At 43.3% G+C, this 72089-nt stretch overlaps 1 long non-coding RNA gene across 1 annotated transcript; it reads right to left on the bottom strand.

The window, feature by feature from the left end:
- Positions 1-30491: 30491 nt before the first annotated feature.
- On the bottom strand, positions 30492-46274 carry LOC144379669 (uncharacterized). Its single transcript, XR_013442998.1, has 4 exons — positions 46230-46274; positions 44104-44244; positions 43628-43860; positions 30492-30601 (listed from the first exon to the last, which is right to left on the bottom strand). It is a non-coding gene; the product is annotated as an uncharacterized LOC144379669 (long non-coding RNA).
- Between the last annotated feature and the right edge of the window lie 25815 nt (positions 46275-72089).

A 72089-nucleotide genomic window follows, 5' to 3' on the forward strand; every position in this document is an offset into this window, starting at 1 on the left:
AAAATAATGGAGCTGATACCCTTATAAACCTGAGATGAAGTTATCCAGCACAAGAATATCTCACTTTATGCAATAAAGAGAATCCCAAAAAACTTTCTGGCAATCAAAGTTCTAGAAATTAAATCCTATTTTAAATGCACTGAAGCAATTTACTAGATAAATCTGGAGGTGAATATCCTTAGGAAGTGAAGAGTTCTTTCCTGATGCAAGCACCATTCCTATTCAGCAACCTTTCTGATATATGCAAAGAGTTGTGCTTTAAGAGTCTCTTAACAGAGGACACACCTAGTTTTCTCTTTCAGACACAGGAGGGCAATGAAGGCTTCCCCCCAGGAATGGAAGACGAGAAGCTGGATTCTCTGACTCTTGCCCACTGTCTGACCCCAGAGCAGTTCCATATTAGATCACTGATTAGTTCCAGGACCAGTTTCTTTTTCTTCATGATTCATTGACTCTTAAAAGCAACTATTTCTTCACCTTGTCATTGGGACACTTAATCCAAAAATATTGAAATCAAGAGATATTTTCCTTGCTGTTCACGTTGGGAGCAGAATATGATTCCTTTGAGAACTTCAAAAGTTCATTTTTGTTTCTGCTTTCAAGTCTTCAAACAATAAAGGATTTCATTTACCTCTAGATAAAGCTTGTTTTTACCCAGTCTTGGTTTTCTTTCCTTCCCTTTAAAACCCTTCAACACATCTAAGTATACCAAATATTTATGGATGTAATTTATGAGCCTTGGCTGTTTACTCCTTGCCAAAACTAAAAAGTATGTCTGTGTGTGGCCTGAAAAATCTCAGCTATGACAAAACCAAAACAGAAATGAGCAGCTATTTCATATTTTAAAGGGCGCAAAGGGGAATCAAACTTCAAAAAAATCCAGAAGTAACTCATTCGACATATTCAGACTGCACCAAGGAAAATGAATATGCTCTCTTCTCCAAGCACCTCGCCCTATCTGTCCTGCCTCAGATGGCCATTGGTACAAGTTTATTGAGAGCATCAGGAGGGAAGATAGGCCAGGCATCTGAAGTTGGGAGGACTGTTGCTTGCTGAGCGGATAGGGCTCAAGGTCCTGCCCTCCTTGACCAGTCTCTTAAAGCCTTTTTCAGCTGCCTGCCTTGAACTTTAACTATGAGTGCATCAGGGGGTTGGGGGGACCAGCAGTTCTCTAACTAGTTCCTGACCTGCCCGCAATCCCTCCCCTTCCTTGCACACATTGCTTTGGAGAATCAAAACCCAACATCTGGAATTTGGCTTTTCACTGTCACAGGATGTCTCAAATGCTGGCTGGTGTTTCTAGAGTTATATAATTTCTCCTAAGGAGCTTTTTTCTCACTGCAAAAAAAAAAAAAAAAAAAAGAGTGAGGGAAATTGTGGAGGAAATGCTTATGATATTAAAAAGTCATAAGTACTCATCTGTGATAAGGACAAAGCAGCGGCACTGGATGTACTTAGATTCTGATAGTTAACTATGAACTCAAGGGACTGGGGCCTGGTGGAACTCACCATAAATGGGCAGAAATGAAGAGTGTAAGGAAAGGAGGTGAATGCCTCGTGATGTGGAAACATCATGGTGATGATTTAAGCATCTCAGGGAAGAATGAAAGAATCAGTGGTTTGAGGTACATCTGGTTATCTCGGCCCACCTCACCCAGATAATCTTACCAACCTTCAGTCAATGGTTGGCTTAACGTCTTCAAACCTTGCCACCGGACACCTCTTCCTGCTGCGGAAGGGTCACCCTGGAAACACACACTGGGCTGTTCAAGGAAGAATCTGAGGGAACTGTGGGGGCCTGTCTGCAGCGGCCAGACCCTAGGCTGGCCCACAGCGACTCACTGGGCAGACTCTGGCTCTTCACCCAAGATTCCGCTGGCCCTGCTGAGTGGAAATGAGCTTTGAAAACCACTGCTTGGCCTCTTAAAAGAGGCAATTGACCTCATCATTGCTTATTTTCTCAAAATGGTCCATTGAACTGGATTTCCATTCTCTCTGTTAAAGGAGAGCTGGGATAACTATAATTCAAGAATTATTATAAGCAAGAGTTTCACTATCCTCTCCAGCTAACACTTACTGAACCTCTTAAGCATCCCAGTGCAGAAGATTCCAGGAAAACCAGATCGATTCTTCAATTTCAATTGTCAAATATTTTTAATCTCAAAAGATATGTAGGTCCTTGGGCCAATGCAGGAATCTGAACTGACAACCACTCGTGTGTGTGTGTGTGTGTGTGTGTGTGGCCTTATTCTCACTAGAGTAGAGGAACACTGAGTATTTCATCCTCTTCAAGGAGACCAGTAACGGGAAGCAGATTGGGTTGGGCTTCTCTGGAATGCCAAGACCTCTCTCCATTCAAGGTGTTTAAAAATAAGAAAGGTGTCCAAAGTTGTCATAAAATTATCAAATTTAAAACTGGAAACTATGTGCCTGGTGGTTGGAATTCAAGAACTAACAGATATTGCCCTTACTTTTAAGAAGTCTATGTTCTAATGGGAAATACAGATGATGAAATTGGCAATTATAATCCAGGGCAATTAGTGTCCCAATAGGAAGTTCAAGACTCTCTCACAATATATAAGAGGGTCACCTACCTCAGTTTTGGGAGGTCAAACAAGGCATCATGGGAAAAATGACATCTAAGCTGAGATCAGAATGACAAGGTAAGAGGTAACAAGGAGAAGGGAGAGAACATCAAAAGAGAAGTAACATCATTTGCAAACCTCTAGAAATTGAAGTACATGGCTTTTGTCTGAAATATGAGTGATGAGAAAACAAAAAGAGATTTTGTAAACCAGGATCGGCGGAATTTTCTGTGAAGGACAGATGGTAAATATTTTAGGCTTTGTAGTCAATATGGTCTTGGTCAAAACTATCAACTCTGCCACTGTATCAAGCAAATACCTATCGACAATATGTGAGTGAGTGTGTCCCAATAAAACGTTATTTATAAGAACAATTGGCAGGCTGGATATCGGTCATGCCTTCCTTAGCTGGAATCTTCACTGTGCCGAGTGTGGTTCCCAACCAGTAGCCTCCGCGTCCCCCAGGAGCTTGTTAGAAATGCAGAATCCCAAGACCAGCCCATGACATACTAACCTAGAATCTGCATTTTAGGTTCAAGAACTCCCCAAGTGGTTTGTAGGCACGTAAAAATGGGAGAAGCACTTCTGTCAGCCTTAAGGCCTTTGGACTCCATCTTTGGGGCACTCATATTTGCAGGGTTGGAAGATCCCTCTCACTGTGGTATGACAAGTACCTGAGAGTGGGTATCTCCTTAAGTATTGTGCCCTAAGTGCCCAGTTTGCCTCCCTGGGGTCCCAGCCCTGATAAGGAAAATGGGCAATAGAAGGCAAGACTACAGGATGGCTTCTCTCCCCTCAGCCTGGCCAAACCTGCCTCCCACCACAACAGGCTGATCTTCAAAAGCTTTAGGGGCTTATCTTCATTAAGCCTCCTAAAGGTTAACACTTGGGGTATATTTTGAAGCCTCCACTGAAGCCATTTTTCTTGGGGCTTTTTCTCCAGACCAGCGCTGGACTTCATGTTCCTCTGCTGTCATCATTTGTTCCTGTATTGGTTCCAGAACACTTTAAGGGTCCAGTCTTCTGTCCCCGCTCCACCTCTAGAGGCATTTCTGGTCCCACCGGTTTGATGTCAGCTTCCAGACCAGCACACGGGCAGCAGCTCTGAGCGTGAGCCGAATAGGGCCCCTTAATTAGGCAAGAGAGGGACTCTGGACCAGCCGTGTGCACTCTGAGGAAAGACATCGATCAAAGAATGCAGCTCCCTCCCCTTCCTTTTATTTATGCGTTAGAAAATCCAACTAAAGCAGAGCCTGGTGCTCTCCTAATTTTTCAGCCACTTAACACATACAACAGAGTTGCTGGCCATGAATTTAAACGCTCACACATGCTCTCGTGCATGCGTACAAAATAAACACACATATCTTTTTTCTTCCTTGTCAGCTTCAAGGACTTGGGGACTTGGGGTGTGCCTGGGGCCCCTGTAGCCAAAAAGATGACGGAAAGTTGGTTAGAAAATGTCATATAGCCGACTTCGTCAATTTTGCATCTTTTTCCCCCGCCTCTGATGATCGTACGTCATTTACAGGCCTTTCTTTGCTCATTTTGCCTTGTCCTTGGGGTTGGTTCACTCAGATTATGTTGATGTGAGCAAACTCTGAATATTTTTGCCTCGCTGTTCCACTGGTTTAAGGTTAGACTGATACTTTATAGTCCAACCTTCACTTTCTTAGCAGAGCCTTGATAATGTATGGGTCCAGGAAAGACACCCATGGGAATTACTGCAACAATCCAGCTTGCACAAAAATGGATCCTGGGCATTTCTTGGTGTCAGTCTCACTGAGCTCCTCGTGTCTATAAATGTCCCTTGCTAGGCCAACTGTGCTGCCACGTGAGCGAAGGTGGTGAAACCCAGCACACACTTGTGCACCGGACACCCCAGGGGATCTCCCCACATCTAGAACCAAATAGATGCTTTATCAGTCCTACCGGCGTGCTTGATACCTGATAGAGTTCAACATTTTTTTAAAAGATTTTATTTATTGGGGCACCTGGGTGGCTCAGTTGGTTAAGCAACTGCCTTCGGCTCAGGTCATGATCCCGGAGTCCCGGGATCAAGTCCCGCATCGGGCTCCCTGCTCGGCAGAGAGTCTGCTTCTCCCTCTGACCCTCCCCCCTCTCATGTGCTTTCTCTCTCTCTCTCTCTCAAATAAATAAATAAAATCTTAAAAAAAAAAAAGATTTTATTTATTTATTTGACAGAGAGAGACACAGCGAGAGAGGTCAACATCTCTTAAATGAGAATTTTTTTAATGGGATAGATCTAAGGGCATAGTGGTTGGGAATTGGGGTTCAGAGCCAGCCGACTTCAGCATGAATGCCAGCTGTGTGACCTTGAATACATTTCCTAACCTTCTCTATGACTCAGTTTCCTCATATTTTAAAATGAGAATAACGATAATACCTGCCTCACAGGGTCATCATGTGTGAGGCTTATGCAAGATGGCACGTGAAGGCTCAGTAGATTGCCAGGTACACGGCAGCACACATAAATGTCCACTGTCATGCCTATTGCTTCCTACGAGCAAAGGCTTTGCTTGAGTTTTTGCTAATCCAGATATGTTCCTCCCTTACAGCCCAACTTAAAACTCACCTTTTCAGTTTGATAAAAATTATCATGTATTGATTGTGCTAGCATGACCAATAACCATTTGACAAATAAATTATGTAAGTGATACAATTATTTTTCCTTAAACCGTATCCTTATATGATGTCAACTCTCTGCTTCTCCTCCAGAGAATCACCACTTGCCCTCGATGTGGTCCTGGTGAAACTGCCTAGCCTAGCAACCGGCCCTGTCCCCATGCTGTGCTCTCACCCTCTCTGTGAGCACATGACCAAAGGGAGCCAACATGAGTCCTCCCTGAGAGGTGATTTGCAGATCCTGGGAAAGAAAAGTTCCTCTTCCCCTGGGATGGAGGGCTGAGAGGACAACAGAAGCTAGAGATGCTAGGTGGCTACCCTGAACACCTTTGAAAACTGGAAGAAACTACAGACTGATGCCAATGCATAGAGCCGAGAGATGGCAGGTGGAAGAGAAAAATCTAGCAGTGCTTGATGAGCCCCTGGATCGGATCGTGACATAACTAGGGACAACTCCACCTCTAGACTTCCCGCATCTGTGAGCCGGTAAAATTCCTCTTTGCTTAAGCAACTTGGTATGACCTTTTGTCTTGCAACCATAGGAGCCCTGACTGAACCACTTTTAACTATGTGAGTCATGTGTCCATTAAAGCAAGCCCAGCCAAGAGAAAGGGATTTACATTCATTTGGTTAGCATTATGTGAAACTAATAAGTTATTTTCTTTTTTACTTCTATCCTTTGGATTCTTAATTTGAATTAAGGATGTTTTACTAAAAGGAATTGTTTTATATTTTTTATTTTAGGCAGTCATAAGTGGAGGCTTAAATAGAAAGGCTAGATAGATTTTTAATAAATACAATGATAAATATGCAAAATAAAATGGAGTTGGGTTTGTTGTCCATCTATCTCTAAAAAGTAAAATATTATATTTGGAAATATATATGTTTACACACCCATATACACATATAGGCAGCATATACGTGTATATACTGAGAGACAGAGAGCACGTGAATTTATTGAGTCCCTACTATGTGCCATGGACTATTCCAGTGTGTTGTGTGTGTCATTTCATTGAGTCCTTATAACAACTTCCCTTAGAGATAAGCATTGTTATCCCTGTATCACATGTATGAAAACTGAGACACAAAGAGGTTATGTCGTTTTTCCAAGGTCACAGCTGCTAGGTGACAGAGCGTGGATTTAAACCCCAGCTCTCTAGTTCCAAACCCCATGATGTCTTTCCATTACACCTCACTGGCTACTTCGCATCGCCGCTGCTGCTTTCCCAGTGTCCAGAGTGAATTAGCGTGATTACGTAAGTGCGCTTCACAATACTGGTTTCCAACACTGCACTCTAATTCGCAAAGTAAAAACACAAAGCCACACATTAGCTAATCTCAGGACACAGCTGCAGGGGCGAGGGGGGAAGGGGGGACACGGGGGAGGGACCCCAGCTGGGAAACCATCAGGACTCACCTACGGCCACCCTTGTGCCCTTCAGAGATTTGCAGACTTGTTCTAAAATAGATGGGGATCCCTGGAAGAGAGCAACCAAGCTATTGGATTTGAAAATAACTGGCTCAAATCTAAGCACATTATTTAAAAATTGTGAGGCAAAATATCTTTTAAAAATGATAAGATCATCAAATACTTTAAATACCCGATATTCGATGATGCTAAAGAGATGATGGTATGTGTTTATGTTAAAAACAAGATTCCTTATTTGTAGAGTCATAGTAAATTAGAGATGAGGCGACTCATCTGGGAGTGGAGAGAGAGAGAAATGAAAAAAGTCTGGCCATGTGATAATAATGGTTGAAGGCAAGTGATGGAATCAGGGGTTTCTCATACTATTCTCCCAACTTCCGTGTCTGTTGGAATTCTGCCTTAATAAAAGAAGAAAAGAAATATGGACATAAGAATCTATAGCTTGTAAAAGTGAAAGAGGTTTGCCTCTGGGGAGGGGGTGGTGGGGGCAGCGGCAGGACTCTGGTGTGGAGAGAACTGAGATCAGGGACGGCTGTTCCATGAAAGCCCTGCAGTATCATTGCCTTTTCCCATCATGTAAATATATTCCTTTGAGAAAAATTAAAATTAAATTCTAAAAGAAATTCAAAAAAGAAAGAGCCCAGGGGTCAACAAGCCCCTCCCTGTGCCATGGCAGATATCACTAATGAGCTGCTACCTCATCTCCCACTAAGCCAGGAGGAGGCTCTAGAATGTTCAATGCAGCCTGCCAAAGGTGAAGCCCATCCCAGGACTAGACCTTAGATAACGTGTACCTGCCTCATGCTTTGCCTATAACTCCTCTCACAATTTAGACAGGCTCAAGCTACCCAGAATGCTTGTCCTCCATTACTCCAGCTCAACCTGGATACCCTACCAGAGACGCTAGGGCTCCCAGAACCTCCCACAGAAGCCCTCAAAGTGAGTCTTCCTTCCTGACTTGCCCTCCACCAGCCTGAGCTGACACTTTCACTTCTGCTGGAGTTCCTGCTGAGCCCAAACTACCAGCCGTCCTTCAGTCACTGGCAAGAACATTTTCCTCTGAAGTGCTTTACTACAAATCTCAGAATGCGATGAGTGCTAACAGATCCCAGTCCTGTACAAAACTAAAACAGGAGAATTATATTTGGGTCGACTTCTGATGTGTGAGGGCCTTTTCTATATTTGGACAGAAGTTGGAGTGTCAGTCAGGTCTTCCCTGGCTGGTTCACATTTCTCCCGGGGTGGGGAACTGCAGCAGCGTCAACGAAGGTAATGGGCAGGGTCTAATACTGCTGTGAACCAGTCCTCATGCCTTTTGTGAGAAAACTTGGTTGTGGTTCAATAGGCCTCAGTCCTGTGACCCCAATCCATTCTACTCCCGGCCTTATTGTAGTGCTGGTCTCCTCAGCCAATCCTATACTCTGTCTCTAACCCTAAACCCTAAAGTAGAGTCATTCTTCAGTTCTGTCACTTGAGACACTGGGTGAGGAAGAGGAAGTAGCATGTGTTAGTTTTCTCTATAGGCAGGCACACTTGCTAGAAGCTTCCTACTTACTTCATCCTAACCACATATCCTATGAATCAGGTTTTACAGAGAAAAACACGGAGGCTTGGATAGCTTGTGACAGAGTCCTTGCCACAGAGCAAGAGAGTGCAAAAAATAGGATTCAGTTCTAGGTCTTTCTGAAGTCAAAAATCTTTGCTCTTCCCTACCCCGATGCTCCAAAGAAGTCTCTGCTTACTTGTTAACCCCTCACCGGTACCAAGCCCAGAGCCACAATTTGGAGCTGGCACGTATGCCCGTCTGGAAATGTTCACCACTCAGAAATAAGTTTGGGGGAGATGTTTGAACCCATGCTTCAGTCAGTGTCAGGTCCCACTTCCCAAATCAGAAATTGCCAAGGAGGTAAATCTCCACAGGTAAAATGTAATTGCCATATACCTCCCAGCATCTGTGTTATTCCTACTGACATTCACATTCCTCAGGATCGTCACACAGACCTTGGCCAGGACCTTCGTGTGTGCTCTGCAGCCTGGGAAAAGTTGGTTTTTTTATGGCCTTACTTAAAGAAGAAATAGCAGAGCAAAGAAACAAAAAATTCCAACCAGAAGCCAATTATAGAAATGACAGAGTTTGACTTGTCATTCAAATATGGCACTAAATGTTTAACACAGGCCTCTGGCTCATCCTGACGTTGTCTAGCCTATCGAGGCCCAGGCTGATATTCATTTTCAGCATAAGTTCCAACCCACACTTCCAGGAAGTGCCATTCACATTCTGTAATGGCAGGGCCCGCCTCTGCAGCTATAGAAAGCGGCCGTGCCCACGTTCTCCAAAGCCAGACTAGCACCAGCTTTGAAACACCTCTCTCAGTAACTGATGGAACGTGCAGGTAAAAGATCAGTAAATAACACAGACAATTTGAAACATGATTAACCAACTTGACCTAATTGGTATATTTAAAACCATCTGGAGAATACACATTCTTTCTAAGTGCATATGAAACATTTACCAAAATAAACCATAAACTGGACCGAAAGAAGGCTCAACAAATTTCAAAAGATTGAAATAAAAGTATTTTCTTTGATCATAGTAGCATTGAGTGAGAAATCAATACCAGAAAGAGAAGTAGAAAATCACCATGTACTTGGAAATTAAGCAACACACTTTTAAAGAACTCATAGATCGGGGCGCCTGGGTGGCTCAGTCGTTAAGCGTCTGCCTTCGGCTCAGGTCACGATCCCAGGGTCCTGGGATTGAGCCCCGCATCGGGCTCCCTGCTTGGCAGGAAGCCTGCTTCTCCTTCTCCCACTCCCCCTGCTTGTGTTCCCTCTCTCACTGGGTCTCTCTCTGTCAAATAAATAAATAAAATCTAAAAAAAAAAAAAAAAAAAGAACTCATAGATCATCAAAGAAATCAAAATGGAAATGAAAAAATATTTTGAGTCAAGTGAAAATACAGCATATCAAAACCTTTGGAATGCAGCTAAAGCAGTACTTAAAGTCATATATAGAATTAAATGCATATATTAAAATGTAAATGAATATATTGTTTGCATATATTTTAAGAGAAGAAACTTTGAAAGTTAATAAGTTTCCATCTTAAGAAACTTGGGGGAAAACCAACAAATTAAACCCAAGAAAAATGGAAGGAAAACTATGATAAAGATAAGTGCATAAATCAATGATAAAATAAACATACAATGGAGAAAAATCAACAAACCAAAAAGCTGATAGCTTGAAAAGATTAATAAAATTCATAAATACCTAGCAAGACTGATTTTTAAAAAGAGAGAAAGCACAAGTAACCAATACCAGGGATTAAAAAGAGGATACCCCAGAAATCCTACAGATATTTAAAAGATAATAAGACAATATTATGAGAAGAACTTTAAGACAATAAATTTGAAAATATAGTGAAATAAACAAATTCCAGAAAAACATAATTTACCAAAACTGACATAAGAATAATAGAAAATCTGAATATTCTTACATCTATTAAAGAAATTAAATCTATAAAGACTTCCCACAAAACAAATCACATACTCAAATGGTTTTAATTGTGAATTCTTGCACAAAACTTTCCAAAGGAAAAAAAAAGACTTTTCCCAACTTTTTGGTGAGAACCATAACATTGATATCAGAACCTGGCATAAGAAAACTACAGATGCAAAAATCCTAAGCAAGATATTCATGAATCATATCTAACAGTAGATTAAAAAAAAATCAGATCATGACCAAATGGGATTTACTCCAGGAATGCAAAGTTTAGATTTAACTTTCTAAAATAAAGTAATTAATCACATTAACAGAATAAAGGAGAAAGAAATATGCTCATCTCAAATATAGTCATATCTCAAATATACTCACAGACACAGCATTTGATAAAATTTGATAACTGTTCATGATTTTTTAAAAACATAGCTCTCAGTAAACTAGGAACAGCAGAGAAAGTCTTTAACCTGATAAAGGATATCTGCAAAACTCTCCAACACTCTCATATTCCTTCTATTCAATATTATACTAGAGGTCCTACCCAGTACAATAGGGCAAGAAAAAGAAATAAGTGGTAAAATGATTGGAAAAGTATTCATAGAGGACATAATTAAGTATACAGAGAGAATCCAAATGAAACTACAAACTATTAAATTTATTAGATTAACTTAGAAAGGTTGTCGGATACAAAATTGTATGTTTATGTAACACTAAAATAATTAGAAGTTAAATTTTAAAAATGTCAAACACAAAGCACCAAAAATCATAAAATATCTAGGAATAAATCTAACATAAGATGTGCAAGATCTATACACCAAAAACTATAAAGCACTGATGGAAATATTGAAAGACTTAAATAGATTAAGGGATAGACCATTTTCACGGATTAGAAGACTCAATATTGTTAGAATGTTGATTCTCCCTAATTAGCTTATAAATTCAATGTGATCCCAATCAAAATCCCAGCAGGCTTTTTGTGGAAACTAACAGGCTGATTCTAAAATGTATATGAAAATTCAAAGGACTAGCCATGGAAATCTTAAAGATCAAATCTGGAAGACTTATGTAATTGGATAACAAAACTTATAAAGCTATAGCAGTAAAGATAGTAATGGAAGCACAGGCATTGAGAAATAGACCAATGGGAAAAAATAGAGAACCGCAAAATAGACCCATACATACACAGTCATCTGATCTACAATAACAGTACATTGTAATTCAGTGAGGAATATTTTTAATAAATGGTGCTAGGTCAATGGATCTGCATATAGAAAAATGAATTCTGATCCCCTACCTCACACTATATACAAAAATTAATTCAATACAGATCATAGACTTAAACATGAAAGTCAAAACAATTAAGCTTCTAAAAGAAAACATGAGAGAATATTATCACAACCTTGGGGTGGGCAAAGATTTCTTAAACAGCATAACCTTGGGGTGGGCAAAGATTTCTTAAACAGCACTTAAAAAGCATTAACTTTAAAAGTTTGAAAAACTGAACTTTCTTAATATTAAGAAATTCTGTTCATCATAACCCAACATTAAAAGACTATAGACTTGGGGGTGCCTGGGTGGCTCAGTCGGTTAAGCGTCCACCTTCGGCTCAGGTCATGATCCCAGGGTTCTGGGATAGAGCCCCACGTGGGGCTCCCTGCTCAGCAGGGAGCCTGCTTCTCCCTCTGCCTCTGCTGTTCCCCCTGCCTGTGCTCTCTGGCGCTCTCTCTCTGTCAAATAAAACCTTAAAAAAAAAGAAAAAAGAAAAAGAATTTGTATAACTTCTTCAAAAAAAAAAAAAAGACTATAGACTTGGAGAATATTATTTATAATTCACAAATCTGACAAATGACTAGTACCCAAAACATATAAAGAGCTCCTACAAATCAATAAGGAAAATAACAACCCAATGTTTTGTAAAAGTGAGCAAAAATCTTGAGCTTTATAAAAGGATAGCCAAGTGGCCAGTAAGCATACAAAAATTGCTCAACATTACTAGTCTTCAAAGAAATACAAATTAAAACTATGAGGAGATATCAGTACAAGACTGCCAACAGAACTAAAATTAAAAGGACTTATAATACTAAGTGTTGATGAAGATATGGAGCATTTTTGGCAAGTGTATATTAGTATAATCACTTTGGAAAGCTGCTTAGCAGTCTCTACCAGATCTAAACATATGCCTGTCTTATGACCCAACAATTCCACTCTTGGGTATATTAACAAAGAGAAAAGGGTACATGTGTCCACTCAAAGATATATACAAGAGGGGCACCTGGTTGGTTCAGTTGGTGAAGCATATGACTCGTGATCTTGGGGTTGTGGGTTCAAGCCCCACATTGGGTGTAGAGATTATTTAAAAATAAAATTTAAAAAAGATATGTACAAGAATATTCTTAGCACCTTAACGTGTAATAGCCCCAAACTTAAAAAACCCAAATTTTCATTGGCAACAAAAATAGTTAAATAAATCATGGTATACTCGTAAAACTTAATATTCCACAGCAAAAACAAAATAAAACAAAACAAAACACATACACGCACACACACAACACAAACCAAAAAAAACAGGGGCACCTCAGAGGCTCAGTTGTTTAAGTGACCCACTGTTGGTTTCAGCTCAGGTGATGATCTCAGGTCGTGAGATCGAATCCCACCTTCCTGCTTGAGATTCTTTCTCCCTCCCTCTCTCTCCCGCTCTGTTTCTCCCCCGGGTTCGCACACAAGCGCACTCTCTCCCTCTCTCTCCCTCTCTCTCTCTCTCTCTCTCTCTAAAATAAATAAATAAATAAATAAATAAATAAAATCTTTTTTTTTTTAAGATTCTATTTATCTATTTGACAGAGAGAGAGCAAGAGAGCACAAGCAGAGAGAGGGAGAAGCAGGCTCACCGCTGAGCAGAGAGCCTGACATGGGACTCAATCCCAGGACCCTGAGATCATGACCTGAGCCAGAGGCAGACACTTAACCAACTGATGTACCCAGGTGCCCCAAATAAATATTTTAAAAAAAACCCCAAAACAATTAAGCTTGTTGCTTCATTCAACAACATGGATGATTCTCACAGATACATTGAGTGAAAAAAGCCAAACTTCGAAGAGTATATGGCACTTGATTCCATTTATATGAAGTCTAAGAACAGGCAAAACTAATATATGGTGAAGAATGCAGAAGAGTGGTTACCTTTAGTGGGAGTATTTATGGGGCAGGGGGGGATGAAGGAACATTATAGAATGCTAGAAATATTGTAAATCTTGATTTGAGTGGTGACTCCATATCAAAATTCATTAAGTAAGCTGTACACTTAAGATTTGTGAACTTTGCTGTATGTAAGTTCTAAAAAGCCTAAAGAATGTCTTATGTCTTGACTATTGGGAATCCGAGTGATTGACATTTTGTTCCACAAATTTGTCTCTTCTGTTGGCCTGGTTGCATAGCCATTGCACAGAGTCAAGAGGATTCTTGAAAATATGCTATTTATCAAGATTGTTATGGACTGCCTCACACAAAATTAGTATATCAAATGGAATCTTTTTCCTTGAAATGTACAGTTTGTTTGTGAACACTGATTATATTCATTTCCCATTTTCCACTTTGCTTTCTGTCATGGAGCTTCTGTTTCACTTAATCAGAGAAGACCAGTTATATGGTTATCTGAATCCAAATCTCAAAGAATTCCCTTATGCAATGAAAGCATTCTTAAAACAACTGCTCACTCCCTCTATGGTGGCTTAAACCTCTGTGGAAGCTCTCTTCTTTGTTCTCTTTATTATTTGTTCTTTTTGTGAAAGGTAGCTGTGTCTCAAGATAGCAACCTTTCTTGCAGACTAAGAGAGAGGGATACATATGATTGTATGTGTGTGTCCTATGAGTGTGTGTGCATAAGTTCATACAATTATACATTTCTTCCTAAAAAGACACTGAAAGGTATCTTTTGCTTCTCTTAGGAGCATAATGAATGTCAGAGGAATATAGCGGCATCAGTTTTGCTAAAAAGAAACAGATTTTATATGAAAATATAGATTTTATATATAACTTGACATTTGAAGACAGATACTTTTACCAACGATATGGTAAAAAAAAACAAAACAGGACTGTTTGGTTTGGGGTGTCAAATATTCAACTAAAAATACATCAAGCAAAGCGAAATAAGTCAATCAGAGAAAGACAAGTATCATATGATCTCACTGATATGAGGAATTTGAGAAACAAGACAGAGGATCATAGGGGAAGGGAGGAAAAAATGAAACAAGATGAAACCAGAGAGGGAGACAAATCATAAGAGACTCTTAATCTCAGGAAACAAACTGAGGGTTGCTGGAGTGGTGGGGGTGGGAGGGATGGGTGGCTGGGTGATAGACACTGGGGAGAGTATGTGCTATGGTGAGCGCTGTGAATTGTGTAAGACTGATGAATCACAGACCTGTACCTCTGAAACACATAATACATTAAATGTTACAAAAAAGAAGAAGAAGAAGATAGTAGGAAGGGAAAAATGAAGGGGGGGGAATCAGAGGGGGGAACGAACCATGAGAGGCTATGGACTTTGAGAAACAAACTGAGGGTTCTAGAGGGGATGGGTTAGCCTGGTGATGGGTATTAAGGAGGGCACGTATTGCATGGAGCACTGGGTGTTATACGCAAACAATGAATCATGCAACACTACATCAAAAACTAATGATGTAATGTATGGTGACTAACATAACATAATAAAATAAAATTAATAAAAAAAAATAGATCAAGCAAAATAGGTGGTGGTGGTAGTCATCAGAGGTACCGCAGTGGTTCACAGAGCCAGAGAAGGGCCCCAGGGATCGGAGCTGATCTGGGCATCACCAAGGAAAGCCAGGCACCGGAACTCTCTGTTCATCCATCTCTCTGGGTCTGTAGGCTGTTGGTGCCATTCTCTCTACTGTCACGGGGCCTTCTTTGTTATAGAAAGCGTGGTCACAGACAGCTCTGGCCTGAGGAAAGACACCCTCACGGCCAGAACCATGTTCTCACACTGTGGGGAAGGCTTCTGATCCACCTGGCGGGTGACATGGGACGATCCTGCCCCAGTCACGATGGCTCATGGAGCAGGCACAGGGCAGGAAAGGAGTAAATGTCCATGACAGATGAGTTCTGAACCTCAGAAAGGCTTTGTGGCCTAATTCAGCTTTAACACCCCATTTATTCACTTCTTCAGACATCCCAGACCATGCCGTCCTCTTTGCTTTCTGTACGGTGTCAGTTTTCCATGTTTCAGTCTCTGCCTAAGACCTTTCCCACAGCCTGCCAGCACTCTGAGCCAGTCCCAGACCCTGATCTCCACCAGCACGAATGCAGGAAAGCTTGGACCACCGAAAAGATTGACAGGAGAAAAGACCATGTAAAAAACATTACCAATTTTGAAAAAATAAGTAGCTTGCACACACTTCAGATTTCTTATATCTTGATTCATTTTAACCTCCATAAATAGCCTTGGTCAGCTCTCCGTGGGCACATCCTTACACATGTACTTGCTACTCCCACGAGGCAGAGCGATCACAGGCCGTCCAGGTTTACACAATTTCAAGAATGAAGATCCACAGGGAGTAACTAAGGGAAGCTGTCCGGGTGAGGAATCTGGCATCTGGGAGCCAAAAGTGAGAGATTCTAGCCTCACATGATTGGCTGGGTGTTTCTGAGTGATTTGCTCCATCTCACTGGGTCCATTTTGCTCATCAGTTAAATGAGGAGGTGGCACTAAATCAGGGATTGGCAAAATCCAGTCCACTGCTTGATTTTATAAATAAAGTTTTATGGAATATAGCCATGTCTACTCTTTATGTATTTTCTATAGCTGTTTCAGCACTGCTATAATACTCACATGGCTGCAATGGAGTCTATGTGGTCTGCAGGGTCTAAAATAGTTACTCTCTGGCCCTTAACAGATAGTTTGCTAGATTCTGATCTAAATAAGTCCCCACAAAACGCTTTTCCCTTTGAAAGTGTTTCAAGGGCAAGTAGTTTTTTATCTGAATTTATTTATTTGAATCTGAATTTATCTGCAGATAATTGCCACACCTCTAATTTTCTTCGCCAGAATGATGGCTGCTTACTCAAGCCACGTAGACCTATGTCTGCACAGGCAGAGACTAGCAGGAAATGTACCAGCCAACTGAATTCAGTCAAAATAATTGTCCTCCTGTTCTTCCCTCGAGCAACTGCAACTGTGATATGAAATATCCAAACACTTGTCTCATGGCTCTCCACCCATTTCTCTTTGGTCAAGGAAATAGACAAGGGTTAGGAAGATAACAATGTCTATTCGGGTCAAAGTGAAGGGAAACCGTGAACATCACTGACTTCCATGCAGTTGTCAATGGCTGGTGAAACAAACAAGGACATCTATTTGGGGGTCTGAATTTGCCTGTCAAAATAACAACAGTTCCTGAAATGCCATTTTATTTTATAGTGGGTAGTACAGCAAAAAAAAAAAAAAAAAAAAGCCAAAATTGCACTAATAAAACACCACCCACATTTTTCAGTTTTCCTTTTTGTTAGTGTTTAAAAATTTGGAAAACACCAATACATTCTGTGAAGCCTGTAATATCATACTGATAGATCAGAAAAAACAGAAGAGAGTGAGCAGTGGACCCTCTACACACACACACACACACACACACTCTCACGTGCACACACACACTCTCACGTGCACACACACACACACACACATGCACACACACATACCTCTGACAAAAAAGGAATCCAAAAGCAATAACCAATTCCAAAATGCCAGGAAGCAGGGTTATAAATTTAACACAAACAGCTCCCTCTTCAAATTCCCAGTCCGTTTATCAAATTTTAAAAATGAAATGACAAGTTAAGATTATTAGTCAAAATATATAAATAAATCACCTTACATATGTTATTTCCAAGGTCTGCGAATGATTTCACAGTGGTTAGTTGTAATAAGTGAATACAGAGGCAACCTGGCTGGGCTCAGGAGCGGAAGTGGTTCAGGTGGAGCTGGAAGCCTGCCAATCCCCAGACAGCGCAATTAGCCCTGGGCTGCACACAGGGGCCTTTAAGAAGGCATTTGGTGAGATTTCTTTCACACAGCAACACTGACATCTTACCCATTGCCTGGTCTACAATCCACTACACATAATGCCATTGTTTAGAGAAAGAACTTTTTTTAGAAGTCTCTGAAAAGCAAGGATTAAGTCAACTCATCATAAATTCCTCCTGCTAGAAACCAACTCACGGAAAACTTTTTTAAAAATATAGTTTGTCAAATGCTTTGGGTTTTAACGAAATGCCAAGATGGGGGAGTCCTAAATTATCTGGTGGAACAGGAGGCCTCACAGAGAATGAGGGATGCTGGAGTTCTGTGTTCAAGACGAATTGCTGGAAAATTCTCTATCTTAAGAATGGGTTCTGTTCTTTACCTGTTTAGATTTACACAACATCTAATGTTAACAGCCCTTATGTGGCCGTCAAATGCCAAAGGTAAACAGAAAAACAAGAAAAAAATACAGTTCTTTGAGCATATTCCCCTCGTATTCCCCAGATCCAGGTCTGCCAAGCAGGCCTCCCCCTGCCCTCCTGGCATCATTCTGCCACTGCTGTTAATAGTATTATTGGTGTTGGAACAAAGCCAGCTGTCTTCCTTTTCAAACCAATTTGTCCGATAGCATGAATTACTGTGTTAGGTAATCTGTCATTTCTCAAAAAGACCGATCTTTAATGTTCCTCCTCTACATATTACTCTCTGAGTATTTGAAGGCACAGGGATACCATCCCACACCCTGCTTATTTGCCTCAGAATAAGTCACCCTTGTGTGGTACCTTCTCAGCTAAACAACAAAAGCATTTTATTTTATTTTATTTTATTTTTTTAAAGATTTTATTTATTTATTTGACAGAGAGAGACACAGCGAGAGACAGAACATAAGCAGGGGGGAGTGGGAGAGGGAGAAGCAGGCTTCCCGCTGAGCAGGGAGCCCGACGTGGGGCTCGATCCCAGGACCCTGAGATCATGACCTGAGCCGAAGGCAGACGCTTAACGACTGAGCCACCCAGGCGCCCTCAACAAAAGCATTTTAAAATACAGAGCTACACAAATCTAACTTTCTTAGATTATTTACGCAATACTTATAAACATTAAAAGCAGATCTACACCTGCCAAGGAAAAAATAATCCCATAAAATGCCTAAAAATCATCTGTGACTTGATCACATGAATAGTTCCTGTGATGAACTCGAGAAGTCAGGTTTTTCTATGCAGTGTCCCCAGTTCTCTGCTTCACTTTGTCAGTACAGACTGGGAATAATAATTTTTTTTCTTTTCTTAGGAACATTTTTCAGCATGTCCTCCGTAGAAAATACGGGTTATTTTCAAGAAGAACGTTCACTGCTTGGAAGGCTGAGTCCTGGTCAGATGTTTCTCTGAGAAAGTTTCTCTAACTCAAGAGACGCCATCAGAGGTTGTAGTAATATTTCCTATAGGCTATGCATGTCTCCGTTTGAAATTGCATTTCTATGCATGCAACAAAAACCTGACTCTACCAATTAAATCAAATGGGAATTATTTCCCAAACATAATAAGAAGTCCTGAAGTGGCTGATCTGGGCAAGCAATTCCTCAACGTGAGCCAGGTCCCCAACTCGTTCACCTCGTCCTCATGATTCTTACCATGGTCCCAAGAGGGTGGTCTCCCTCCAGTCCCCTGTTCTAGACAGAAAGAAAGGGGAAAGGAAGAAAGTGACACCAGCCTACATCAGAAAAGCAAAATCTTAATCCCCAGCAAATTTTTACTAATATCTCACTGGGGAGGAGGGACCCTTTGCAGCTGGATCCATCTCCACCCCAAATAGGATTAGGTTTCTCTCAGTGAGGCAGAAGGGAAGGTGGATGCTGGAAAGGTCTCCAGCAGAGTCTACCACAATGCATTCTTAGTTACCCATCTCTACCCAGAGGAGAGGGCCACACCCAGACTTCCCCAAGACTCTGCTAAGTACCCGAGGCATTTACTCTCTAAAAGGGACAATTTTGACCTGAATTCCTAAGGGGTTAAATCCTGAGTTATATCATGCCTTGTGCAAAGTGAGCAACAATGAGATCCCGGTGTGATCACTATTAATTCTGCAAGCAAGTAGCTTCAAGATTTTCTCATACACATGGCATAAGGTCGTCCTTAGTGAATCAAAAAGGCAAGGAAGAAGGGGAAGGAGGGAAGATAGAAGACATTCACTCCACTTACAAAACAAGATAAGGGGGTGATTATTCACTTTTACAGATGGGTTTCCCGTAGCAATTTTTAAGAGAAGATTCCCCAATATCTTTACAGTAGCTCAATTCACATGCCCCTTCAGAGGAACATATCTAATTGCAAAAATGTTACCAGACACTTGCACTTTATAAAGATGTGGCACAAGATTGGCAGAACAGTAAGACCATGAAAGCTGGACAGTGGCCGCACAGCAGCTCGGTATCACCTGCTCTCTCCTCTCGTTTTCTGGTTTAAAAATGTACATAGGGGCACCTGGGTGGCTCAGTCATTGGGCATCTGCTTTCGGCTCAGGTCATGATCCCAGGGTCCTGGGATCGAGCCCCACATCAGGCTCCCTGCTCCGCGGGAAGCCTGCTTCTCCCTCTCCCACTCCCCCTGCTCGTGTTCCCTCTCTCACTGTGTCTCTCTCTGTCAAATAAATAAATAAATAAAATCTTTTAAAAAATAAAAAAATTAAAGGGCGCCTGGGTGGCTCAGTCGTTAAGGTCTGCCTTCGGCTCAGGTCATGATCCCGGGGTCCTGGGATCGAGTCCCACATCGGGCTCCCTGCTCTGCGGGAAGCCTGCTTCTCCCTCTCCCACTCCCCCTGCTTGTGTTCCTGCTCTCGCTATGTCTCTCTCTGTCAAAAAAATGAATAAAAAAAAAATCTTAAAAAAAAAAATTAATTAATTAATTAATTAAAATGTACATAACTTTTTAAAAGGTCTGCTACTAGAAAACTAAAATAAAAGTTCTGATTTCCTTTAAAAAAAAAAGTTTATTATTCCCTCTTCTAACTTAAAAGGGGAGTGTGCTGTGTAAAGAACATACCCAGGTCAGCCGGGAAATACAGAACGGGGACTCATTAATTCATAAAACCTATTTTCAAATGCAGCAAAAATGGTTTCTGCTGTGAAAAATGAGCACTTTTTCGAGAATATTTAAAAGCTAAAGACGCGTTGCTGTGGTTAGAGATGGCATGTGATGTAGGAGAAGATTCTCTGTGGAAATTATGTCCCCAGAGAGCCTCTTTCCACCTGGCAGCGGGGCCATAGCACTTGATGTTCAAAGCACTTGACAAATGCTGTGTTCTTCTCTCTAACATCGCTCCTCGATAATAAGTGGAAGGAATTCCTCCCCTTGATTTTCTAGAGCAAACTTTTTAGAGGGAGACCATGATTTAGACACAGCTGACTTTGGCAAACAAACCATGCTTTGTATCTACTACTGTGCTCGAGAGCATTTCTCATTCTTGGTTTATTAATAAACCCAACCATTCATTAATAATTCCAGCAATTTAATACATAAAGGTTTTAAAACACTCATCAACGCCCAGATTATTTCCTTTCACCCCGCTATCCACACGACCAATTCTTTCTCAGTTATGCCTCTATCACTGTAGGAATTTGGAGATGAAATCATTTCCACACTGTTTGCCCTGAGATATCCCTTGTCTTGTAGGGGGCCTCTACTCACCTCCCTATCTTGTAGGGGGCCTCTACTCACCTCCCTATCTTCCCAAACCTTCTATCTGTTTCCTCAAGTTCAGAGGCACTTATTTTTTTTAAAGACTTTATTTATTCATTTGAGACACAGAGGTAGAGAGAGAGAGAGCATGAGCAGGGGGAGAGGCAGAGGGAGAGGGAGAAGCAGGCTCCCAGCTGTGTCAGGAGCCTGATATGGGGCTCGATCCCAGGACCCTGAGATCATGACCTGAGCCGAAGGCAGACATTTAACCATCTGAGCCACCCAGGTGCACTTATTATTTCAGAGGCACATTAAACATTTTTATATCCATTCACTTATTCATTGGCAATGCAAACCAACTCATCGCCATTTCCCAGATCACGAATGGAAAGATCTCTTTCCAAAAGATGTCATCCCCCATACACAAACCATTTCTATTTTCTATTTTCAGATAATAAATGTAGCCCCAAATGACTAAACCAAACGTCTTTGAGATGAAAAACAAGTTGGTAATATCCGTTTGATTACCATCTTCGAACTCAAGGCCCATGACAATTTTTAACAGTTGCAATTTTTTTCCTGATAGTTCTATTTGGAGCACTAGGAAAACATTTCAATTTTGTAAGTGTTATCCTAAGGCCAAATTTGCATTGACAAATGAAAATAAAGTGTTAGCTGGAAAACAGAACTTTGTACATCTAGATAGCTTGCAAAGCAAAACAGACCTGTGAGGAGCTACAACATTTGTACTGACCAAATTTGTGGTGAGAAATGTCAGATGGCTTAACGTTAACTATTCTTGTCCTGGTATGTACGAGATGTAAATAAAATACACATGGTTAGGGCCGATCCTGCCTTTGTGAAGATAAAAGCCCCAAAAAAGAAAATGTTGGCAGCTCTCTGCATACCACCAGGGCAGTTTAATTTGTACCATATTTTGCCACGTCAGCGGAAATGGGGACTCCCTGGAGCTATTTGTGACCCGTGATGAAGGCAATATTGGGAAAAGGGAAGGGAGCAAAATCTCGCAAAACTGCACACGGTTCTGGTCGCCAGGCTGACGCAGTATTGCAAATCCATAAAAACCTGTTTCGAAAACAAACTTTCACAACTATAACGCAGAATAGCTCTCCCAGCCCTGAAAGCTTCCTCCTTTACAGTCCTGCCATTTGAAATACGAATCCTCCAGGGCCCCTGGGAAGGGGCAGCCCTGTTTACAGAATGCCTCCAGTATTAACAGCCTATTTTTATGCTTTAAAAAAAAGTCATTCGATGGCCACCAAAGAGGGTTTTGAAGAAAATGCTCTTTGTTTTTAAGAACGTCGTGCTTTATAAAAAGCTTTATGGGGAAAAAAAAAAGGAGAAATCCACGACAGGGCACGTGTAATAGATATCAAATGCAGAAATGCCCAAGAGAAAGGCCCACACATTACAACATCCTTGGACGGAGGGCTTGTCTTCCAGAGATGCTAACCAGGGTGATGTTAGTGCCTCAGATTTACTGCCGTCAGGGCACTCTGGCAGGAAGAGAAGTGCCAGGACTTGCCTCATACCTTAATGAAAGCTCAGAGTTGTTCTGTTTACAAGCCAGACACATGCAGTCTGCACAGAGCTGTGCCAAATTTGTGCCAAAGTGGCATCAACGCCTATTTGAGGTGGTGTAGTCATGCTGGGCACAGCTTGGGCTCTCTGGAATGATGTGCTGAAAAACTGGCCAAACCTGTTCCAAAAAACTTCTTTAGGAAACTCTAAAGAGGATGGGTACACAAATGCAGAGGGGGAAAGATCTTATGGCAACGTTTTGGGGAGGCCACACCCCTAGCAGCACTTATAGACAGTATTGGCTGAGTCATTGATGCAACCAATGATAACCATGCCACAAAATCCGGCAGCTGTCAGAGGACAAGACCAGAAGGGGCTGGAGGAGCTCTCTTTAGCCCATGTCTGGCCTCCTCAAGCAGGGTAGCAGGAGAATTGGCACCATGTTTCCTAACATTATCTATTACTCACCTCGGGACTGTGGGTACGTTAGTTACTTTGCTTTGTTTTGTTTTTTATTACCTTCACATTTGCTTCCAGCCTCTTTGCATGAAATCAGTAAGAGATAAGACATCATAAGTATAGTTCTACAAAGCTATCCCAGGGAGGAGCCCTAATGAGATTTCAGAGCTTGGTCTGCAAATATTTCACTGGGATCCAGGGCCCCTAGCGAGGGGACCCCTGGCAGCCACTGAATTCTCTTGTCCAGAACCCACCTTACCTCTTCTTTACTATGTCACATTGGCAGATCTCTGATGGCTCTTGCAGCCCGAAGACCACGGGTACAAGGGAAGGACCTTACCTTAAATTCTCTCAGGAGGGAGAATTAGCTGTAAGTCAGTAACAGAGCATCAGTTCATCAAAAACTAATTTGCTAAAAATCAATTGCCAAAGAACCCATTTATCTGAATGCCCAATTCACTGAATTTTCCAAATTTACTAGTTTATTAAAACTAGTTTCTTTCAACTATTTGTAGAGTTTACAGATACTTGTATTGAGCAGAATGATCCTCAATAGCTATTGGAACAAGAATTCTTCAAAGTTGTAGTTAATTGCTTCATTTTCCCTTCATAACAACATGTTAAGGAATATTCCATTGGTGAAATGGAAAAAATCACCAGGCGATTTGGTCTCCTTATGAATATATTTAATATTAACAAGATATATTTCATCATTAATAACCAAATTTCACCGTTTTACAAGGTAATCTTTTGGCTTATACTGATTTCTTTATCATATTCTTTTATATAATGTTCTGTCTTGTTCCGAGTTCAAATCGAGACTCTGCCACTTGTCTCTGGGTAGCCCTGGCCAAGCTGCTTTACCTCCCTGTGCTGCATTTCCCTCAACCGGAAAATGGAGCCCCTCTCCTTCACGGGGCTGTCGGGAGGATTAATCTAGTTTATTAATAATATATATAAAGTGCTTAGAACAGCAATTGATATAGAGTAAGGCTCAAATGAATGTAAACTACTATTATAACTTTTTAAAAATATTGTATTAAAGCCTATCTTTCAACACTGAGGTCACCTCCGATGGATTCTGAAAACTCCTTACTTTGATTCCCTCTACACCTCCCAACCCCAGGAAATGTCCTTCCTTGCCTCTCTTGTACTCTGATAGCACCTTGAGCAGACCTCTAGGAAAGCATGTGTTTCTATCTACGTGCCCCCGGGCTGTGCGCCATGGCGCCACTGCGCTTGCCAGCACGACGCTCAGAGCTCGACGCTGGGTGAGCTTCCCATAGCTTTCGCCAAACGAACAGGCAAATGATACAAATGGACCCAGCGCATCTTAGGATGGGTCCCTAGTGTCGGGGCTCATGCCTTTTGTGTCGGCTCTGACTGCTTTCTGTTTCAAAGGGTGGCCTCTCTGTGAACTCTTGCCCTCATTCTAGAATACACTCTCTTGTGAACAAACAGTTCCCATCCTCACTTAACCGTGGCCCCCTTCCCTTGGAGCCAAGGAAGAGTATTACGTTACCAGGCATTCTCATTCTCAGAGGTGCCTTCCTGAGATGAGGTGTAAATTAGCACCAGTCTGACCACTCTGGGCCATTAAAGACCAGATGGTCATTTTTGCAAGAGGAGCAACTGAACCTTACTGGCCTGGCCCAAGTCCAACCGGGATAATTGCCTCCTGCCTACACAATATCCCCCCTCTCGTTGCAGACACAGAAATGATTTTCATTTCACCCTCTGAAAGCTAGCCAGGCAGGGCTGTGCTGGTTTTTCACCCCACTGCTGTGGAGTGGGCACAGGGTAGCAGAGCAGTGTTCCTCTGGGGGATCTGCAAAGTGTTCTAGGGCCAAAAGGGTGGGCAACAGAAATCTAAATGTTTTAATAATATATTTAGAAAAAAATAAGACTTAGTCATCTTAAGTGAAAACACTTCATCTCCATTGCATTTTTTTTTAAGCTACAGGAGTGAGCGGAGAAGAAAAAAGTCTAATTTGGACACGAATTATCTTTTATTGGAATTATAGAAGTATGACTCATCCCCAGTCTAGGGAGCCCCGGGAGTGGGTACACTTTTGATATGAAAGCTAGCTAGAGCAGGCATGGATGGTTTTTGCTGGAGCAAATTCCATTTCTTATTACTATTGGGGGGAAGCAGAGGGGTACGGCAAGAACCTCGGATGCTTGCTCTGCATGCAACCGCCTACATAGGAGAAGACCTGATTGGCAGGACGAATGGAACAGATCAGCCTGACCAGGAAACATCCAGGGCCAAGCACCAAGGTCAAGAGCACCCAGAGTTGACTGATTGGCACAAAGATAAACAGACCGAGCACTAGGCATAAATGAGCAAGAACTGGTTAGGAACACCATCCCCAGGTGGCCTGCAGGTCCTGACCCTTTTGCATGAGATTATCCAGAGCATGCTGGATTCACTTAAAGGGGGGAAATGTTCTTGAAGTGGTTTACAGTTATGTATTGGCTTGCCACTCTCAGAAAAACTTGAGTCTCCGAATTCTCTACGCCTCCCTTTGTGTCCTTGGCCCAAGGTATAGTTTGTATGGAATGGGCTAAAGCATATTTTCTCCACCCAGAAAAATGTCATCAGGCCTCAGAGGACCACTGCCTAGCTATTGCAGGGCTGCAGGGGAGCCCTAACTTGCCCACAAACACATCATCTCCCCCCGTGGCCTTGGCTCAAACCTGGCTTGAAGAAGCTGTGTCTTGAGTTGAGCTAATACTCAGTAATAAAGCTTCCTGGGAAAGCAAGACTGCCAAAGTTTAAGTGGTGGGTTTTTATGACCAGGATTATGGTCCATTAAGGGACGAGGATGAAAACCCAGCTCGTTTCATTTTGATCTCTTGTCTAGGCTGAACCACCATTCTATTTCCAATTAAAGTTCCACAAGAAAAATGCTGATGTTTCTCCTCCAGAAACAAGCTTTTTGGCACTTTCCCAAAAAACCCACCATGGCCTGAAGCCACAGGCTCACAGCATTGAGATTCTGCGGCTTTGTTTTCTCCAAGAGGATAAAAGGCCTATAAATGATATAAGTTTTCAACTGCAATTTGTTGCATTCAGAAAGAGAATATATGAAATATATTCTCTCTGGATGGGATATGGGAACAATAGGCCATTTGATAATAGGGAAATGAGGGTTCTTCCCATTGATGATTTTCCTGAAGGGAGACATGGACAACCAGTCATCATGGTGAAACCACAATGACCATGAAATATAATTCAGCTTCTACCTTAACTTTCCCCATGGCTCAGGGAATGGGCATGAACAACCCAGTTTCTCCATTCTCACACTAGAAAATTCCAAAAGTGATTGTCATGCATTGCAAAGAAAAGTTCCCTCCATTCTAGACATGGTGTGGTCGTTTTGGGGAGCAAGATGCACAGGCCTCTTGAGGGCATTCTGGACAAATCCTAATGGGTATGAGCATTGGCAAGGAGAAAATTAGGAATTTCTATTAAACAACTGAGGCTTGGGTCTGTCCCACCCTTCAGGGGGTGTTGCTACTCTAGATTTTTCCAGTAACGAGTAAAAAATAGTTTTGTATCATGTACTAAAATAAATTTCAATATAACCAAAGAAATTTCATATCTACATAAGAAACCTCTCAAAGACTATTTGAAATGAAGTAAATAAAAAAACCAATAAACTGTTTTTGTAAGAAATACTGAAGAACCATATCAAGAAAGAAATCTAATAAGTTGTAAAATAAAGTTATCTTCAGGTAAATATGAGAAGGCCCAACTTTTCCGAAGAAAGTTAAACAATGTTTTTCAGAGAATATTTTGTCAGGCAATAAGATTTCATGTAAATTCGAACTGAAAACGAAACAAACCAGAAGTCCCAACATCACCTAGCTTATGTATGTCCTATTATGTCAATGTATATCAGAAAACACATTCACCTGTTTCTAAACATAAGAAGAAAAGTATCTTTTATGGACAACCTATGAATAGTGTTTATCCGGAAGGAAGGAAATTGTAGGAAACTCTCACTTTATAGACAGCGTAGTTTTACCAGGTGCACATATTATTTTGTAATCAGAAAAATAAACAAATATTTCAACCTTTTTTCACATTTTGTAAATGTAAAAAATCTTACATTTTACATTTGTAAATATGCCTGCTCTTTAGTCCTTAATATTCTAAAAGAACTACAGAGTTTTGCCTGAGGTTTCCTATTCGAATTAATCTATTGCATGGACAGCGAATCTGTTCTAAACATAGGAACAACCTTTCATTCGAGGGGATCATTTATTCCTTGTTCCTAGGTTGTTGTCTTTTAACTATAAGAATGACAAATTTCTGAATGAGGGACTGAAGTGTTGAAGAAGACAATTCTAATGATATTCAAAAGAGTGGCTGTCAGGAGCTCCCCCCCTCCCTTACTCTTTAAGCATGGTTACAGTCTCTCACCCCTAAGAAATAAAATCACCTCTTCTCTCTCAATATTTGAAGAAAGGAAGCCTTCTCGTTCCTAAAGGAGATGTTATATCAACAAGGTAGACAAGGTAGACAACCGAGATCTTGCTCCATACAACACTGCGCCTCTGGATCACTGCCTATTCTATTCCTTATAACTGAAATGTTCATCTAACCTTTCTTCCTTACCTGATTCATCCTCACTAACTGAAAAGGCTTCCTCCCCTTTCCTCCTGCCACACTTCCCATGCTCCACTTTGAATGTTGCCTATACTAGCCAATAGGTTTGTGTACAAATAACTGAAAACCTATCTAATGGGAGCTTTGGACCAAAGCACAAATATGAAGTTTGGAAGTGGGTGAATTCCTTGCTTTCAGCAGCCCAGTTTTATTATTGAAAAGTCATACTTATTCCTTCCTTCAGCTCAGCCATCTTCAGCATTTTGGCATTTCTTGCTAATTACCTCATGGTTGCAAGATGGCTGCTAGAGCGCTAGCATCATGTTTTCACATAACTTATTTGTAATTAACAAAGAAGGGGATGGTCAGAAGGCTTTCTCCCAAACGTGTTTTATATTTTTTGTCTGGGAAGTAAATCTGTGCCCACAGACATCCTCCATGTCTCATTAGCCAGAATAATAGTTTATATAGTTTATAATCTATTATGGCTTATAATAGATTAAGTTACTATTGTTTAAAAAAAATAAAACCGCTCCTTAGCATATAGAGACCACTCATTTACTATCTTTGGAATTAAGACTGCCTTGTGATAGGGGCAAGGGTGCTGAAACCATCAAACTTCCTGTCATTCAAAGTTGTGCCCCTATTATTTATCCCTCAGGGATGCTGGGCCGCTCTAAACTACATGATGATAATAAAATAACTGTTTCTATTTTACATACCAATTTGTGAAGTCCTTGAATCTCAACATCTACCCTGGAGGTAAATAATACTATGGTTAATTTACAAGGTTGAACAGAGGTTCAAAGAGGGGATGTCCCTTGCCTGAGTCTACATAGCTTACGTAGTTCAAGAGGCCTACCTAATTACACCTGCTCCCATCCTGCCCTGCTCTCCTTTCCCCTGCCCTCCCTCTCTGAGCTAGAAATACCCAAAATTTGGGATAAGACTCCATGAAATCCCCTAGCCTTACCACTCTAAGAGAGGTCAATAAGCTCCCCATCTGCCAAGCAGTTACAGAATAGGGGCAGCATCTAGACTGCAAGAAGGAGCCAGGAAATAGTCTGTCCAGCCCTGCTATAAAGCTGACTGCCTGACACATTGCAAGAGAACCTTTCAGGATTTCGTGGGGCCAGGAGGACCCCATTTCTTTTAAAAGTAAAAAGATTGTAAGTATTTGGTTAGTATAATGAAATGCAGCGAGCATTAAATAAAAGTGTTTATTAAGATTCCCAAATGGGCTGGCTCCTAAACAAAACACAAAACCAGACCTAGATGTCTCCAGAAAACGCAGCCGCTTCACTGACTAGTTCATGAAATAAGACAAAAAAATAGACTCATGTGTTGTTCCAAGTAAAGATAACAGATGCAAGCCCTTTTTAGACTTAAACTCATATGCCCTATTATTAAGAGCATTAATAGAAATGTTCCCTAAACGTTTCTAAGGTGTTTACTCAGTTTCCATACTGAAAATCAGGGCATCTTTGGTACTGAAAATATTTCATGCCCAACAGTTATACAAAACCACTATTTCTTCAGTTTATAGCCTCTCTTAATCTCTTTGTGGAAATCTCCAGACCTCAACTACATTCCTTGAAATTTTACAGGGCACAAGAGGAACAGAAATCAGGTCAAAATGAATATGTGTATTCAAAAATGCACTGAGATTTTTCCAACTTTTTAGGTTCCTCACACAAATTAATCTTCCTTAGGGCCCTGGTGGTCTCTGAATCACGGCTTCACTTCTCCACCTTGCAGCACCCCATTGTATTCTCTTGATAGGAATAACTGCCAGATCATTAGGGAAGAAAAAGTTTATAGAGTCAAATCTGGGGGGGCCCGCATAAGGTCAAGAGTAGGTACCACCAGCTTTACATAATTTTTGCATCTGCACCAATTTGATTTAAGGCTAGAAGTGGAATTTATTGGTGAGCATCACATTATAAAAAGTGGTTTATACCATATTGTCTCATATTTATTATGATTCAGTCAAAAGTGAATTGTACACATGCCATCTGCAGTGAGCTGATACAATGGAAGGGAAAAATGGCTCTTGAAAAGCACATTTGTTCTCCTTTCCATTGTCTTTAATGGCTTACTTAGGTGGAAGAAAAATCTCTTTAATGTTAAAACTGGCACTGATTACCAAATGAAAATCATTAGAACAAGACAAAACAAAAAAAAAAAAAAAGAAAGAAAGAAAGAAAAAGGAAGTTGAACCTGATGTATTAGGATAGTGGTAATAGAGAAGAATAGAATTGTTTGAGCAAAATATGTGAAATAAAGAAATTGTTTAGGATCTCAAAAAAAAAAAAGTGTGTAGAAATGCTGGATAAAACATTCTAGAATTTCTAGTTCCTAACAACAACAACAAAGTTATTCACTTCCCGTTCCTTATTTAGATTGTATCTCTATCAGGAGTAGGCAACATTTCAAAAATGATCTGAGTGGCTTGTCCCCATGCACCTGGCATGCTCAAGGAGGGAAGGGAATGGGCATCCACCCCACTCTTCAGCAAGATGACAATGAAAAGCAACTAAAAGTCCCCTGAAATCTTCTCCAGGCTCCTTTTCAGAAGGCAAATCGGGCATTATTTTTTTTCTATATCGGTTTTGCCATTTTTTCCTCAGAAATTTAAAAGTCCCTGGTTGATAGATCTGAGAATCAATAACAGGCTCCCCAAGCTGATAGGAACAGCAGGATCCCCTCTTGGTCTACAACCATGTTCCCAGATTCTAGCTTAGTCCTCCATTAATATGCTCTTTGTCATGGCTGTTATTTTAGTCAAGTGCAATCAAACACTGAACACATAAAATTTACTTCTTAATCCATTGAGGCTGTGAAAGAGTTGAAGACTCATGGCCAGATGCGTCCTTAGTAGCTGCCTCAGAGATGGGACAGTGAGTACAGTTTGGCCGTTTCTTCACCCAATTTTTTATAGAGGCCCCTCTTGAGTTCACAGGCACACTAGATGCTTTTAGTTAGGTTTTGTTTTGTTTTCTCTGCTTCTTACCTTTCAACATGTGGTCCAATATCTTCAATGGTCTTTTTTTAAATGTATGGGGATGAAATGATATGATGTCTGAGATTTGCCTCAAAATATTCCAAGGCATGGGAGAAATCAGGGAGCTGTAAATGAAACAAGATTGGCTGTGAGTTGGTAATTTGGGAACCTGGGTGATGGGTACAAAGGCAGTGTATTATACTTTTCCCTCTGCTTTTGTGTATATTCAAAATTTCCCCTCAATGAAAGGTATTTAAATACTGTTGTTAGGAAGTGGTCTTGTTGTCTGGGGTTTTATGTCGCTTCACTGTCCTTTTGGAGAATTGACCTGCAGCTCTCTATTGGACACCTAGGCTAATGGTCTGGTCCACTCTGAATGGCTGTAGCATGGTGGCCCTTTGCAAACAGAGTCAAGGTACAGACCCTTCATTTTATTATAAACAGATGCTGCTACTGATCCATGAGCCAAAGCCAACGCTAAGTCCTATAAAACCCATGCTGTAGGATTCCCTTTGAGGCAGAATTCCATCTATTGCTTATAGAAGGCCACTTGGAGAGAGCCCTCAGCATCTCCACCCCACCTGCAAGTGACTCATAGAGGATGAACTGGTGGAGGAGGAAAGGTTGTTCAGGTCCATGGAGAAAGGGAGAGAAGGGGGAGGGAGAGGAAGGGGCATGAGGGATGCCTAGCTCCAAAGGGAACTCTTCTTTTTAGCTCAAAAATGGAAAGCTCAGTCCATGCTGGGTGTCTGTCAGGAGCCTGGCAAACAATGGGTTAACTAGGGCTGTTTTAATAAGAAACACTGAGGATGGAAGCACTGAGAACTGGAGATCCAAAAAATTTTTTTAAAAAATGGAAGTATCTGGCAAATATACCTTGAATTAAAATGAATCTCACTTTATTTCTTTTCTCTCTCCCCAACACTTCCAAAAAACATTCCTAGTTGAAGGATCTCCAAGGTCTTCTTGATTTTCAACATTCATCCCTCTCTGGATCTGTTACTAAAGTATGGAAATTGCAATTATTCCAGAACAATCTTCTTCTCCAGGGCTCTTAAGACTAGAACATCCTTATGTTCTCAAGGCAGCTCAGCTCTCTGTAGACAAGCCTCAGAAAATAGATCTATAACTGGAAAGCAACTGGGTGCTCTTCTGGGGCTTTGGTCCTTTATATCTCAAATGTTTTCTCTCAAGTGTTGATACAAAAACCTGCTCCATTTATATAAAAATATAGCCACTAGCAAATGGTGTCCTTATAAAGGTTAATGTCATAGTTGTTAGATGAAAAATGGTGTTCATCATCTCAAGGAGTGATCTCCAATTTTTTTTTTAATCATCCACCCCATCATTGAAAAAATGTAGGACACCTACCTAATATTTTCATCTTTATTTATCAATAAATTATCACATTGGAATAATAGGAAAATAGGGACAAAGCAGTCTAGAACAGTATGCCATGCCCCCTTCCAAGCACTTTACATACGTTCATGCTTCTAATCTTCACAACAACCCGAACAGGTGGGTAGTATTTTTTTTCATTTTGCCAGTGAGGAAGCCAAGCCACCAAGAGGTAAGGAATTTACCCAAAGGAAAACAGCAGGGCAGTGTGAGAGCCAGGATTTAGAAGCCTGGTCATCTGGTTCCAAAGTCCATCTCTTAACTAGTAAGTTAGTACAGGAAGGACAGGCTAGAACTCAGGAGGCAGAGTTGAGGGAATTGCCAAAGGATGAGATCTTTAAAACTGAAATTAGAATTCTTACCATCTTCTTCCAGCCTCCCCACAGACTGTCATCTGGCCCACTCCTGGGGGATTCCTCCCAACAAAACAAAATAAAATGGAGACCAGGATTGAAAATTCCCCAGGCAGACAAAACCATTCAAGTCATATAAGCAAAACTAAATGTAGCTTACTTCATGAATATAAGAGAAACTTGGGTTATTTCTCGTAAATGCCTCTAATAATAAAAACAAAACACTTAAACTCATCTTCCTAAAATGGTATAAGATGGTCACTTTTCACCAACCCCACACCATCTGAAAACCCTCGTTATGATGACTAATCCTTGTCAAGTTGAACGACTTCCTCATCTTCACGTCATAAGCCAGCCTGTAATATGGAGCCTCTGAGCTTTGGATCAGTTTTGGATCTGAAGATTCCCAGTTCGTGAACTGTTCTTCTGTGCACATTAAGCTCTTACTAAATACTAGTTTACTGATCTAGTTTTAATTTTTACTATTTCTGGATTTTTGACACTACCCTTCCCATCCAATACCAGTTTGGAAAACACTGACCTAAATGTAACTCCTTTGGAAGCCGGCAGGAAGCCCTCTGGGAGGGCCTGGGAGCTATGGATTCTGCAGATTACGCCTGGTGTTCAGTGCAACAGAATGATATCGGACCTTTGACAAAATAAATACGTTATTACATCATAACTGACAGACCAACATTCTCGCTGTCTTCCTAGCTACATTACTGGGTCCTACTGCACTCGCTTATACTCATATTATCATCTAGTCTCTGAAGAACCTTGTCTGGTATCGTCAGAGAAAAACCAACCAAACAAACAGGTGCTGGGGGGTAAAGTGAACATTCATAATACAGTCTTAGAATGACAGGAGGGAGCTGAAGAGATTGCGGGGCACCCAGGCGCCTTCTCTGGCTTCATGAAGCACCAGATGTTTCTTCCTCCTCTGGGCACCAAATACAATGACCAACTAGAAACGCAGTCCTTGCCGGCTAGCCAAGAAAAGCACTCCCAAGGCATAGGTCTTCCGTTTCCTTTCTCCACCACAATCAAAGTCAACACCCAGGAGATCTAGTGAAAGTCAAAAGTAGAGATAAACTAGACTTCTTAAATGCCCAGCCCAAGGCAAAATCAAAGGGTGACAATCCTGGTGAACTGGACAAGTCCGGTGAGGATGTGGGCATCACAGATGTTCCTGTTGCCATCTCCTGGGAGAGGAGAACGATAGCTGGCCTTTCCTAAGTGCCTCCTACATCCACACAGTTCACTTCACATCCTATCATCTCAAACAGCATGAAATAAGGAAACTGAGGCACGGACCCGACTCACATCAGGCCTCATACTTCTGCAAGGCCCTATAGGATGGGGTCCCTGCAACTCCACCCCCACTGTTCTTTGCCTGGGGCCAGCTACGCTGTACCTTTGCTGCTCCTCTAGCATGCCAAGCAAGCACCTTCCTCAGGACATTTGCACCTGCCAACTCCTTAGCCTGGAATATAAATCCCTAGAAATCCACCAGCTCCCTTGCTGGCTCCATTCATATCCCTGCTAAGCATCACCTCCTTGAAAAACTCTTTCCCGACCTCTGTGTCTATGAGAGCACCTCACTCTACACTCCTTATTTGCTTTATTTTTCTTTCAAAGCCTGAATCATATTATAGCTATATATTTGATTATTGGATTCCCGCCTCCCGGCGAAACAAGAAAACCATAAAGATAGAAACAATCTCCAGTGTGTCCTGCAATGTATCTTGAATGCCCAGAAGGCTACCTGGTGCGTAGTGAGCATTCAGTAAGTACCTTCCAAACATACATCCTCCTGCTTCCAGAAGCGCCCCTCGCTCGCACCTTCACTGGAACCCTCGGGGCGGCCCATTGCCGGGGCCTGCTGCCTGGGAAGGCTAGCCCCACCCACTCTCCCAGGTCCGTCCGCAGACACACGCGCCGAGGCCCGTCTGCAACGCGCGTCTGGCGCCTCTGGGCGAGGCTGAGAGACACCACCCGGCCCCGCACGGCCCCGCACGGCCCCGCCGGGCACTCGGCTCCGGTTACCGCTGCCTGTGCGGGCAGGCCCAGGGCTCTCTCCGAGGGGCACGGTTTCTCCTCCCTGAACCCATCCTGCACAACGCTGGGTTAGCAGACACCCAAGGAAAATGCCAGGTACATTTCAGACACCGAGCAGGCAGACACAGCCAGGTCAGCATGGGATGTCACGGCCAAGGCCAAGAAAATGAAACACGGCACAGCTTCAATAACCCAGAAAATTCCAGCAATCAGGTCGAGTCAAAGGGGGCCTTTCGGTGAACATTAAATCAAGCCCTCTATTAAGAGTTCTAAGGTCCCTGGGGGCAAGAGTGCACCCACTGTCTTCCACCGGGGGATTTGCACACATATCACTTACATTTTCATTTAAAAGCGTGAAGGGAGATGTTTAAAAAAACAATAACACTGACCTGAAAAGAGGCTCAGGTTGCAACTCAGTCGTTTGTCTTTGCGATTTTGGTGAGACTGAGGAACTTAAAAAGGGCAAGTTTAAAGAACGAGAGGTGATAAAATGCGGTTGGGAACAACTTCCTGCTGCGGAACGGGTTTCACCTGAAACCTGGCGGGCGGACGAGGGTCTCCTTCCTGCCAGGCGGCTCCGGGCACTGAGGGCCGTTCGCGGGACGGAACGGGACGCTCCAGAGCGCTCTTCAGGGGCCCTGACACGTGCCCTGCTCCTGCGCTCGTCCTCGCTCGTGGCTCCCCGCCCCCCGAGGAAGGAGCGAGGGCTCTGTGCCCCCCATCTCCAGCCGCACACCCCCTCCGCGCCTCCGGACGGCGGTGAGAAAGCGGTGAGAAGGCAGGAGGACCCAGGAAGCTGGGCGCTGTGAATCGGGCGGTTAGGGGCGGGCCCAGGGAACATTCTCACAGTGCGGGGTCCGGGCTCCGGGGCTTCCGTCCGGCCATCCTTTCCCATTGCTAAACATTACTTATTCCGGGAAGACTTGAGCAGCAGCAGGCAGCCGCCTCTGTAACTAAAGATGAAATGCCTCCATGAAGGGATCCACGAAACGTGGTATATACCCCACCCAACGGAACATTATTCAGCCATTAAAAGGACCGAAGGGCTGACACATGCGACAACCTGGATGGACCTAGAGAACAGGATGCTCAGAGAAAGAAGCCACACATTCTCTGACTCAGTTCATGGGAGATGTCCAGAATAGGCAAATCTACGAGAGACGGAAGGTAGATGAGTGGTGGCCCGGGGCTGGGGAGCCAGGGAAATGGGGGGATGGGGAGGGATAGTTAAAGAATAGGGGGTTTCTTTTTGAGGGGATGAAAATATTCTAAAATCGCCGGGTCGGTTGCACTTCTCCGGGAATATGTTAAAAACCGTGGAATTGCATACTTAATTTTTTTTTAAGATTTTATTGATTTATTTGACAGAGAGAGAGGGAACACAAGCAGGGGGAGTGGGAGAGGGAGAAGCAGGCTTCCGGCGGAACAGGGAGCCGGATGCGGGGCTCGATCCCAGGATGCTGGGATCATGACCTGAGCCAAAGGCAGCCGCTTAACGACTGAGCCACCCAGGTGCACCTGGAATTGCATACTTTAAATGGGTGAATTGTGCTGCACATCAAACTATATCTCAATAAAACTATTGTTTTAAATCAAAATGAAACAAAAGCAAATACCTAATGCCCCAAACTCTTCCACTTCAAACATATTCTTTAGTATTGTTTGCGATTGTGGATCAGTCATGAAATCAACTTTTAGTGCATTGCACTGAGCATTTTTAAATAACAAAATAAAAACAAAATGGAATTTTCATAAAGTATCAGGGTACAAGCACAGAGTAAAAGCAAAGTTTCATCTCGTAATGCTGTAATTTTCCCTGGGTGAGTATGCATGGGGTCACAATGTGCTATGTCGAAGACTTGTGACATGTTTTATAAAGAGTCCTCAAGTAACCTCCTTCCTCCACACGTCCAATCAAAGCGATTCTGTTGCACAACCCTAGGCAGTTCAAGGTTTGCCTCTTGACTCATGAATATCCAGAGTCAGAGCTAGCATCCAATGTTCCTTGCATTGCTTCCAGAAGTGTGACACTTGACAGCAAGCCAGATTTTGCCATCAGAATTAATGACAGAAATGTTTTAGTCTCCCAAAGAGTCACTCTGTCCATCTCTCTCCCAGCATGCCGGGGCGGCTGCCCTCCTCTGTATGAAATTCAGACTCGCTGATCCCACACCTCAGAGCAAGCCCTATCCTCAAAAGCAGGTTGCTCCTAGGGAGTCCCTGCCTTCCATTCATCCTTTCATTTATTGAGGCAATAAATGTCTCTCGACTGCTGGCTATGTACCAGGCATACGGGACACACAATCGTGAGTGAGATAGGCGTGGTCATCGCCCTCCCAAAGCCCTCAGCCTTATTGGATGTCAGAGTCTAGTTGTCAGAAGAGAGATATGGTCTCAAGTTCTTCTTAGAACTGTCAGTTGCTGTGTGGCCTCTGACAAAGGATTCCACTCTGCCCCTCTGAGCTTTCTTTGCCCAGAAGCTGGATTTTCTGGCCTACTGAGAATCATAGGATTTTAGAGCTGGAAAGTTCCTTAAGGAACAACTCTCCCATTTCACATGAGGAAACAGGGCCCAAGAGGGGACACACTTGCCTACTGACACATGATCAACCAGAAGCATGTCTTCCAGCACCCCACCCCACCCCCACCGCCACCCCACAGTGAAGCTGAATGTGGCCTATTCTTGGTATAGGACTGAGAGGCTTTTGAAGGAAGCACCTTACATCCTGGACTTTTCAGATAAACGGTAGTGCAAAATGTTCAAGTTGCTGCTAACACTAGAAGAGCCAAAGCCATATCTGTATCTTACAGGAGGGTTTTCAACAACCCGCAGGCCTGTGAATGAGAACAGTTACAGGAACATTCCCCTCAAACCTCCTAATAAATCCCCTTTTTCCTTTTGAAGTTTAAATGCTCCCTCGTTGAGTGGGCTTCTGATATCCAGGACCCCCTTTGGAAACTGGCCATGTTCCCAGGGCCTGGGCACTCAGCTTGGTTGGTTGGTTGGTTGGTTGGTTGTTTGGATGGGCGGGTGATTTTTTCCCCTCCCTTTAGCCTCTTAAAAATCCAGCCAGCATGCTAGGAGCTCTTGGTTTAGCTTCCCCAAATCCCAGCAGTTTCCCTAGAAGTCTGTCCCATTAAACGTGAAATCCACAGAACACACACAAAGCTACTTTTTCTCTCCCCTAATAAATCAGGCAAATTACCTCCTTTGTTTTTAAGACCATTTCAAGTTCCCTTTTAACATTCTTAGTTAAGGTCTTATTTATGTTGTGATTTAATTGAGATTTAATCCACTTTTCAGCACACAATCATATCACAATATCCCTGAATTTTTTGCTTCTATTACTAAAGTTGAGGAGAAAGGTAGTTTTGTCAGACAGGACAGTGATCGTTTCCAGATTGTGTATGTCTCTCTGGCATTTTAACCCACCTGAGTTTATAAGGGCCACCAAAATAAATCACAGTTTGGTCTGTAAAGGATTGAACTGTGTTAATATATGCCTAGAGAGATCTATGTTTATCTCTACTTTCTAGAAACGTAAGAGTCTTCAGCAAGTATGTTTATACACAGCAGAAACCATGTGAATCTCCTGGTAAATGTTTGCCTTCACACTACTGGATTATATTGTACACCAGATGGTTTGGTCAAAACAAAATTATGTGCATGAGCACACGCACACACGCACACACACACACACACACATGTTTGAGCACTATGCCTCCCCATTTTTTTGAAATTTTTTTCTCCTTTCATGCATGAGAAAGAATGTGGAAATACTTGAAATAATGACCAATGTGTTCTGTGTTTACTGCTCCTTTCCCTCACTAGAGATTAACTCATAAAACTTTACTCCAAATTAAACAAACTCAGCCTCTCCTTACAGCCAGTCAAAAGCTACCACTTACACCAAAGGAAATTTCAACTTCCATCTCTGGGAAGTTAAATGGCCGCCCCTATGGAAAGATAACAGGATCTCTTTTTCTCCCTATGTTCTGTTCATCCTTGGAGGTGCCAAAATGCTCATCTGGACTCTGGCACCCACAGCACTTCATCTGGAATTAGAACGGAAGCTACAAGAATCACAGATAGACTCTATTTTAACATTAACATCTCACCTGCTGTTTTAAAAAATTATCTGATTGCACCAATAACACTTATTATTTAGAGACTTCAGACACTCAAAAATTTTCCCAAAAGAAAGACAAGAAAGCACCTTTGAGGGGCGCCTGGGTGGCTCAGTCGTTAAGCGTCTGCCAGGGTCCTGAGATCGAGCCCCACATCGGGCTCCCTGCTCCTCGGGAAGCCTGCCTCTCCCTCTCCCACTCCCCCTGCTTGTGTCTCTCTTTGTCAAATAAATAAATAAAATCTTTAAAAAAAAGAAAAAAAGAAAGCACCTTTGACAGTGGCAGAGAACTTCCAAAGAAAATCATGTCTAGAATAGATTAAGGAACTCTCACCATCCTGTCTTTTCGGCCATGACTTCTCTAGGGATAATTAGGTATTGTCTTTGAAGAACCCAAATGAGAGAATGTGTATACAACCATCTAGTTCTGTGCCCAGAGCACAGTAAATTCTCAATGGATACGAATTCCATCGGAATCCCAGACTTGAAACTGTAATCCAATGACGCATGTCAAAGACCTTGAGAAAGAAAACAAAACTCTCAAGGTCATGTCACTCCAGCCCCAACCTCGGCGGTCTATTTGTCTTCCTCTCCACAGCGCTTGGGTTTCAACGCCTCCAGCCCCCTCCAAACAACAACATTTTTACCTGGAAGAAGCTTAGAGAGGGTTTTAATTTTAGAGGGGCATTTATAAAGATCATTTGATGCAAACCCCCTGCTTCCTACTCCTCAAGGTCTGCTTACTTTCAAACGTGCCCGCCTGGAGCCATGAGTGTGTTTTTGTGTGGTCCAGTTCCCGTTTTATGGATGGTTCCTGTACTCTGGGATCCCTGGAATACTTCAGTTACGAAAATTACCATGTGCTGGGTCCTTTCGGGTTGACAAGACTGCTTTCCTTTCTCTCTAAGCTGGGCTGTGTTTGTTTACATAGGAAATGTACTCTTTCTGAACATTCGGACTGTTTCAACATCCACTTAGATAGCCCCATTAAAAATCGGAGGTTAAGAAAATTAAGAAGGGAGGCAAGAGAAGGACAAAGAAAATACATCCTTAGATGCTAACCGAGAATTTGGTTTGGAGCAAAATTAGAAAATCAGAGGGTGTTTTTTTTTTTCATGAATGAGACAATGCTCTGCTTGTTCTCGGAGGCAATGAGGACTACCCCACTTCGGATCGCTGGTGACTTTGTGCAAAGTGATTTTCCTGTTTAAACCCTGTGCTTTCTTATATGTTATCTTTTCAAAGGCAAATTAGATAAACCTCTGTCCCCAGACTGTATCCTATTTGTTTGAATAGGAAATGCTAATATTTTCCTACATGTTTTGCTAGGTGTCAGCGATAACTCAGGCTGGTAGTTAAGACAGGCCTCTTTCAGCTCTGGGAATTTCACTGGCTGTCTTCCAGGAGCCAGAAGGTTCATGGTGATTTTGAATAACAATCTCCATAGCTCTACGAATCATCTGTATTATTTAACAGGAGTGAAAGAAAGTTAGATTTGCCTTTTCTATATGTAGTTAATGTATCTTTAAATGTGTCATTTCATGAGGGTTTCTCTTCTTAATTTCTCTTTTTACCTCCACTCCCATGTTACTTTTGCTTTCCACCCAGCCCACTGCCAAACCAACTTTCCAAACTCCCCTCAACCTCTACTTAAAGACTCATGCTTGAGTAATTGTTGCCCCCAAGGATCCTTGCCTGGCTCATCTGTCTCTACACTCTCATTGGTCTAAGGCAATGCCTGTCACAGCACAGCCCTGCCCCTTCCCATAAGTCCCTGAATGTGTTCAGGCCCCTGTTTCTGACAGGGAAGGAAGCAGGAACGGTAGCAGAAACATATTTCTGAGACAACAGGTTCTCCATGCAGACAACTCTGTGCTAGGACACAACAACCGTGTCTTCCATAGCCAGCACTGGCCCATCCAACACTTTTTTCTATAGTTTTCAGAGTACAGATCTTTCACCTCCTTGGTTCAGCTCATTCCTAGACATTTTATCATTTGGGGTGAAATTGTAAATGGAAGTGTTTTCTTAAATTCTCTTTCTGCTACTTCATTATTGGTGTATAGAAATGCAGCTGTTTTCTGGGTATTAATTTTGTATCCTGCAACTTTACTGAATTTATTTATCAGTTCTAGCAGTTTTTTTCTGGAGTCTTCAGGGTTTTCTGTATATAGTACCATGTCATCTGCAAATAGTGAAAGTGTTACATCCAGCATTTTTAAGAGTGAAGCTTGTCATTAGCATCCCAAACTCCATTTTTCAATACCTTCTTTTCGAGAAGTGCCATCTTGCTTCCCCTTATGAAAACCTACTCCTAGAAAATCTAGCATAAGGCATTTATATCTTAGTGTAAATTTACGTTGGTGTGTTCCCTCTCTCCGGAGAACTTAGATTCTGAGCCCCATGTCTAATTAAAGAATGAAGCTTGGTTCCCTCTTAATCATGTGTCAGCCATGTGCTCAGATGGCAGAGGTAAAATACTTGAGGCAATAAGACACATTCATTGTCACCAAGACAAACACACCACGTAAGTGGTTTGCTGCTCTACCAGAGGAAGTAAGACCTCTCCTAGAAACCTTACCATGTCTGTTTAAACCCAAAGCTTCAAGCCTGAGAACCTTCCATGCTAAACGGTAATACTCCTCTTCTGCCACTTGTTATTCAAAACCAATATCCTTAGCTGTATACCTGGCAGATATACAAATGAGTAGCATTTATGCCCACTGTTAACTGAAGTGCAAAACAGAAACGAGCAGAGGCAGGCTAACGGTGCCACCCCAGGGGCCTAAGCTTCAGTGCCCTTCCAAGGCCCAGAAGAGCACCTAGCAACTTTATTGTGATTCTATATTCTTTTTAAAGAGGGCCCCCAAATTATATAAGCTTCAGGCCTCACAAAACCTAGACCCACCCTGTCATGGACTGAATTGTATTCCCCCCAATCCCCAGTGTGACTGCATTTGGACATAGGGCCTTTAAAGAGATAATCAAGGTTAAGTGAGGTCCTCAGAGTGGAGCCCTCATCCAATATGGCTGATGTCCTTCTAAGAAAAGGAAGAGCCAGCAGGAATGTGTGCAGACGGAGAAAAAGCCATGCGAAGACACAGCAGGAAGATGGCCGTCTGCAAGTCTAGGAAAGAGGCCTCAAGGGAAACCCAACATGCCGACATCTTGATCTTGGCCTTCTAGCCACTAAACTGTGAGGACATAAATTTTTGTTGTTTAAGCCAGCCACAGTGTGGCATTCTGGTATGGCCACCCTAGAAGACTAATAAACACCCGTGGAAGTTAGGAACCACTTTTTAGCTTTTGACTAGCAAATTCTATTAATGATAACATTCAGTGCTAACCAAAGTGTGGCAAAACAGGTAATCTTGTGCATAATCAAACCTACATTGCTGACAGTGCATGATTCAACACAACTTTTGGAAAAACAAGCTTGAAATAAGTATTAAGAGACATAAAAACGCTTATTCTCATTGACCTAGTAATTCCTCTCCTGGGAATCTATCCTAACCAAATAATTCAGAAGAGTTTTAAAAAATATACACAAAGAGCAGTATTAAAGTATTATTTACAATACCTGCCCATGACTAGAAGATCCCCCGCCTCATAAATCACAAATGGTGTGGCCCTTGGATTTCTGCCAGACTTTTGCAGATTCCCAAATGTGATCATACATCTACATATGAAATAGTGGTAGTTAACTTGCAAACAATATCTTTTTCTATTCCAGTATGCATTGCCTCTTTGCAATATGATATTGCTTCTCTGTCCATCCAAGGTAAAGTCTATTAATGGACTTTGATTTGGGCTTGGCCATATGGCTTTCTTTCTCCTATGGAACATTAGCAAATATGATGCAAGCACATTGAAAAATGATTGAGAAATGCTTGCATGTGGATTTTGCTTTCTTTTTCTGCACTTAAAACCATGGGACCACCAGCAGTTCGCTCTAGAGAGGTCACGTGCTGAGTAGGCCAAGCCACTCTGGTCAACACCCCACCAACCCCAGATACGTGACTGAGTGCATCCTAGGCCACCCAGCCCCAGCGAGTCATCCCAGGCCAGAATTCCCCCAGCCTTTTCAGCCAACCTTAGCATCATGAGCTAAATAATAAATGTTTGTTGTTTTAAGCATTTAAGTTCTTAGTGGTTTGTTATGCAGCAAAAACTAATACAATAATTTCCCATAAAATGCATATGGGACAAACAGAAAATAGAAAAACTACGTTAATATCCTGATATTGGGCAATCAGTTCATGGACTGGCTGGCTAGCTCCTGGACTCCGATCTTATGATTCAAATTCCCCCAAATGCTTCGATAAAATTACTAATTATTACTTGCCTTGGGCCTTTGGAATTGCTTGAGAACAGCTGAAATCTTGAATGATAAATCTGCAAATGCCCATGGTCTAGTTTACTACAAAATTGGAAGTGAGGTAAATGCTCTGCATTACTTGCTTTCCCTCAATTAAACCATTTAAAATTATGGCTATGAAGACAATATAGAAACATGGGAAATGTTTTAGTGCAATATTAAATGAAAAGAATAAGATACAAATTTGTCCTTAAATTATGATGACAAATATGTAAAGAAAAAAAGATAAATAGTTACACTGAGGGAAAAGACTATAAAGATTTATACCAAAATTCATTAGAGGCTGCTTAAGGGTATTGTCTTATGAGTAATTTTTTTTCTTTTCTATGTTTTCTGTAAGATAATTATATTACCTTCATAATTTAAAAAAAATTAATATACAATCATTTTTAAAAATTGAAATCTGGTTAGGGATAGAACTCATCTGTTTGCTTTATAATTTTTAACCTCGCTGGCATACAAACTCTCTCTGCCGGTTTAAAATTGTAATATCCTAGAAGATGAAAATGCCTATAGTTTTCTGATTTATTTGAATCTTACTAATATTGTGCTGGAGTTTTGCATAAATCTGTTTAAACTCAATTTAAACTACCTTTGGAGACCAGCACAAGCCTAACCCCACTAAATTATAAATTGTTGAAACCTCCTGGCTGAGGCCCAATTTGATTCAGCTCTAAGCTGAGTGCAGAGGCAAAAATCATGTTGCCACCTTCAGAGGCCATAGCTACTCCGAAAAATGGCTCCCAACCCAGTTATCCAGCTTGGAATGAGTAGACCTTAGTCATTCTCCAAAGAAAAGCCTAAAGCTTCTGCTAACTAGTATGTATTTATACTCACAGCCAGGAAAGCCTTGTAAAAGAAAAGATAATAAAATCAGACGTTCTAAGTGTGTTTCTGTGCCCTCCCGCATCAGACAATCTCTTTACGGAGCAGCTCCTTTGACGTCGGGCCTCTGCAAGTTCCCGTTTTCTGAGCCAGTCTTTCTTCCCTCATCTCACATCCAATCATCCTGCAATGTGTCCAAATGAATGAAAACGTGAACTTCGTCTCCAAGAAATGTTCTTGTGAAACTGAAACAGAAAAGACTCTGGTCAGTCTCTACTCCAGCCTCCCCCAGAGGATCACCGTGGATTTCCCACATCACTCACTCAGTCAGCTTAACATAAATTCTTACTAGAACCATGTCAGTCTCCATTAATAAACATAGTTCCAACATACAAATTCAATCACATTATGAAATCTCATATGTCAAATGGCAAAACTGTAACACAGAAAGTTTATGTAATTAGAATATTAAACAACTGTCACTCAACTCTAATACGTTCAATCCCGCAACAGCAAATGGTCCCATTAATATGGAAAGGAGCCGAATTCGGTCAGCTTTATTGCTTTGTCCATCAGCCACCCATGGAGTGGTTCTAAGAGCTGAACTTGATTCCAGGAAAAGGTCTGCCCTGAGGAAAAAAGGGGAAGAGAGCTGAGCTTATAAAACTTCAAGCCAGAACTTTAACCATTGGCCTGCGGCCAGTTGCCCTTTTCTATCTGTTAGACGCTGTACCTCCACCAAACTGAGTGTCGGGACTTCAGGGCTGCAGAGGTGGGCCAGAACCTTCCAGAAGAGGCTTCACTTGCACACTATTGTGTCTAGCAACATTATTCCCAGTAGCCAAAAGACAGAGACAATTCAAATGTCTGTCAACGGACAGATAAGCGAAATGTGGTATATACATACAATGGAATATTATTTGGAGGTAAAAAGAAGAGAATTCTGATGGATGTGACAACATGGATGAACCTTGAAGACATTATACTAAAAGAAACAGACACAATAGGACAAATAGCATATGACTCCACTCACAGGACGGACCTAGAATAGGCAAATTCACAGAGACAGAAGGTAGAACAGAGGTTGCCAGGGGCTGAGGGGAGGGGAGACGGGGATTTTTTTGTTTAATGGGTAGACTTGTTGTTCAGGATGATGAAAAAGTCCTGTAAGTGAAGTGTGGGGAGGGTTGCACAACAATATGAATGTGCTTAATGCCTCTGAATTCTACACTTAAAATTATCAAAATGACACATTTCATGTTACATATTTTTTTACCACAATGCAAACATTGGGAAAAAAAACCTTGAAAGACACATACTGAGGATAAAAAGAAAATGAATACCACTGACACAGTATTGTAGGGCACATCTCCTCCTTCTGCAATACTTTTCTCATCTTTGCAAGCTTTATTAGCAGAATTTCGTCCAGGCCTCATGCAGTATCGCTTATGTGGCAAGTGAGGAGACTAAAGAAGAGTAAATTGCCCAAGGTAACCACCAAGTTGGGTACATGAATGAAGACACCCTCGTTTCCATTCTCTTTTTAGCCCAATGAACTGTATCTCATCACTCCAAGGTTATGAGACACTTACCTTATGCTATAAAAAAAGAATATGTGTTCCTAATTTAAGTTTTATGTCTCTGCTTTCCATAGAGCCAAAGCCCACAGAGTGAAGAGACCCTGCCATGAGCATATCACCTGCTCAGTTGGCAATTTTTCAGCACTCAAAGCAATTTATTATTCATATATCAGATACCATGCTAGAAGCGGTAGTTCGTAAGTTGAATCTGAGAAAGACACCATTCATACAGAAAGAGACATAAAACAATCTGATGGGGAGACTCTTGATGTTCTTATTTGAAGAAACACGAATGATAACTCCTTAATAATGGATTATTTGAGGGGGAGAAAAAAAGATGGTTGGGGGAGGGGATGGTTCCTAACAAGATCACTGATATCCATAAGGATCAGAAAGCATGAGAACTTAAAGTTTATTTTCCAAATCTGCTTTTTATAGGACTTTAGGGCTAAAGAAGTGTTAGCTAATAAAGGGGCATTGGACTTGCTGACGTGGGAAGGTTTTAAAGTCTGGCTCTCACTCATCGAAACATGAGTTTCAGAACTGTATATACTCCACTTACCCAGACTTTCAAAGAAATGTCTTTCCAGAGGTTAGTTCTAACACCTGCAGATGGAGCAGAGCAGCATTTCCCGAAGTATTCTCTGGGGAATTTGAGATGTACCTCCAGGAAAGGTCCCTATGGCCAATTAATTTGGGTAAATCTGTTTAATAAAATCTCCCACTTGAAGATTTACTGTGCGCATGAGCATTTTAACATCTCCCTTCCCCATACGAGTATAATCCACTCCTCACTTTTGCTATGTTTGCATGTGGGAGGAGATCACTTCTTGGCCTCATTGGGAGGCTTAGCCGTGTGACTTGCCTTTGTCAATGAATATGCATAAATGTTATATATGTCATATCTAAGCAGAAGCTTCAAATGTGCTTGAATAATTTGGGTCAACCTCTTTGTTCCTGCCCTCTGCTATGAGAACAGTGGGGGACTGGTCCTTCAGTCTAGCTCTTGGAATGAAAAGAAATGCAGAACTCACCAGTGCCAAGCCAAGCCAGAGCTGACCTATAGATCTAGAGGCACGAAGTAAGGTCGGGAGAAAATTTCAGGTCTGAAGATAAAAGAGAGTCTCAGTGGTAGTTCAGGGAATCTGTTCCTGGGAAGTGACTTGAAAGTGAGCAGGACAGCAATGGCAACCTTGAAGAATCATTGCGGCGGGGGGCGGGGGTTGGTGGAGAGAATCAGAAAAACAGACAAGAAGCAGTGTTGCCTGGATATGCAGCAACGAAAGCCAAGAAGGAAGTAAGAAACTGAAGATAAGAAACCTCCGGAAACAAACAAAAAAGTAAGACGTCATGGCCACTCCCAGTCCACCCCATCTCCATCATCATCAACATTATCCGTTAAAGATACTGAACTGAGGCACCTGGGTGGCTCAGTCAGTTAAGTGTCTGCCTTCGGCTCAGGTCATGATCCCAGGGTCCTGGGGTCGAGCCCCGTGTCGGGCTCCCTACTCAGCGGGAAGCCTGCTTCTCCCTCTACCCCTCCCTGCTTGTGTTCCCTCTCTCGCTAGCTCTGTCACTCTCTGTTTCTCTCTCTCAAATAAATAAATAAAATCTTTTAAAAAATGTTTTAAAAATAAAGATACTGAACTTTATTATAGTGACAGAAAATGGTGCTTTCGATTTAGAAAACTCACCCACCAAATGCCTAGGAATAGAAAAAAAATCTAACCAATTGCATATAATACTACTGTCAGAAGGAAATAAAAATGTAAACGATATTTCAGCTAATAAAAACTATCCCCCAAAATCCAACCATGAAGCAAAAGATGCCTATAACACAATATGACAAATTGAATTATTTTCAAATAAACATTAACTAAGTATATCCAAAAACTAAGAATAAAAATGGACAAGAAACAAGAAGACACATAATGAGACTTAATTTTACCAAAGGAAGAAATAAAAGGAAAAGACAAAACTATTTCAGAAATTACAAGATGCCCAAGGGAGAACAAATTCAAATGGAAATTAAATGTGTTATAGAACTGATCAAATGAATAGGTAGGATGTACTGTTGAGAGTCAGGGTTCTATGTGTAAAGAAAAGAAATACAAGGGGCGCCTCGGTAGCTCAGATGGTTAAACGTCTGCCTTCAGCTCAGGTCATGATCCCAGGGTCCTGGGATCGAGGCCCATATCGGGCTCCTGGCTCAGCGGGGAGCCTGCTTCTCCCTCTCCCTCTGCCTCTCCCCCTGCTCTCTCTCTCTATCTCTGTGTCTTAAATGAATAAATAAAATCTTTAAAAAAAAAAGTTAAAAAAAAAGAAAAATACAGGGGGCTCCTGGGTGGTTCAGTCGTTAAGTGTCTGCCTTCAGCTCAGGTCATGATCCCAGGGTCCTGGGATGGAGCCCTGCATGGGGCTCCCTGCTCCACGGGAAGCCTGCTTCTCTCTCTCCCACTCCCCCTGCTTGTGTTCCCTCTCTCACTATATCTCTCTCTCTCTGTCAAATAAATAAATAAATAAATCTTTAAAAAAAAAGAAAAATACAAAAAATGGAATGGGGAAAGCAAAGAAGAACTTATGGGTTTGGATTGGAATTGGAAGTATCAATATCTATTCATGATATCATTAATAATTTTTAAAACATCTTTAAATTCTAAAAGCAATTACACCTCAGTTACCTGCCAGCACACCTACCACCCAGTCTCGGTTTCTAAATATCATCTCCAGCTGAAAGGAATGAGGCCTTCTTACAGAAGTAGCTGATGCCAGAGCTGAGGCAAGGAAGGTAAAGATGAATCTGGAATTTTGTGCTGTGCAGAAGGAAAGGAAGTACTTACAAAAAAATGATAGAGATATGTCAAAAGAACCAAGGAACCAGCTTGAAAGGGCTCCCACTGGCCAAATCTGGGCCAATCTGAGCATCAAAACAAATGTATTATAATCCATTTAATAAAACAAGGATGCACAAGTAATGGATAAAAAAAGAGAGAGAGAAAAGGAGACAGGTAGTAGAATGCAGATGAATCAATGTGAAAGGGGCAGGGTGCACACTGGCCGAAAGCCTCCATTCCCATCTTTGCCCAGGCAACCTTGTCCGGGTTCCAGTCTGCACACATGTAAACTGTGGCCCTGGGGAGCAGAAAGAAGCACCTTCTGGACCAGGAGTGTCTAAAGACACACTTCTCAAGAGAAGTCATTACAGTCAGAAGAGCCAAGAAGAATAGATGAATATAGGAAAGGGGGGGAGAAAAGTGAAGTAACCAGAGGAACAGAAGATGAGACGATGCTAAGACCCAGCAACAGGAACGTTGAGCCTCAGATCTCAGAGCTGATAACAAAGCAACAAAAAACGACTCTGCCATTCAGAAGCCCTGGAAGCCACAGAGCAAGAATCAGAATTATGTAGTGGAAGATACCTAACCTCCTCTCTGGAATCATCACACACACCAATCATGGGTCATGGAGCTTTTTTCCACTGCCCCTAGATGTATCCTCAGAATCTTTCTCAACACATCAGCCAGCTGGCTTTCATCCAGGGCAAAGGACATCTTCTCTATGTGTGTGAGAGTTTATGAAGCTGGCGGTAGAAAGTGGAAGAAAACAGGAAGGAGAGCCTCCAGTGCTGGGTCTCAGTTCGGCGCCCATGTTGGTGACAGACCTAAATCGGGGACTTCCATGCTAAGAGTATATAGTACATTTCAGAGAGCTTTTGACCCAAACAACTACTACATTTTTAACAATCATAGCAATCTGGTGCCTTAGAGATTAATTCTTCCTCAACTATAAAGAAGAAGAATTCTTTCTCTAAGCAGTCCAGAAATTTGAATTTAACTATGGAACGCTAGAACAAGCATGCTTAACTTTTGCTAAATTTATGTATGGGACTGGAAATCTTTATAGTCATCCAAACCAAATGCGAATCAAAGACTTGTGTTGAGCTTTTATACCTCCATTTCAGAAATCAGCCATTTAGACCTTGAGGACTCCAGGGCCTTCCGATTCTTCCAGTTTTGCCATGTTGCCAAAATCACGGGAGGCTAGACTGTTGGCTACAGGCACTAGTGTCTCAGGGAACTAGAACCAGAATCATGCCCAAGGGTTTGAAAGCTTCATGATGAGGCTACACTGTGGCCTCCGTGTCTCAGGTCCAGCTCTCTAGGCTTCAAAGCACAATTAATTGCAAGGCTTCTCTAAGATTAAGAATCTCCTACTGAAAGCTCAGTCTGGTGATTTCTTTCTTTCTTTCTTTCTTTTTTTTTTTTTTTAAGATTTTATTTATTAGAAAGAGAGAGAGCACAGAGGGAGAGTAAGAGGGAGAAGCAGATTGCCCGCTGAGCAGAGAGCCCAATGTGGGGCTCGATTCCAGGGCCCTGACATGACCTGAGCTGCAGGCAGACGCTTAACTGACTGAGCCACCCAAGCGCCCAGTTTGGTGATTTCATATGAAAATTGCCATCCGGCCATATACATTGGAGCAAACTCTCTCTGTAGAAGGCTAGATAGGAAAGATTTTTTAGCTTTGCGGGTCATACAATCCGTCTCGGCCATTCAGCTCTGCTGTTGCAGAGCCAAAGATCCATAAACATTATGTAAACAAATGGGTGTGGCTGTGCTCCATTACAGAAGACTTTATTTACAACAGGCATTGGGCTGGATTTGGCCCAAGGCCACAGTTTGCTGAGCCCTCAGGACAGTTTGCTGAGCCTGAGTCTGGATGAATTGCAAAGCCGTTTTTCGGACGCAGGCTGCCAATTTCCACCCCACCCCTGGTGTGAGACCTTTCCTTCTGGGGGTTCCTAACACACCCAAGTGCTATTGGGTACACAATGCCTCCTGATTTCTCATTTCTGAAAGGTTATGGGGCTACTTAAGAGTTAGCTTACCAGCAACCTCTCAGCTCAAGCAGAACCTGGAGGCTCCAGTGGAAAGGCTCGTACTGCACAATTAAATGTCATCACTCGAGAAGCATTGTTGCACCCTGAACTTGAGTTTGCTGCAAAAGTTCATATTTGCCTTTTCATTCTTCACCCTGCGTTATGATGGCTTTGGGCCTTTAGCACGGGCCATATTTAAATTGTCAAGAGATGTCAACAAGTTGTGAGGGACAGCCTCACACTGGCAGCAATTATGAGAGGGCAGTGATCAATGGGGGTCTTTTGTTAGCATTGCGAGATCACCATTGACTCAGGAAGTAAGCGTCCCGGTGGTTTAGGCGAAAGCTGAAATGGACAAGCAGTTTCACCCCGGCTGCTCACAAGCCACAAACCTACACTTACTCCATTAATTATTCCTGCCCGAAAGACAGGGGCTGTTACCGTCCACCGTCTGCAGTCTCCTGAGAAGCGGGGGTGGCCAGACTCACAGAGGTTCTATTTACAGCGCCAGGAAATGCATCCTTCTTGCTTTCCAGGAAAGGGTGATTGCCTTATTCCACTGTGATTTCTTCTGTAAACAGATAAAGGCCATGTGATAGCCATTTGGAAATTGAGGACTTTGAAACTTTGGTCCTGTTTTCAGTTTGAAATTCTATTTATCTGGCACGATGACCTGACAAATTATTCCAGTGCGGAAGAGATGCTCTCTATGATCCGAAATGCCCATGTCGTCAACCTGCTCTTTGTCTTTGCATTTTTTATTTTTACACTTTCTTGCTTTAAGGCCACATGCCTTATGACCAAAAGAATCTGAAGTTGGGGGATGAAAGAAAGGCGCATTCTGATCATCACTAACCCTAGTTTCCATAGAGAATATAAGGACCTAGAATTATTCTTTAAAGGAACATAAAGTCAAAATCCCATTCCCAGCTTATGTCACCTTTTCTGGATCTGCCCACAGTATTCACCTAGTTAAATGCCATCTCCTTCAAGAAGTCTTGCCCCACCTAAAGGCTAGAAACAATCTCTCTTGATTTTGACCTTCCGTGGGAATCCTTCTGCACCCCTGCAACACACCACATTCATGTTTTCAGATGCACAGTCCTTATCCGCCCGACCTCATCTCGGTCCCATCCATCTTTACAGTCTCCACGGCACCCAGAACTGTGCTTTAAATGAAGTCAGGGCTGGACAAGTGTGTCATGAATGAACAAAGCAACTCTGGCCTCTAGACTCTGGGACTCAGGGAACCAGCAGAAGCACAAATATTTGGCATTATAAGTCACGATATTATTGCACAGGGCTTCCCTTCCAATTCAGATTAGAAGAGCACAGAAGACTTCGCTTCCTTGATAATAAAAATTGAGACAGAATCAACGTCAGAGCTTTTTGATGGACAGAATTCCAGAAAGAAACAGTGTTATTGCAAGTAGGAAAAGAGAATGCCATTTGCAAAAGGATCCCAAATTAGCATCTTGCTTGTACACGACAGGATGCCACATCAGAACGACAGCAGGCCCTAAAGTCAGCTGGAAGATACGAGGAAGACAAAGCAAGTTGGCTAAACAGAGATCCCTCTGGTCTCTTCCTTGGGAACTCCACCAGAGACCTCTCCGCATAGTGGGTCCGTTTCTCACCCCCCAGAACATCCTTCTCACAGGAGAATTCCATATGGTTGGGAAGCTGGCATGCTGCCTCAAGATGAGAACAGATAATGATGAATGAGGCCAGTTTTCGGGGAGGCTTTCATTGAGGGAGTTCGCTTCTGAGCACTGACACTTTCTCCTTGATCACTGAGCAGCACTATTCCACTGGGGCCCCAAGAAATAGGAAGAACATCCAGCCAGAGGAATGTTTCCCATTTAGAAATTGGCTTTGTGGAGAGGTAATTATGTCCTAAGGTAAATTTTAAATATAAGAAAGGACAGCCATTTCCATACATGAAATTACACCATTTAACTTTATAACCATATCTTTCCTCAAGCAGTTAAGTTAATTTTTAGATGAAGGGCTTGACTGTCTCCTTTTACTACACGTAATTTGGTATTCTGTAACTTGCACAGCTATTGGTCTTCGTTTCTGTGTGAAAAATCATGGAGATTATCAGGAGTGTAGTTTTAACCATTCAGCCATAGCTAAGAGTCTGCAGATTTATGACAGGAGACAGACACTTCCTCCCCCACAGAGTTTGTGGTAACTGGATTCCTGGGGCCACTGCATTGGAGGAAGTCCCCTTTGTGATGTTTTACTTGGCACATGGGTTTGGCATAACCTGAATTGAGAGTAACTATTTCTGACTCTGTACATACATAATAAATATGCCCTCCTCTGGCTCAGTTTGCAAACCTGTAAAGTGGAAATAGCTGCATTTACTTATGTCACGAGAAAAGCTGCAGTGTACGGTTGGCACTTTTATTTTGTAATTATGAAATTAAACGCTGAAAAGGCAACATTGTTATAATAATAGCAAAGACACCGAAAGAACGCGAGGGGAAACAGGATTTGTGTATGTGCGGAAGAGAGGACTATGCCCCGTGGACTTCATTCAGGAAAAAAAAAAAAAAGTAGGAAGAGTAAGGGGAAAAAAAACCTTTTTTTAATTAATAGAAGGTGGAAGAAAAACAGGAGTGACATACAAACTTTGCCGAGTCCTCCTGCTTCCCGGGGACCATAGGAATTTCCCCCAGATGGGTCAGCCTCACAAATCACATGCCTCCCTCTCCCATTTCTGACAAAGTGACTTAGACTCTGTGAGATATTTATTCTCCGGTAGCCCTATCAGAGACAGCAGTTCTTGCCCTGTTGGGTCCAAAGCTCCTTCTAAAAATCTGGTAAGAATCTGTGGCTTTTTATATCCATTTAAATTTCACATAGGCACATCAAAATAACAACAATAGTTATAATAACAGCATCTAATATATAGAGAACACTTTGGGGCCAGGCATCGTGTGAAGTGCTTGGAGTGTGTTTTCCCATTAACCCTCACGCTAACCCGATGAGGCCAGTATTATTTTCCCCCATCTTACAGATGCCTAAAAGAGCTTGGAGAGGCTGCGTAACTTAGCCCCCCATGCAAGTGTTGACTTATGATTGCAGGGATTCCCAGACCTTGGTGAGGCCCACCCACGGGCCACTGGGCCTCCACCCCAGGTTAGGAACCTGCCCTTCACAGATAGAACAGGTGCACACAGGGCTCTTCAACATGGAGGGGGGAGGTCTTAAAGTCAAAGCTCATTCTAAAACATCCAAAAGCAAGACAGACGTGTGTGTATCCATAAGCATACATATATATGTACGTATGCGTAGATCACCACGTCTAAGAATCAGCCATTTTTATTTTTGACGCAGCTTTCAAAAGCTGATTAAGACTGATGAACTGTTTCATCACTATCCAGCTCTGTTACCTGATAAGATACTAATATCCAGTGTTTACAACCCACCCCCCACACCTACCCCCACACACTCCTCAAACAAAAACTGCATTCCAACAGCCATGGGCCTCTGCACTGACCCTGGAGAGGTGTCAGATAAAGTGCTACCAAACCACAGACAGATTCACAGCTCCTCAGCCAACATTGATAATGAATAAAATATTACCCTGGGCCTTGAAACCCCTCTCAGACCCATTACTGATGACCCTCCCTGTCACTGGGTTGCTGTTCGAGCTGGTGTTTAATCATAGGCATGCAATGACATCAGAGGTCTGGCGCTGGGCTTTTGAGCGGGTTCTGGGGGGGGTGGGGTGGTTGATGGGAACGAGGAATCCTGGGAGCAGACGTCCCAAGGGCCTGCATCTTTTGGCGTCCAGGTGAGCAGGGACCTCCCGAGAGACATCCCCACCGGCCCTAAGCAGCTCGGACACACAGACTCCTTCAGCATCTCATCCATCCTGCAAAGGGAGGTTCAACCTGAAGAAGCCAACGTTATCCCCCAGACTTCCCGGGCATCTGCTCGATGGCAAAGCAGCTTCCGGGTACTGCCCCTCGGGGTGCAGGAGACTTTGAAGTCCAGGTGATAAGCCAAGACTCCTCTCTGCTTATCAGAAGTTGTCAGATGGTATCCAGTCCTGCGACTGTGGGCATCAGTGACAAGCTGGCTGCCACCTAAAAAGATGAGTTTTCCAGCTAACGTGGAGCCGAGCTCTGTGTCATACGGGTGTGCTGATCCCCTACCAAAATTTAGTGGCCTGACACCCGGCCAAGAGAAAGAAGCGAAGCCAAAGAAAACTCAATTAGAAAATATCAAAGAGACACAGCATCACAGAGTTTCTTTAAACTACAGTGAATGAAAGGTGTTTTGGGGTCCACCATTCCAGCCAGCATGAAAAACAGAATAGCTGCATAAAGCCGAGATCCTTTTCCAAAACACCATCCTGGAGTTATTTACCACTCTCCAACTTCCCAAACAAATCAGTTGTTGATCTGTTTATTCGTTATAGAACCAGACACATACGGCGGCTGGAAGCAATCAGATGGTGGTGGGGACGAAGAGAGAATTCAAAAATAAATCGATCTAAAGAGCACAACATACTGCAGAAAGGCTCCGGACCCAGGTACGCCTTCCAAGTCGTGTTATTCTATGCTATTCATACCACTTTCCTTATTTATGTAAAACAATTTTTGTTTTCTTTTCCAGAAAGAATGCTGCCAATCGCCAGAGGCAGACATGTTTATCAAGCTGTGCATCTTGAAGTCTGACATAAAATCTGTGGCCTTTGGTACAGCTGAAAAACACTCTGTCAACACCATGGAGAGTGCAAGCCCGTGGCGCTGGCCTCGACCCAAGGCGTGCAGGGGAACGGACAAAAACTTGACACGGGGCCAAAAATTACAAGATGAGGGAAAGTCAAACTTGAGGCGAACAAACCTTTTCCATCGAGTCTGTTTAATATCTGGTGTAAGCATCCAAACCACAAATCGGTCAGTGCTTAGGTGAAAAGACAAGTTCTTCTCCCCTTTGCAAAGCTATTTTGCTTAAGCTCCTATGAATACATCAATTATATTAGCCCTGAAAGTGTCTGTCAGTGCAATGTTAAAAGGTCCACTATTTTACAGACTGCCCACTTTAGAAACAAAATACCCTTCAAACTCCCTGCCCTGAACTGCTTGGGCCAACGAGAGCTCCAGAGGGGGGAGGGAAAGTAGCAGCTCTGCTGGACTGAGAAACAGAAGAGCCACCGGTTTTAAGTAAACTTATATGAATATTTGCCAGCTTAATAAAATCCCCCCAGCACTCGTGTGCTTGCAGATTCTTCAACAAGTCAGGAGAAATGCTCTTTTGTGGCAGAAGGTGTGAGGCCAGAGACAAGGGTGTCAAAGAGCCCCCACCCCCTCCAGGCCAACTGTGCTCAGAAGTTTGGGGAGCCATCATTGGGAAGAGAATAGATGTGTTACAGGAATCCTCTGTGCTGGGGTTTCCCTTCAGGGCAGGTCTCTGGCTTCCCAGATGAGAAGTCTGTCACATCCGGATACCACCCTGAATCAGGATTGTGTCAAGAGAAGCAAACTGTGGTTGGAGACAGTCCCCAGGCCTTTGCGCATATAGAGAAAAAAGTAATCGTGGCCGTCCATAATGGTGCTGTTTCCAGTGGACTTTATTATTACCTGGTGATCATCAGTCAACTGCAGTCACCCTTGGCTAAACTTCCAGGAGTGGCGTAACCTCAAAGCTGTCGTTGTCATATATCATAGATTCTTTCCAGAGTCCCTCTACCCCTACCTCTTCCCGTCATATCTGTCCCCAATCTCCACCACCCTCTGTTGCTTACCTTGGCTAACCCGCCTGAAATGGGAGAGCTTGAATCCTTCATGCTATGTGCATAGCCAACATTCCATAAGATTTATGTCACAAAAGCCTGTGGAAAGGACAAATGGTGGGAAAGGGGGCCAAAAGGGGAAGCAACAGTAAATCCAACTATGATTCAACCAAAGGTGGCCCAGGACCTGTACCTAAGGGGTCCTGTGATGTCTTAGGGGGCATGCATTCAACAAGACAGAAGGAAAGTGCTGTATGAGTACCTTTATAACGTTCTTGTTTTCAATTCAAAATCTCTTCAGAAAAATTGAGTTTCTACCCTTAGGTCATAATCCAAATGCGTCAAATTTGGGTGGGTGACTAGGCACAAGAACAGGAGATTCTTTTCTAAGGTATTTACACCCATTCTCTAAAAAATAAGCATGGGGGGGACACCTGGGTGGCACAGCCAGTTAAGCAACCGACTTAGGTTCTTGAGGTCATGATCTCAGGGTCATGAGATCGAGCCCCATGTCAGGCTCCATGCTCAGTGGGGAGTCGGCTTGAGATTCTCTCTGCCCCTCCACTCTGCTCTCTCTCTCTCTAAAATAAATAAATAAACCTTTAAAAAAAAATAAGCATGGTGTAGAAAGCATTCTGGTTGCGTATAGTGAGATAGTCATGGAAGGCAAGCCCCCCCATATGAGGGACAAAGACAGCTACCATGTAGGGAGACTTTTCCATGAAGTAGTCTCTTTGTCCTGGTCACTATATAATGAGCACACTGCAAGCTTTACTCTACCAAAGTCACCAGCTTTAGTAAACTATGGCCCACCCATCCTGATGCTAAAAATTATTCTTATGAAGAGCTTTTAACAACATATGGAGATGCCTCTGATATAACAGTAAATAGATAAAAGCAATATAGATAAGTACATTTTCAGTATAATCACAGCTAGGGAAACAATCTGCATATAAGGACAGCAATGCCCCAAAACTTTGAATGGTAGTTATCGATAGCTGGTAAGATTACAGACGAGTTTTATTATTTTTCTATACTTCATATTGTCTAGGTATTCTATAACAGGTAGGGATTTATCTTATAATTAAAAATAAACATTTTAGGGGCGCCAGGGTGGCTCAGTCCTTAAGCGTCTGCCTTCGGCTCAGGTCATGATCCCAGGCTCCTGGGATCGAGCCCCGCATCGGGCTCCCCGCTCCACGGGAAGCCTGCTTCTCCCTCTCCCACTCCCCCTGCTTGTGTTCCCTCTCTCACTGTGTCTCTCTGTGTTAAATAAATAAAATCTTTGAAAAAAATAAAATTAAAATTAAAAAATAAAATTTTAAAATAGAATAAAATCCATGAAAGGCATCACCCACTTCTTTGAAACACCAGATGTTCCTCGATTCATGGGTTGGGGCTTAGCACTCTCCTTTTCAAAGCTAAAAGGACATTGTTAAAAGTATCTGAACCTATTGTCTTTGGTCTTTTCTCTGATAGTGAAGAGTTCTGTTGACCCTAACAGAACTGTGGGAGGAAATCCGCTATCGACTTTGTATGTGTATCCAGACTTTCTAGAGCTAGGACTCTCTAGAACTGCATTGTCCAATCCTAACCGCTGGCCACACGTGGCTCCCGAGCACCTGAAATGTGCTGAAATGTGAACTGAGATGTGCTCTGAGTGTGAAGTACCTACCAGATCCTGAAGACATGGGAGGAGAAAGAGAATGTAAAAATCTCATCACTGACTTCATATTGACGATACATTGAAAAACTGCTTTGGAGATATTGAGTTAAATAAAAAATGTGACAATAATTTTGTTTTGTTTTTTTTTTTTCAAATGTGGCCTCTAGAAAATGTAAAAATTACCTATGTGGCTCCCATCGTATTTCTTTTGGACTAAAAGGGACTAGAATAAAGTTCAGCAGAACTGGATTCAATTATCCATCTACCATCTTTTAGAAAGATACAGGATCCAAAGATGTACAGGCTGCCTGTCCAAGCTGTATCTCCAGCCCCCGTAAGACAAACCTGCCCACCCCTGTTCTGTTATATCGCCCTTGCCGCGGTCAGAGAACTTCAGTTACTGGCCGGTGTGGATGAATGGAGGCTGACTGCGGGACAACAACACTTACCAGCTGCCCCTAAAGGGAACCTACTTTCCTTCGGACTCTCACAGCCCCATGGCTCAGCCCCTGTTCCCATGGATTTGCTTGCACATCTGTGTAACACTTCATTCGAAGGGCGCAGTCGGCGTTTGGGACAACCTCAGATATTGTCAGCCACCAAAAGGCCACGCCTAAAGGCCTCCCTTGATGTAGTTCTAGGCCATCTCTTAAAGTGCCCCCGGTGCACACAGACTGGAAACCATTGCTCTTCAAAAGCGCAGGGAAAATATGAAAGGAAGGATTATATGTGCCCGAACTGCCAAACCAAACTCTGAGAAGCAGGTCCTCCAGAGAGTGACTCAGAGCCACATGATGTTTTCCAGGGACGATGTCTGCATGGGAAGGGGAGCTGTACATTCAGCTCTCGGGACAAAGGCTACTCCAACTTTAATAGCCAGCTCACCCCCACAGCAAGCGTGTACCTAGGGTCCCTTGTTTTCCTTGCTCTGAGCTGCATCCTGTCTCTGCAGCAGTCACTGGAATAGTCAACATGAGAAGCAGAGGACATACTGTCTTTGCAACATACGGGGCGGGGGGGGGGAGGGGGGTGCGGATAAGGGGATGATGGAAAGAAAAAGAAAAGAAACAAGTAACAAAGCCTGCCCGGTGCTCAGTTCCCATCCCTCAAAAGCAATGAGTCATAGTCTTTCAAGAGGACCTCTGTCGGAAAAGGCAAATCTGTGTTCCCCGTGCCCTCTAGGACAGAAGGAAAGAGCTTAACTCTGGATTTGTCGCTTAGCGTAGCCTTCTCCCTTTAGTGTCTATTGTTTAAAAGAAAGAAAGAGAGGAAAGGAAGAAAGGAGAGAACGTCTCTAGAACGAGGGCAGACCTGGGCTGCCGCAGGGGCCACCCCACTTCCAGCCAGCGCAGGGGTGCGGGAGACACCCAGAAGCTGCAGATGCTGGTTACTGCGTCAAGGCTCATCAGGCTGAACTGAGTTAATGACTCCCGATTATTCCCTCGAAGATGACTAACACACAGGCCTCATCTAGCGGTTGTCATACTTTCAAATAATTTTCCATAGAATTCTCTTTAATCCACCTCAGCGGATTCAACGGCTTCACAAAACTGAAGTCCCTTTCATGACAGAGGAGTAGCTTAAAGCCAAAGTTTCCTCCAGGGATGAGAATCCCAAATCCTAACTCTGTATGTGTCATTCTTCTGAACTGTCTTCATTTTTCTGTCTGAAATTTTTTGGCATGGCTTACAAATCAAAACATTAAAAGAACTGAAAGTATAAACATAAGGAGAACAATGAAGATCATGATTTGATTTTTACATTCTTCTTCTTGAGATAGAATTTAGGAAGCAAAAACTACACTTGACTACTTTAAAATATACCTCCGAAATCACTGCATTAAAGCGTGTTATTATAGGGTGACATTGTAAGAACATTTAATTGACATGATTTGGGGGAGAGGGCTGACAGCACACAAGGAAGAATTGAATTTGAAAGAGAATTTGTTAATTTTTAAATGTCATCCAAGTAATTACAATCATTATACCCCCCATGTGCGGCAAAGAAGTAAAAATACCAAGCTGTACCACACATTTTCATATATATATATATATATATATAGTTAAAACATACACATGTGCACACAAACACATACAGTGAAAACAGATTTTAGACTTTAGCTCTTGCTTGCCAAGGTTCACCCTAGAGCAAATATTTACTGTGAGTTACAAAGTTTTCCTAAAGGAGGACCAAAATGGAAGCGTTTACATATGCTGTACTTTATATGTGCAGGGGCCACGAGAAAGATATAGTTTAATAAAAACATTTATGGGCTTTGAAAGCAAACACAGTCCAAGAGGCTTGCACATGTGGGAAAAGATGATATTTCAGCCTAACACGTTTTCTCCTGAAGATCCTTTGGCTGTCCGCAGAGAACCAGCCCCAGTTTCCACCGAGGCCCCGCTAATCCGTATTGTAAAACATTCGCAGGAAACAAATAAAAGAACAATCCGACACTGCCATCGGAGACAGGGGCAGGGAGGTGGTTCTTCTCTCTCATTCGCAAACAGAATCTTTCTAGAATTTACGAAAGTCGAAGATGAAGGTCTTTGCATTGGGGTTTTCTTAAGGTAAACCATCCCCATCTCCTCAGCCACCCTGAGAATATCTTTCTGTTTTCCTCTGCATTCTCCCACCCTATCAGCCTACCCTCATTCGTGATCGCAGAATAAACTCAATATTTGCAAAAGATCAGGTAAAAAATTCACTAGTGTGCATCCCCACTGTTCCAATGCCTTTGGCCCTTGTCTCCACTTCTTTCTCCGAGCCTGAAAGCCCACTTCGTGTGCCTGGCATCAGAACCAAAGTTTTGCACTTCAAGTTAGCATTTTGAATTCACTCCATTTTGCTTGGTCTTGGGGGGAATGCTAGCCTGTTCTCCGTTAATGCTGTATACTTCATGCCCCATGAGCCCCAGGCTGCATCCATCCACCTCAGCGCTGACCAACTGAGATCTTAAAAGAAAGAACTAGGCGCCATTTACAAGTCACACAGAAAGAAAAAGGAAATTTGACAAACTTTTGCAAACAACGTGTGCAGGCTTGCGGCTCTATCCTTGGGCTCTATCGCCCCCTGGTGGCTTCTCCGAAAAGAACATGGCCAGGGCTCAGCTCCTCAAAGGTTCGAGGGCTCTGCCCCTGGGGGCCGGGGCTGCTCTCTGAGACGCCCAGGTGCCAACCCGACTGTGGGGAGGAGGGGGCTGGAAGAACAGTAAACGTGGAGGGAAAGGGAACTTCTGGAAACCCAGCCGGAAAAACCCATCCAAACAAAAGAACATTAGACCTGAACAACAACAACAAAAAAAGCAAAGACCCTAAAACAGCTCTTTGGTTTTACAGAGGGGAAACTGAGGCCCAGAGAGATAATGGGACTTGCTCGGGGTCCCTGGTTGCTATTGACTAACTCCCCCCCCACACACACACACACACACGCCGCCCAGTTACACTGCACTTTCTGGGACGACGGGGTTTGGGGGTCCAAGCTGCCGGAAAAGACAGAGGAGTTGGCCTCGTCCTGTTGGAAGGGGCAGGGAGTGAGCCGCTGCGCGGGAGATTTGTCGCAGACCCATGACCCCGGTTCCTGGGTGGGACGGGGTGCGGCGGCTCTCTGGCCACCTCGGCCCCGCGTGGGAACGCGCCGCTCCCCCGGACCCCGAAGCGTCCGGGCCGGCTTCCCAGGCCCCGGGCAGGCGGGCGAGCGAGACACAACGCAGGCCCTGCGGGCGGCGCTCCGACCTCGGGCAGGGCGGCGTGGGCTTGATTGATGGATTCACGCCGTTTAACCCCCGCCGCGTCGCCGGGGCTGCCGCTCCAGCTGCGGCCGCGGGCCCGGCTCCGCGCCCCCTGCGTCCCCGCGCCCCCGCCTAGCTCCGGAGGGCCGCCGGGGCCGGGTGCGGGGGGTTGATTTACAGCCGCGCCGGACCGACTCGGGCGAAATCACTTCAACCGGGAAACGGGCTCCGAAAGCTCAGCCCGGAAGAGGCCCTGAAAGGGGACAGGAGGGGGCGAGGGCGGCGGGGCGGCGGGGCAGGGGCGAGGGCGAGCCAGAACCGCCCGCGCCTGCCGGGCTTCGGGGAGAGGCGGCCGCGGCCCTTCCCGCCTTTGCCCACATTTTCGCGGGGAACCGAGCTCCCGGGAGTGCAGCGGGCCGCGGCGGCCCTCTCCCCCGGACCGCTGCCCCGCGCTCCCGCCGCTCGGCCCCCGCGTCTCTTCCACCGCGCGCGGCCAAGCCCCCGAAGGCAGCCGTCCCACCGCGCGGGGGGCGCCAGACTCGCACCTTTGGGCCCGATTTTATTGCGGGGAAGCAAAAGAAACTCCGAGATTAGGAAGAGAAGCTGCTAGCTCCCTGAGGCCCTAGGCCGCACCTCTGTCTGTTTAAACACAATTTGCTCCTTTTTTGCAGCGCAAAAAACAAAACTGAGAGCAGCGAGACTGTGCTTAGAAACCTGAGGTTCTCTCTTAAATCGCCAAAGAGTTTACGTTGCTGTGTTCTCTGCTTCTCCTCATTACTCTTCTTACTACCCAAGAGAAATAAGCGCTCCCTAAAATTTTTACATTGCTCTCCGATCATAATTTTGCTTCGAAAGGAGGAAAAAAAAGTGCAGCTAGTGAATAAAAAAAACGTATGACTCAACTGGAACTAACAAATCCGAAGTGGTAGTTCTAAAGTAAAAAATAATCTTATTCAACTTTGTATGTGTATGTGACTGGGTGTGATGAGTTTTCCTACCTACAGTTCCTGAGGCTGATCACTAGAAACCGGGATTGGTCAAATGTGCAGATTCTTGCGCTGCAGGCCCTAGGGATATGATGTTAGGCCAGACAATTACCCACAGTTAGGAAGGGGGGGCGGGGGGAACGTGAGTCCTCGTGGACACCCTAACCACTACTTTCTGGCTAAACAAGTCAACAGACAAAGCACAAGCAACAAACCCAGTGAATCTGCCTTTTTGTAAGAGGAGGGCTTAATGACTAGTTTAAAAAACCTTTTTTTTAAAGTAATAAATATGCCCATTTAAGATCTATTTTTAACTCCTGACTGCAAGTTTAAGAAGCATAATTATGGAGTAGAGTGATCAAAAGTAAATGTACAATTATTCTGCTTGTAAAAATGAGTGAAGAAAACGAGATTTCCCAAGAAGAGAGCGGTCAACCTCATTAATGGCCTTACTCGCCGCTTTTCTTGGGTATTTCCTTCTTTCTTCCCTTCTCCCCTGTGCAAATACCATTAGCCCTTAGTCTGGTCTTGAGGTAGGGGCGGCATGAATCCCTCTCTTCCTGACAAATTCAAACAGAAAAACAGATATATTCATAAAAAGGAAGGCGGAGGAGACGTGGGAGTCAATCCTTTCCAGGCCCCCTCCCCAGGGCCGCCGCCCGGATTGGCAAAACAAAGGCATTGCTTCTAATGACAGTGATCTGCAAATGGAAGCAACGTCCTCCCTATCTGTAATCGGGATCCCAAAATAAGCCCCTAAAAAAGCGACCCTGCTCTAACAGCAGCTCGATCCAACCTCGGACCCACGCGTCCAGCCGAACTCCGCTCCCGGGGAAGATCGGTCGCTGGGAGGTTTAGCTTCACCCTCGATCTCATTTTAATGTCTTAAGAGGCCCTGAAAGGACACCCTCAGAAACCCAGCCGCTTTCTACTCTTATCTTTTTTAACTTGCTTGGAGTTGTGCTTAAGGTGAACACTTTGCTTTAAGGGAATGTGTTTGCAAACACTTTCTCTGGATGAGTATTTTATTCTCAAACTTTCCCGGGCAAAATCTCAAGAGTAAATTTCACACTAAAGCAACAACTAACAAAGCTTATTTTCGTAACGTGTAACTCCTTAATAGTGCGAGTACGTTCTCACTTCATTTAGCTATAAAATATAAGTGTTTGGTTTTCAATTTTTCTAATTACGGGGCTCGGGGGAGGGGGGTGGCGGGGGAGGTCGGGGAGATACGGGGACTGGAAGGAGATCCTTAATGCCATCTGGTGGTGCCATGCGGAATTTCGCTGAAGAAGCCAAATACATTGACCATCTGTGCCTAGAGCGGGTTTCTCCCGGGAAAGGCTTTGTAAATCTCCTCCTTTTGAAATCAAGGGGGGAAACAGCCTTCTTCACGGAGGATTAATCTTAAAACATTCCCTGTGTTGGTGGGAACGGTGAGGGAAATTCTGTGCGTTGGAAGCCCACAGTTACATAGATTTCTAGCCTAAACCATCATATTTGTGCACGACATAGCTCTTATATTTAAAAAAAAAAAGGATAAATTTATATTCCATTGACATAGAAGTTTGGGAAAGGCCATGACGAGCTGTAGAGTTGAACATTTTGGGGCATTTATTCAGAGAACCGTACGGGCAACTGTGCAATATCCACCACTGAACACCGGAGGGCGTGCTCAAGTGTCTCTGGCCCCTGGTAATTCGACACCTTCCTTTATTTGCATGAATTGCCTTGATTGGATGTTAGGCTTTTAAAACGTCAATTTTACGTCAAATCGTTGTCAACCAATAAGCAACCGACTCCAGCGTGATTGGTTTCGACTGCAGGTGTCAATCATCTGAAATTTGCATACCAGTCCTTCGGTCGCTAGGAGCCTGTCAGTCGACTGTGGCAGCTGGACAGGAAAGAATCCGACGGAGAAGAATGAAAAATCACTTTGTTCTAGCAATGCGAAAGAAAAGTATTATTTTGCTCGTTATTTTAAAATAAATTTAAGCGTATATTTACCTAATGAAATAAAGACATCCAATTAAAAACAAGCAACTACCAAAGCCTTGTTAACTAATTTTATTTGATGTTTGCTGCTTTAAAATATTGATAAGTAGCCAAAGGCAAAATAAAAAGCAAAGAGAATATTAATGCTAATATTTTTGTGTCGTAAATGATTATTTCCAAATTTAAGGTGAACATGAGGCTTCTGAATAAAATTACTGTGAAAGTGTTTTTAAAAACACCTCTTTCAATACTTAGGCAAGCTGAAAGCACTGCTTCAAAAGAAAAAATGCAACAACGGGGAAATTTAAAAGAAATTTATTTTGCTTTTAACAGTCACATATTTCTATCACTCTGTTTTTTATTTATTTACCGTGCACTCACAAACAGGACAGTACTTGAATGGAGCCTCTGTAATACTTTTATTTGTACTTTCCTTCCTCCCTCCACCACACACTCCAAAATGAAAACAAAGGGGGAAAAAAATCTCACGGCCTGCTAAGAGGTAATTGCCAGTTTTAAATCTCAGAATTCGTAAAACCGAAGCCTTGATTTGCTAGCTACAAAATTCGTCCAGAGCTACTGTAATTTAAAATATGTTCAGCGCTATAAATCCTGTATTATCTCCCTAAAATATATGCAAACACGAAGCAACGACCTAACATCTTGTGATAGGAAAACACTCTCCAGCCTTCCTGCCCAGCTCCAACACGCCGAAGAAACTTGTCCGAAACGAGAATTTGGATGCAACAGGGCAACGGAGCAACGTTTCTCCTCCTCTCTGCTAAGCCAGCCCTCGCCTCTGAAGAATTTTGTACTAGGCGTTAACAACAACAGTGCAATAAGCTGGAGTTGTTTCTACGACATTAGCCAGATTGGGAAATTAATTTTAAACTTTACATACAATAACTAGCGGATTTTTTCCTTTGGTATTTTATTTATTTTTGACACCCTATTGTTGAACTGGTTGCTACATATTTCTAGTTTTCTTTTTCTTTCCTCTTTCATTTTTTCTTTTCTTTACTTCTTTCTCTTTTCTTTTTTTCTTCCAGTTAAGGATTATCACAGTGTTCCCGGTGTTTTGAAAGTTCGTCCTGATTTACATGACTACGAGAGACTAAGATGTGCTTGTGCCTGTGACTGCAGGGGTACCGGACGTGGCTTGGTCGGAACTGAGAAAAGGTGGGGAAGAGGTGTGTGGTGCATACGAAGACTGGGCTGTGATTTAGTGTGTGCTTTACAAGAAATGCACAAATTGACAGAGCGGTAAAATTAAATCTCTTCCTGGGTACTTTTAAAGTATCTTCTTCAGACACAGTAAAGCATGCCGTCTACTTCTCTTTACTCCCTCTCCAATTAACCTACTGCTGGAGACCCTCCACAGTAAATCGCTTCCAGACCGTCTCCAGAGCCCGTGAGTCCCAGGCTGTTAACTGTCAGCTCTTCTGACTCAGCGGAAAATGCCCGCGAAGAGGATTACACCCACGGAGCGGGCAAAAGCAGCCTCAATTCGAGCACTCATCGCCACCGCTATCACCACCATCACCCCCACACTCCCAGCACCCCACCGCCACACACTCTCGCGCACGCGCGCACACCTCCCCTTGCTGTCAATCACACACACACGCCATAGGGAGCATGCGCACTGCTGGACTCCTGCCCCTACCGACGCCACGCCCTTTCCGTACGTCATCCATCCTCACAGGCCAATAAGAGGGCGGATTTGGGGGCCGGGCTACAAGGAAGCAGCCAATGAGAACGCGGTTGGAAGTCAAGGTTTGAGAGGAGTAAATCCTTCCGTGGTCCACGTTCAGTCGCGCCCGCGATGATTTATGCGTTCCTTTTATTATTTGTAACACTTTGGGAAGTTATTAAAAGGAAGATCTACTGCTTCCTCTTTTTTGGGTGGAACTGGATGGCAATTTTGTCACTGGCTCTTATTAGGGAAGAGTGAGGCGCGGGGGAAGGCCGTTGGATGCTGGGTTTGTTTGTGTGAGTCCTGTTTTTTATTACAAGACAGATTATCCTTTTCATTACAAGCTGTAGACAGGGCCAACTTAGAAGGTCCTCATGGCCGAATGATCTTCGATCTCAGGGAGCTGAAACCTGATGCCTTTCGACTTTCTTGTCTGTACTCTTGGCGTTGGGAAGAGTCCCTCGGGAAGGTGTTGCAACCTTTGGTTGCAAGAAAAAGAAATAAGCAAACTCCCTCCACCACCACCACCTCTGCCTTAACACCGAGTAAACCTCGGCCTTTTTCCGCTTGGATGCTCATTAAGAGTTAGTTGACTTTGTAGCGGATGCAATAAAACTTGGATGGTTTCAGGCCCCAAACAATCCTGGTTTCTGTTTTTCTCTCGCCCCAACCACACCCCCAAGGAAATTGCCTTTTCAGCAGGCGCCTGCAGGGAAAAAAACCGCAGGAGACAGATTCCCCTTGGAGACCTGCAGTTTGGGGGATGGGGGGAGGCTGGGGGGGGATCTTGGGGGGTAGGGAGGGGAGTCTGGAGGTATGGAAATAAAGGGGCCAAGGTAAGAGTGCCAGGCGGCAAGGGAGGTCTTTCACTTCTGGATTTGAATTTTCTGGTCAACTAGGGGAGGAATCCACAAACCTGCAGTACCTGGAGGACACGCTGAGAAGTTAGTGGTCACCCACAGAGCCACTAACCACCCCAACCCTGGCTGGGCTAGTGCTCTGCGAGGGAAGATCAATCCCCGAGAGTGGAACAAGCGGGAAGGAGCCAAAAGGAAAAAAAAAAAAAGTATTTAAATTTACTAGTCCCGACCTCCAAATATAAATAACAGTTTCAAACGTAAAACATGATTCCAAGAAGTCAGTGGGGACAATATGTTGCCTCTGTTCACTAGGTCACAGTCAGGAACTTCAGTCGCTGGTCTGGAGTTTTTCTTTTTTCTTTTTTCTTTTTTTAATTATGAAAATCCATACAGGTAGATTTGCTGGGGGATAGGAGTGGGGTGATCAGAGACCTAGGGAGGAGTTGGACGAGGCGGGGAGAAAGAACCAAGAGCTGTTTGATCGCAGGGCTGAGTTGAAGGAAAACAAAACCGTGAACTTCAAAGCTCAAGCCTAATCCCCTTCAGGTTAATTTCTGCTTCCTAAAAAAGTTGATCAGGGTCATAAATCACCTGCCCCGCCCCCGCCGGTCCAGCTAAGTTCCCCAGAGGTTCTCCCGCGGCCGCCCGCCGCAGGGGCGCGGGGCGAATCTCCAGCAGGAGGTCGTCTAAGGCCTCCTGGGACAGGAGGGCTCCTGGGGCTGAGTGGGCGGATGGATGCGCGGGAATCCGCTTACTGGAGGAGGGAAGGGTCTCAAGAAAAGCTGGAAATGGTACAGACCCTCTGCAGATGCAACTTCCATTCCACCGGGCCCTAAAGTAAAACCCCACCCTCAAGTGTGTCTGGAGCACTGTTTGGAGAAGTTACAGCGTGTTTAGAGATTTGCAAAGCTCTGCCGAGCAGTAAAGATTAGAAGAAAGGCCTGTCTGAGATCTGTCAAATGACTTCCGGTAGCAGAGCTCCCTTTAAACTCGGGCGAGCCCTGCAGCCTCTGATCTCGGCTAGGTCCCCGGCATGTAACTCCACGCTAGACAGCGCGCTAGTGGCACCACTGGCCCAGGCGAGTAGTCTGGAGGGGGGCCTGCTTTGGGGTGTGATGATAAAAGTCAAGTCGAGGCTTTTCCACCGACTTTTCCGCGCGAAAAGCTCCAGATGTGGACCAAACAACTTGCAGTTGACTGTTAGACTGGGGGAAACGTCACCTGAAGGCCGGCCCTCCCTAAGTGAAAGCCATCCAAGGGGAGGGAGGCCGGGGAGCCGACCTGCCCAGGAAGGCTAGGAAGGTCTTCATCATAAAGGCCCACATTCCCAGCAGCAAACTAAACAACTTTTCACAAAATAAAGCCAAGCAACATTTTGTCAAAAGTCTAATAGGCAGTGATCCTTGCAGTCCCGGTGGTCGCTCAGCGGGCTGCAGGTCCTAGGAATTCTCGGCTTTCCGGGATTCTTCCCAGGCGGGCGTTAACGCGGGATTTCTTTCCTCCGAGAATGACAGCTTGTTCTTCTGCAGGTCCTAGGGCTGCGCGTCAGATCGCGCTCGGGACCCGACTGTCGGAGAACCCACCCACGCGGCTCTGGTTTACATAGAGTTTACAGCTTGGGCTCACCCGGCTTAAATAAAGAACTAAGGAGACTGGGGACCAAGAAAAAAAAAAGTAAAGAAAGAAAACAAAAACAAGAAAGTAAGGAAAGAAAAGAAAGAAAGAAAGAAAGAAAATACGAAAGGGCATCTCTTGTTGGATGTAAGTGAAGTCCCTCCACTACACCGGAAGAGGTGTTTTGTTTTGTTTTGTGAATGTTGTTAATGTCTCTGAATATTAGATGCGAAGAAGTATCCGAAAATGAAAAATCAAGCCTAGTAGAAATCGTTACTCTAGATGAACAATTAGATTCACACATGCAAATATTATTTTTTCTATGGAAGGGAGATTAACATGGTCGGTCTATAATAAGACACACACACACACCAAGATTATATTTCCATTTAAAAAATACATAATAATTCTAAAGTTGATCAGTGATGGACATGTTTAACGGTTTCAATATTTCATGATGGAGGAGTAAACGTAGGATTAAGTTCCAGGAAAAGACGGGTTGGAGATTTGATCATTTTCCCCACTTCTGAGGGGAAAGTTATCCTTTTCCAAAATAAAGCTACACTACTGATAAAAATAGAAGGTATAGAGGACCTCAAGAGACAAATAAATTAAAAAATATATATTATGTGGTGCATTGAGGCATACTTAAAGATCAGGAGCCAAAATAATGAAATTCAAGGGCAAATTAAAAGAAAGCAATGAGCGTTTATTTGAGGGACAGCCACCATTATCGGTGGAGCAGTCACATCTGTTCCAGATGTCAGACTCCCCTGCAACTTGCTCCATGCGTTTTAACTTCGGTTTCTGAACCCAACTAGGAGTGCTGGGAAGGGCGCGCCTGCAGCCCCCAGGGCAAAGCGGGTTTCGCCTTTACCTGCTTGTGTCAACTCTGCCCAAAGACTACGGAAGGAGAGCCCAGGACTCACTGACCCTGCTTCCCAGCCCACAAGGAGAGGATGACAAGAACAGAGTTTTCTCTCTCAGTAATCCCAACCCGGCGCGGCCATCTGAAAGCAAATATTCTCGACAGCTTCGGAATTAAAATGATTTGCTAATAACCACTGCTCGCACTTTCTGCGCCCCCCCCCCCGCCCCGTCTAAACACGTATTTACATGCCTAGAGGCACCGGTGAGGAACTAGCACAAGCGCTGGTGCCCTCAGCGCCTACGGCCCAGCCTCCCAGCACAGGGCAAAATATTTTCAAGACCTGCTCCCCTCCTCTGTGAAAGACTTGGGGGCATTCATCAAGTCTGCAGTGCGTTTATTCATTGCTGTAGTTCAGAGCTTTCTAAACGAATATGAACCTATTATTTACATCCGTTCCTTGCACAGATATTTATTATCTGTAGGAATATTTAAGGGTCTGTATTCGGCCAGCCACCTTTGACAGGCGCCGTCACCTCACACTCCCAGGTAATGGACCACACTGTGGCTGCATTTAATTTATTGGGGTGAGAAGTTACTGCGGGAGGTTTCCAAAGAGGGCCTTTGCCACGAAGAGAGAGGCCGTGGGCCAACCCCGTAGGTGCTTAGAAGATTATATATATAAAACACTGAAACACAACTCAAAATATGAGAAACATTTCCTTAAGGTGTGGGTTGTTAACTAGGGTCCAGGATGCTTAGGGGTCTGTGAACTGGAGTTAGAACTCCCTGAAATGAAAAGCTAAATTTGGGTGGTGGTTATGCGGCTCTTTAACTTTTTAAAAATTAAAGAAGTTTGTGACCACCGCCCACAGATAAAGAAAGAAATCATTAAGGAGGCCTAAATTGAAATTTACACAAAGAGCTTGATGCTTGCATTGGGCCTGAATAGACGAAATCTGAGAAGCTGGTATAATTAGCGAACTAGGCAGGATTTTTCGCTTGCTTGAAGGCAATAGATCAAAACAAGCAACACTAAAATTCTTTAATAGCCATGCCATTGTGATAAACTCAAGAGAGCTCAGGGAACTGGCAACCGGCTACCTGGTGTTAATATTAATGCGTTTTTAAGCCAGAATATTTCAATGACTCCATTTTCCCTCCTAACTTCAAGGCAGCCAAGATCTCCTAATATTGTCATTACCACAGCCGACAGAGGGAACCCGATCCGATGTGGTTCTAAAACAAAATGGGATATTAACCGTGTTTGTTTTCACTTTGATCCATAGGAAATAGGTCCTGCGCCCTGTGACCCATTAAACTAATAAGATTATACACATCAGCAGAGCGGAGGTTCTAATTGTTTCCATCTGTCTCAGATCTTTGCATTTTAAAAACTGATGAAAATGGGACTTGAGTTACAAAAAAGAAAATATATTGAGAGCGAAAGAATGACAAAGCTGAGCCGGTCGGACCACACATGAAATCAATTACCGAGAAAAAAAACAGGTGTATATGGTGTGGCGCTTTTGAGGAAGAAAAAAATGCGGGAAACAATCCTTTAGGGTGAGGTGTTCACAGGTTTCCTAAAGCTAACACGTACTTGAGAAAGCCAGCCAATCAGAAGCGCTTCCGGAAGACACATTACACCTCCCTGCCTCTTCATGAATATTTAAACAGCTAAATTTGTAGATTTCTCATTTAAATGTTCAAAGAAATAAGATGCACAGGCTCGTCTTTCATTGGGTTGCTCACAACGAGGTGGGGCAAGAAGGAGGAGCTTCGTAAGGAGAAGCGTTCGCCCGGAGCTCTCATTTGCTCAGATGGCCCTCTTTTACGTCATCGTACAGCTAAGCCAATCCGTGAAGCTCACTTTGACACGCTCCTCCGCCCCTCCTTCCTGAGCGCTTAGCCAGCCTTAGCCAATAGAATGGCAACATGTAAATGACAGAACGCGAGAGTTTCTCGATCCGCCTACTTCCCCGCCTCTTCCTGGGGCGTGGAGAACCGGTGTGGGAGGGGCCGATTGAGGGCGGGGTGGAAAGAGGGCGGTGGGGGGGCGGAGTGCGAATAAGGAAGAGGCGGAGAGAGCCGTGACACGTGGGACTGGGTTTACCTCTGAGCTTCCTCCTCCTGGCTCCACCTCCTGCCGGGGGAGATGCCGTTTGGTCATTGGCTGGATTAAGGAAAGCGAGGGCGACTTTTTTCTTTTTGCATAATGAGTGGGCGGGAGCCCAGAGCTCGCAACCCGAGAACCGAGTGTCCCGCCCCTTTTTCCGGGGGGTGTGGGCGGGTCGGGGGTGGGTCCTTACCAGCCTCTCCCAGTTTTAGCCTTGGACTTAGTTAAGGAAACAAACGGTTTTCTGAGAACCGTTTTAATTTCGTTTTAATTCACCCTTTGAAAGGAATTAAATATTTCCAAGTGTATCTTTTCGTTTATTTTTACAAGTCATCCGGGGTTGTGCCATGAAATAAGAAGAGATTACCAATACATCCAAAAAAAAATTAATTTCCTTTCAATCTGCCTAAGGTCCACTGCTCTTGCTGGCCCTTTGTGGGGCGAACAAAAAAAACGCTTTTGTAATAAATTACGCTTTCATTAGAATTCATTTTTGTCTTTACTATGAATTCCCTGTCTCCCTAATTTTCTATTAGCGGATATAGGGAAAGCCGAGTTGAAGTGTGTAAAAAGCTGAGAAAGGATGGAAATTTCTTGCAGGCTAAGCATTTGTGAATTGCTTGTGAATGATGCAAGTGTTAAAATTGTTTCCAACAGTAATATGCCCCAGGGATACTAGGTTGACATTTTTTAAATAAGAGAATTATTTTTGTGATTCATTTGGTTTTTTT

This window comes from Halichoerus grypus, chromosome 12 (assembly GCF_964656455.1).
Source record: "Halichoerus grypus chromosome 12, mHalGry1.hap1.1, whole genome shotgun sequence".
Taxonomy (NCBI): Eukaryota; Metazoa; Chordata; class Mammalia; order Carnivora; family Phocidae; genus Halichoerus; species Halichoerus grypus.